Source organism: Archocentrus centrarchus, chromosome 5 (genome assembly GCF_007364275.1).
Source record: "Archocentrus centrarchus isolate MPI-CPG fArcCen1 chromosome 5, fArcCen1, whole genome shotgun sequence".
Classification (NCBI taxonomy): Eukaryota; Metazoa; Chordata; class Actinopteri; order Cichliformes; family Cichlidae; genus Archocentrus; species Archocentrus centrarchus.
The window spans coordinates 9,293,286-9,354,233 of NC_044350.1; the positions used below are offsets into that span (position 1 = coordinate 9,293,286).

The 60,948-nt window shown below is 42.8% G+C and overlaps 2 protein-coding genes across 4 annotated transcripts in view; both read right to left on the reverse strand.

The window, feature by feature from the left end:
• The window catches only part of LOC115779855 (protein kinase C delta type-like), a 29,691-nt gene extending 21,050 nt beyond the window's left edge, over positions 1-8,641 (reverse strand). Inside the window, exon 1 of one of the 2 annotated variants that reach the window (XM_030728730.1) lies at positions 8,348-8,641. The gene's annotated coding sequence lies outside the window, so the exon portion shown is untranslated. The remainder of the gene's footprint in view (positions 1-8,347) is intronic. The other variant, XM_030728729.1, reaches the window with a different exon arrangement.
• Positions 8,642-27,849: 19,208 nt separating this feature from the next.
• fgd5a (FYVE, RhoGEF and PH domain containing 5a) lies at positions 27,850-60,579 on the reverse strand. 2 transcript variants are annotated; one of them, XM_030729535.1, is made up of 21 exons: positions 60,285-60,579; positions 55,731-58,479; positions 48,135-48,252; positions 47,165-47,223; positions 46,715-46,745; positions 43,789-43,940; positions 43,125-43,281; positions 39,217-39,307; positions 38,724-38,774; positions 38,471-38,529; positions 37,696-37,767; positions 37,433-37,501; positions 33,782-33,865; positions 33,610-33,689; positions 33,388-33,484; positions 33,060-33,197; positions 32,829-32,931; positions 32,568-32,704; positions 32,126-32,227; positions 31,607-31,761; positions 27,850-29,356 (listed from the first exon to the last, which is right to left on the reverse strand). In XM_030729535.1, exons 1-21 carry the CDS (start codon positions 60,292-60,294, stop codon positions 29,320-29,322), a joined length of 4,551 nt encoding a protein of 1,516 aa, XP_030585395.1. In that variant the 5' UTR covers positions 60,295-60,579; the 3' UTR covers positions 27,850-29,319. The 2 variants fall into 2 exon arrangements, with proteins under 2 accessions (XP_030585395.1, XP_030585394.1); XM_030729534.1 differs by having other exon boundaries at positions 32,099-32,227.
• Positions 60,580-60,948: the final 369 nt, after the last annotated feature.

Sequence of the window (60,948 nt, forward strand, 5' to 3'; positions counted from 1 at the left end):
CTTTTACACAGTCATGGATTAACAGTAATTTCACATCACATTTTACCTGACCTATTATACTTTAATAGAACAATTAATAGAGCTCATTTCTCTATGACAAGAAGTAATCTAGTTCTTCTTCTTCTCCTCACGCTTGAGGAGAAGAAGTCTTTTGTTAGAAGACAAGTTTTGTTTGTGTTCACACTGGTTTCATGTTGCTGATTGACATGCCAACTGCATGACCCAGCATGTGCTTTTTTGGGCTTTAATGGATAGTGAACACTGAAGACAGACAGGGCGGTGGGGAGAGAGTGATAGGGTAAGACACCTGCACCACAGCTATACGGCATACATGGTCACCTGCTCAATCACTGAGCCACCACGGCGCCCGGCATGTGCTTTCATGTATCTACAAACATGCTGCTCACCCTACAAAAAGGCAGACCAGATGTTATTTTGAGCTCAGGCTGGATGCAGATCACATCTTGCATTTGCTGAGGTGACATTCAGAAATTTAGCGAGAGAAAGCGCAAAGTTTTTAAAATATAATAAAAGGCATGTGTAGCGTTTAGGAGGCAGTGATGCCCTACACAGACAGGCTTTGTGATTTGGAGGTCAAGATTTAGAAATCCAAAACAAACAGTCTGGGCAAGGAAATGAATAACTAACAACGATGTCTCAGAAATCGTCTCCAAGGTGCTCTTTGAGCAAGGCACTTTACTGCCAACTTCATCAATAGACAGAAGTTACTCAGTAGCCAGCACATATGAGCCCCTTTCACAGCTTTGGGCAGCTTAAATGTTTATATACTTAAAATAATAGAAATCTGAAGACTGCTAAAAACAAATGGCTGTTTCTGACTGTGGTTAAGATGGCTCTTAATACAGAGGAGAGCTCTTAAAAGTTCCCATACATGCAGTCATACAGGCATTTAGACTGACAAATACTGAGAATATATATACATTTAAAATCCTCTGCCAGTTTTATCAGTACTCTGCACATGCATTTTCCAATGTACACATGCACAAATGTCATGTGCAAAAGAAGGCCTTGTTTCCCCAGAGAGAGTGGAAAAAATGAGCATATGCAATTGGGGAAGGGGTGGGTAGAGGAAAAGAGCAAGCGAGAGAAAAAAAAATAGACAACACACTGGAAGGCAGGCAATTGGGCATGAGGGGAAAGCAGATTTGCCTTCTCTAGACTGAGCCACAATACAATCAGCTTCAAGTGAAACAGATAATGTGTGAACATCTGTCAGTGTCTATCTTTAAAGAGATAGTAAGCTATTCTTAAGTATGTCTTTAGTATTTTTTTCCTGGAGTACCATAAAATAAAAGTGCAGTGGTTCACACTGTGGCCTCACAGCAAGAAGATCAGAGGTTTGAATCCAACCTGGCTGGGGCCTTACCTCTGCCTTACCTCTAGTGTCTGTGTTAACTTAAAAATTATTGTTAAGTACTAATCAGAAGTACAGTACCAGTCAAAAGTTTGGACACACTTACCCAAACTTTTGACTGGTACTGTATCTCCAGGAAAATGATAGAACAAAAAGCTGTGGGAAGTTTAAAGATTTCTATTCCCATAATCACACACTCTGATTCATGTCAAAATCAGTGTTTAATAGGAATAAATACAGAAACAAATCCCTGAAACAGTTAATCCTGTGATATAAACAACAGCACACATTTCAGTGTTTAGCTAACAGTATGAGTAGACTAACAGGACTATAACCCTTACTTATAGTAACGTAAAACAAATATTCCATTACTGTACATGGAGTTAGCATGACAATTGCAATAATCGAGACAAAGATGAGTGACTGTCTACAACAGATAGACTAGCATCAAGGTCATGCTCAGCGATGTACCAGAGATAGGTCACAGGCTTGGTATGAAGTGAATTTGGTCAAGCCGGTCTAGCAGGCTAGGAAGTAACCTTCTGATCGGCAGGTCTGAGCAAATATAGGTAAATACAGATGAAAACAAGTGATAAAACATACAAGATTCAGAAATCTCATCTTTGAGATATTACTGGCATCACTTTAAATTCTCTTCCTGCTTGTAAACCATCCAAACAACAACACGCAGAACCACAGAAGGAGAATCAGTCTTGTTCAAAGAGGCAGCTATTCTGCTGTGTGAATATGCCACAGATATTTGCCTGAGCTGAATTACTAGATCACCCTCTTGTTACATAATTACAAGGAAGAATGTTTTATTATGTGTTGTCGTCCACATAAGGTTAGCAGTTTGGAATTTTTAGACTAATACAGTATGAACAGTCTCTTAATATTAGACCATTTTAACAGAATGGTAACAAGACAAGCCAGCCAATTAGTTTCTTATTGGAAGAGAGTTAGTTATGTAATCCTAGCCTAGTTAGTATGGGTTTCTCTTGGCTACATCCCCTTGGAGAAAGCACAGGCATCTAGCATCAATAAGTGTCTGCTGATGTCTAAGGGTTGGAGACTTTAGACAATCACTAACTGCAAAGAAGCTAAACACTTAATTTGGTAGTCAATACAAATTTAGAGCTACAGACACCGCATTGCTCTTGACATGTTAATGTGAACACCACTCTAATTGTTGCCACAGCCATGGTTTCATTTCAAATTCTCTGTGCAAGTGCAAGAAAATTGGTATTCTCCAGATGCCTTCTGAGTCCGGTGTAGTCCTATACTTTGTATACATATGGTAAGTCAAAAATAACCCAATAAGCAATTTTGTAATCCAGCATAAACAGCATTAGGACGCTGAACTGTGTCACCTAAATGGAACGTAACCATTGTTAATGTTGACAATTACATCTGCGCCTCATCTCCAGTGACACACCAAAATGATCGCAGAACAAAAAGGTCTGTACGGTTTTAAATACACCAGCTTACATTCTGCTGACTGTGACTCAAAGGTTTTTCTTTTCTTTTTTTTTTTTTCCCCCCCACATAAGATGTCTGAACATGTCACAGGCAGAAAAGCACAGGTGGAAAACTAGAATTACTGGCTCTGGTCGGGCACCTCTGCCAACCAGTCAAGCTGCTGTTGACATCCACATCTTCCAAGACTCATATAGAAAACAAAGGCTTTGAAAGATTTAGAATAATTTGTTTTAATACTATTTATGCTCAGCCAAAAAGCTGATTCTGTGAGAACACAAATTATAGCCATGGCAGTAGCCCATGCTTCAACTAAAAAAAAAAAAAAATGAAGAAGAAAAAATGCAAAAAGGCGAAAACATGTTTCTCACACATTTTTAACCCAGCAGCACAGTATTACACATGCAGTGTAATATTCTGTACAGTTTTTAGGATTTCTTGAGTTAGTGCAAACAAAAAAATGTCTTGTGAGACCACAGTGACATCTACCTTTGACCTCCACCTACTAATCACTTCATCCTAGAAAACAAGGACTGTTTTTTGCCAAATGTAAAGAAACTTCCTCAAGGCATTCTTGATCTGTATCATGATAATGAGCAGGGGACGGATGGGAGATTCCCGTGACTGTGGGCTTGACATTTGACCACAAAAAAAAAAAAAAAAAAAAAAAAAAAATCAAGTTTCAGTTTGATTTGAACTGCTTTAGTTTCAGGGTTCTGCATTGTGCATGCTCACTGTCACTGTTTACCGAGACACTAATTTAGACTAGAGGCATCATTAACATAATCACTGGCAGCTGAGCTATTCATACAACAAGATTTACGTGTTTAAGAAATGCTAAAAAGTGCATTGCAGTATATTCAATATGCCTTGATTTAGTATTTTGAGCTTTATAACTGTATAACAGCACATTTGCTGGCATTTATGTTTGTTTACTAAGAAAAACTAAAACATGGCTGTTTCACACAGGCATTATGTCTGCCTCTGTGACACAAAACGACCCTGAGCAATGAAAACTAGCCCAACAGGATTCTATATATATGTAGATAATGAAGAGTGGAATGCAGGTAACAGAACAACTTGTTCTGAAAATGATCAATCAGCCAATACATTTAAAAAAAAAAGCTGACAGATAATATATAAGCCACAGTGAGGTTCTGGTACTACTTCAGGGCAGATGATGGCAACACAAAGTAGATTTGACACATTCCCATATTGCGTGTGGCACATTCGGTAAGTGTTAGTGGGAAATATGTTGCAATGTGAAGAATTAAAAGGAAGAAAATCTGCCCGGTGACTGGAGTCCATATGACAAACCTTTTTTCTTCTCTGTCTACAGTAAAAGAGAAACAGAGGGAGTGCGAGGCTGAATGAAAACCAGTTTGCACACATGCACTGCAGCCCTATTCTAGGCATTACCCAACAAAGGTGTATGTTTGAACACAAATGTCCTAAGCAGTCAGACGGGACACTAAATATCTTAAACCAAATAAATGTATGTAATTGTATAAAACCATCTATACGATTCTTAACATTTTCCAGAGATCGTGTGTGACAACAGCTACAGACAGAAAGCTCAGCGACAGACCCACAACAGCCTTGCCAGTGGAGCTGGGCGAGCCAGTGGCCTAGTACATTGGAGCTGAACAAACACACAATTATTATGAAAACTACATGGTCAGCGTCAGTCCTAAAGCTAATAACCTGGTGTGTGTGGTTGTGTCTGTAAACATCGATTATGATGCTAGCTGAAAGAAAAAAAAGGAAAGAGACAAACCTCTCCACATTAGAAATCAAACAACGATCATGGAAAAAGAGCTGTTCCCAACTGTTTGATTTTAGAGTAGGAAACTGTTTGACCCGCTTGGCAAAAACAAATTCTTATTTTCTGTGTAAATGACAAGCTGTTTTAGAGGTTTTCAGTCGTAATGTGGATCCAGATCTGCATCCAGTGTTTACAGCTTACGCTCCATGTAAGAATTTGGCAACTAGTTACAAATGAATAGCATGGTACATCAAATAAATATATGCCAAAAACTACGCAGGACTTTGCAGTGCTAGGTTCAGAAGTCTTTAAACTGTAGTTGAAACTCTGTAGCTGTGGGACTGTGAGTGGTCTATACGAATACAAAGGGACAAAGTAGAACTGCCTTGGTGAGGGTAGCGACATGACACAGATGAACTTCTGAACCCAAATCACTTGATTTCCTTTCTCAACCCCCAGTTTTGACAGAAAAATTCATCAAAAATAATTTTCACATACCTTTCCTTAATCCACAAGTCCTTTCATTGAGGCATGGTGGCATGGATTATTACCGTATTACCGCCTGGAAAGCACACAAGTGTGCTCACATAAGCACATACTAATAACCCTGAACAAAGGAGGCTTTAATGAATTTCAGCAGAGAGTGGCTAGAAGTAAAATCCAAGCCTTCCTTTCTTTCACTAACCCGGGTTAATGTCTAACACCCCTCTCCTGAGCACACTGTCACACACAGACACACAAACACAGGTAATTCCAACAGAAAGGTTATTACAGATGCTGAAACTAAAAGTGTGTGCTTCTGTGATGTTAAATTCTGCCTTGTCTTTCTTCCTATCAAGAACTCACACACACATGCACGCACGCACACACAGACCTACCAATCAGGTTAAATTAGGACAGGGGAGAGAAGTGAGAAAGATTTGCAGCTGAGCTGATGTTCCCGCTGCAAGGTCAGAGTCATGTAAATCGCTGTACTGAAGCATCCATTCCAGCGATCATTCTCGGTCTGGGAATTGCTTCAATCAAATCAATACGAGCTGGTATTAAATGCTTGAGCGACATGAATACAAATTTTAATGTATCTGTTTAAGGGGGATGACCTTTTTTTGTCATTAGCCCCATTATTTCTGAGTAACACTGAGCTCTTTGGCACCGTGTCAAACCTGCTATACCACTGCCACTGTGTGCGTATGTGTGTGTGTCTCCAGATGCATTAAAAGCGGTGTCCATTTCTGCCCCTCTCACTTTTTACAGAGCCTTGGTTAAGTCAAGCAAAATAGCATCAGAGCAAGGGGAGCCAAGCAGGATAGTGGGGAGAGTGTGAGTGTGTGTGTGTGTGTGTGTGTGTGTGTGTGGGTGGGTGGGAGAAAGAAAGAAGAGAGACAAGACCAAGGGCAAGTAATGAGCCACACTATCATCACCCACAGATGAATTAGCAAAATTTGAGCCCAGTGCTCGTGATTCTTTCTTTGTCATGGTCTACTTGTGTGGAACCAGCTCCCAGCTTGGCTTCTGGAGACAGACACCCTCTCTATTTTTAAGATTAGGCTTAAAACTTTATTTATGATAAAGCTTATAGTTAGGGCTGGATCAGGTGACCCTGAACCATCCCTTAGTTATGCTGCTATAGGCCTAGGCTGCTGGGGGGGTTCCCACAATAGACTGTTTATTTTCATTCACCTTATTTACTTTGTTTATACTCCACTCTGCATTTAATCATTAATTGTTATTAATCTCTGGCTCTCTTCCACAGCATGTCTTTTCTCTCCCCTCAGCCCAGGGGCAGATGACTGCCCCTCCCTGAGCCTGGTTCTGCTGGAGGTTTCTTCCTGTTAAAAGGGAGTTTTTCCTTCCCACTGTCACCAAGTGCTGCTCATAGGGGGTCGTTTTTGACTGTTGGGTTTTCTCTGTATTATTGTAGGGTCTTTACCCGCAATACAAAGTGCCTTTAGCCGACTGCTGGTTGTAATTTGGTGCTATATAAATAAAATTGAATTGAATTGAATTGAAAAACTGCAGGTGCCCTATTTTAAAAAATAAATAAATAAATAAAAAAAACATCTTGTTTGAGTGCGAGTATAAGCACTTATCAAAATACACTTTTCAAGTGTGTCAGTTTAAGTAAACTAAAGAAATATTAAAACAATGATTTTTGAAACACTTAATATTTAACCGTTTCTTTAGTTCCTTCTCAGAGTTTGGTTGGTACTTCAAATGTTTAAGCTATTCAAGCGTAACCAACTCTTTCATACTGTATTTAACAAATTCTTAGTTATTCATACACAAAAACAAAGCCTGAACACTGTCGAACTTGCGCAAATCTGCAATGTTTGTGAGTGTCGTGTAATCGGAGGGATCAGTGCTGCTCCTCACTGAGCAGATGTCCCAACCGTGTCCTCCAAGCAGTTCATGATGCCACAAGCCAATATTGACACACCAGTAACTGCAGGCAGATAGCGTTACCTGCAGCCTCCTCAAAAAACAAGAGGCTTGTTTTGCAGTGAGAGGCTTTTGCAAGGTATAGATGGAAGATTTCAAAATGAGGGTTGTGGGTTTAGTGCTGCCGGTCGAGTCAAGCAGTTTGGATTGAGAAGGACGAGCTGTTTACAGCCACAGGAATGAAGGGTAATCCTAACACAGACACATCCCCAAAGCCAAAGAGATCCATCATATTCTCTGGGTTATGCTGTAACGTTAAAGCCACATGTCATTTTGACAACAAAAAGAAGTTACATGCCCTCAGGATGACTAACTGCAATGCCAGTTGCTAAACGGGGCAGGACCTCTGATATTTCAAGCTAGTGAACTTTGGCCTCAGCTGAACAATATAATGTGAGAGCTGCTGTTTATAATGACACTGTCAGCTCCCTGTCAAGCGACACCAAAAAAACCAAACAAACAAACAAAAAAAAAAAAACAGAAGAACCTGTGATTTAATGGAAATCTACTACTATTCAGCCAGCATTGTACTAGTTATGACTCTGATAACTGCAGAACTCAGTTTTACCATACCTTCAGTATGATCACTGACAGCACTTAAAGGGTAAAACATTAGTCATAATAGTCAACAGTGCAACAGGAAAATATGCTGTTTATGACACTTTTACATATATTAATTAGGCCTGTACTAATGATTATGAGTGCACCTCATTTAAACTGGCCCTTCTGCAGTTGAAGGATTTGACATAAAGAGATCATTCAAGAGGTAGGCCCTGTCCCCCTGTTTTTCTTTTTTACTATTATATGACTTAAGGCTCGCCTAGCTTTTGTACCAACTAGCAGTAGTTATTAGCAGGACTTAATAAGCTTGTTTCTCAGTATACCACATTACTCACTGAAACAGACTCTTAGCACAGGATCTAACACTTGCCGCATTAAACGACCCTGCAGCAGTGAAATGCGGCTTAAAAGTGCGAAACGCAGGCATGGCAAAAAGACAAGAGAGCGACATTCCGCAACGGCAACACATCTCTTTCTCCAAAGCCACACACAAACCACACAGTACAATTTATGGCTAAACAAGCCAGCTTTGTACTCAAACTGTCCCCAAAGGAGCTTTAACAGCGGCCAAAGTGGTGTCAAAGCAAACACTGGCGGCTCTTGACTTCCAGTATCTACGCTGCAAGGACGGAAGGATTGTCCCAGCTGTCAAACACCGACCTCGAGCTTTTATTATTTTTTCCTTTCAAGTGCAATTAAGTTTTGTCGCTTCTTAAGAATGTGTGACTTACCTCGTTAGCCTGACTGTAAGTTTCTTGTTCTTCTCAAGTTTGTTTTTTTTTATTATTATTTTCCCGGAGACTCGACTTCAAAAAGCTTGAATGGTTTTAAGGAAGTGTTCAAGCCCGCTGCTGTTACTAGAGGCTCCCTCTGTTTGTCTGCCAGGTTTTGTGCGCTGCGGGTCGACGCAGCGCGCGGAGCACAAGGCGACTGCGTGACGTCAACCAGGTGAATTCCCGAGGACACGCACGCGAGTAACTCCGTAAGTGTGGCGCGCGTGTAGTCCCACAATGCTATGTAGGCATATTCGCGCATTCATTTACAGATTGAGCTTAGTCAAATGTGGCCGGACTGGACCGGCCACATTTGAAATTTGATCTCTCACATGGGAAAGCGCCAGCTCTTAGCGACTGCGTCTTCCCATAATTCTGTTTGTCTTAGCACCTTGACCTGAACCTGACACGGTGTCAGGCGACAAAAGCGGAAAAGCAAAAACAAGGAAGTAAGAGAGCAGGTCTGCAGTTGTAGATTAAATATCTCTATGTGGAAAAATGTGAATTTGGTAGCACAAGGAACCCGGGGCTTCATATCAGGGCTTTGTGGATGCTCAGTAGGTACGCAGATTACGGGCTGATCCACACACAGTCGCGCGTTCCGGGCCTGCCCACCGTACCTCCGCGCTCCCGTTCCTCTATCAGCCTACACAAAGCCCGGTGATCCACGTGGTGTTGAGTCATCAGCCCCACCCACCAAAACTGCACGGCTATAAGAGAATCGGTTGATAAACTGAGCAAGTTTCGGCTCCCAAAGGGCTATTTATAGGCAAAAATATGTAGACCAGTATCATACTGAATTGGGTTGAATGGCAGATTAATGTGCTAAACCAGGACTAATTCCTTATGTAAAGGTGAATTAAAACGTCAAGGTGAGGGATGTTATGATTAAAAAATACATTTAAAAGCTTACCATATCATCATATGGTTGGATTTATATAACTCTACTATAATCTTATAGGCTATATTATGTCGATTTGAGTGAAATCCAACCATGTAATAAGCTGCACATTTTGATATCAAAGAAGGTTTTATCACGGTGGTCATGAGTCCAAGTAGTCACTCAAATCTTTAAAAATTACTTCAGAATATTACAGGAAAAGACGAGTTTTTTCCACTACTCCTACTTCCTGGAAAACCGTTTAGCTTCTCCGGTGACCTCATGCTGCACAAGTGTTGTAAAAAAAAAAAAGAAAGTCCTTCGAGACAAACCATTACGGACTTTTGATCAGTCATTCGTCCCCGCCTCTCCAATTACGTTAATTCGTTTCTAGCGATCCCGAGTGCAGAGGATTTGTACTTGAGTGACACCTCTCTCATGTTTTGTAATAGAATTCAGGTTTAACAGGAACTACATCAAATTGGGGAAGCAAGGTTTTCTTCTCGACATGAGCAAGCAACAATTACAAAAAAAATTAAAGCCGCAAGCGGCGATGAGCGGGCCCTCGCACCCGGCGCGCGTCGACCCCTGGCGCGCTCCAGCCAAGCCGCGCGTCGACCCGTGGCACGCTCCAGCCGAACCGCGCGCGGAGGTTCTCGCAGACGAGAGAGTAGCTGGCTCACCCGGCTGCTGACGGCTCAGCAGGCTAGCCGTACTTCGCGTCGATCGTCTCCCGCTCCCACTAGGTGGCGTCGGTGAGTGCCCACTAATTAATATGTCACAATGCTCTATGTAATGCCTGCAGCCATCAATGAAACTGTAATGACCATAGGATGATGAGTATCAGTGTCCTACTGATTTCCTGTTGCCACTAGGTGGCGTTATGAGTGTGAAACAAAGCTGATAGAGGGGTGTGTCCAGTCTCCCTTACCCTCCCATTAAGCCTGTGAAGTTTGAGGCAGATCGGACAATGTATGTCAGAGATGTAACAATTTGGTGCACTGTGGTATATGAGTAAAATCCCACATTTAGAGGGTTGCTACGGCAACAGCGTTCAATATTCTACAAAACCATGAATATCTTTTGATGGGCTACTTGTGTAGATGATCTGGAGCCATTTTGGTGTGACTGGATGAAAAGCTGTAGTAGAAGATGATTCAAATAGCAGGCCTGAAAAATGTGAGAAATGCTGCAAAAATGACACCTTAATTAGAACATGTCAGGCTTCCTGTTGGATTTCGGCTATCGGTCCAAGAGACTTTTTTGTACGTCTTAGGATGTTACTTCAGCATGCACGATTTCAGGTACACAGACCAAGCACTGCCCTGGGGCTGATGTTTAGAACCTATCTGGGCCTGAAATGGAAAAAAAGTCCAAATTCAGAGGGTTGCTACGGCAACACCGTTCAATATTCTACAAAACCATGAATATCTTTTGATGGGCTACTTGTGTGGATGATCTGGAGCCATTTTGGTCTCACTGGGTCAAATGCCCTAGGAGGAGTTGAGGCAAAAAGGCCTGAAAAAGGCGAAAAATGCTGCAAAAATGACACTTTAAAGTGAACGTGGCTGACTTCCTGTTGGGTTTCGGCTATCGGTTCAAGAGACTTTTTTGTAGACGTTAGCATCTTACATCAGCAGGCACATTTTCAGGTACATACAGAAAGCACAGCCCAGGGGCTGATGTTTAGAATCTCTGTGAATTTGAAATTGAAAAAAGTCCAAATTCAGAGGGTTGCCATGGCAACACCGTTCAATATTCTACAAAACCATGAATAACTTTTGATGGGCTACTTGTGTAGATGATCTGGAGCCAATTTGGTGTCACTGGGTGAAATGCCCTAGGACAAGTTCGTTCAAATAGCAGGCGTGGAAATCGCAAAAATTGACACCTTCAATTGAAGAAGGCCGACTTCCTGTAGGGTTTGGGGTATGGGTCCAAGAGACTTTTTTGTACGTCTTAGTATGTTACATGAGCATGTACATTTTCATACATGTAGATAAAACGTAGCTCCGGGGCTACTCAAAAAACTTGCTATTTTAAGATATTCCGAGCTGCCACTAGGCGGCGCTCTAACGTTTATGGACTTTATGCATATGAGTGTGTTCAGGGCAGCATGCTTATCACACCACTGAAGTTTGAGTCAGATTGGGCAAGTTGGCTTTGAGTTACAGCCATTTTTGTGTTCATGGCGAATCATCGAACTTTGCCGTCCCATAAGGGTCACGCCCTTTTGCCAAAAACTCACAGTTTTGAAAACACAGTAAGTCCAAGTTCTTAAGGCTTTCCAGGTGAAATTTGAGATGGTTCTGCTAAACCACCTTGGAGCTGGACCTCCAAGTGTAAAATATGACATTTCCTGTTCCCACTAGGTGGCGCTGCGACTGATATTAAATATTGTCATATGTATGTGTTCAGGGGGGCACCCTCATCCTACTGGAGAAGTTTGATGCACATTGGATCATGTAGGTATGAATGAGAGGCAATCAAAATTTCATGGCGAATGATCAAAGTTCAAAGGGGCATAAGGACCCCTCCCCCTTGGCAAAAACTCACCATTTTCGAGATTTAGATTCCCCTGGGGGTGTAGGTTAGACAAACCAAATATGAAGATGATAACGTCTAAAACCTCTGAGTTATTAGAAAAAGTGTGAGGGCTGCAAATCGCCAAATTTGCATAATTAATTCAAAATGGCGGACTTCCTGTTGGGTTTAGGGCATGGCTCCAAGAGGATTTTTTGTGCGCCTGGACATGATATACATGTGTATGAAGTTTCATTCATGTACGTGAAACACAGCGGTGGGGCTCCAGTTTAGGGGGCGCTAGCGAGCCATTTGGGCGCGCCCTTGCCCGAGCCCATTAAAATACTTAAATTTTCACCAGGTGTGACGCATGTGCAAAGTTTCATGAGTTTTTGAATATGATAAAGCCCCCAAAAAGCCAATTCATTTGCCTGAATAATAATAAAAAAAATAATAATAATTAAAGCCGCAAGCGGCGATGAGCGGGCCCTCGCACCCGGCGCGCGTCGACCCCTGGCGCGCTCCAGCCAAGCCGCGCGTCGACCCGTGGCACGCTCCAGCCGAACCGCGCTCGGAGGTTCTCGCAGACGAGAGAGTAGCTGGCTCACCCGGCTGCTGACGGCTCAGCAGGCTAGCCGTACCTCCCGTCGTTCGTCTCCCGCTTCCACTAGGTGGCGTCGGTGAGTGCCCACTAATTAATATGTCACAATGCTTTATGTAATGCCTGCAGCCATCAATGAAAGTGTAATGACCATAGGATGATGAGTATCAGTGTCCTACTGATTTCCTGTTGCCACTAGGTGGCGTTATGAGTGTGAAACAAAGGTGATAGAGGGGTGTGTCCGGTCTCCCTTACCCTCCCATTAAGCCTGTGAAGTTTGAGGCAGATCGGACAATGTATGTCAGAGATGTAACAATTTGGTGCACTGTGGTATATGAGTAAAATCCCACATTTAGAGGGTTGCTACGGCAACACCGTTCAATATTCTACAAAACCATGAATATCTTTTGATGGGCTACTTGTGTAGATGATCTGGAGCCATTTTGGTGTGACTGGATGAAAAGCTGTAGTAGAAGATGATTCAAATAGCAGGCCTGAAAAATGTGACAAATGCTGCAAAAATGACACCTTAATTAGAACATGTCAGGCTTCCTGTTGGATTTCGGCTATCGGTCCAAGAGACTTTTTTGTACGTGTTAGGATGTTACTTCAGCATGCACGATTTCAGGTACACAGACCAAGCACTGCCCTGGGGCTGATGTTTAGAACCTATCTGGGCCTGAAATGGAAAAAAAGTCCAAATTCAGAGGGTTGCTACGGCAACACCGTTCAATATTCTACAAAACCATGAATATCTTTTGATGGGCTACTTGTGTGGATGATCTGGAGCCATTTTGGTCTCGGTGGGTCAAATGCCCTAGGAGGAGTTGAGGCAAAAAGGCCTGGAAAAGGCGAAAAATGCTGCAAAAATGACACTTTAAAGTGAACGTGGCTGACTTCCTGTTGTGTTTCGGCTATCGGTCCAAGAGACTTTTTTGTAGATGTTAGCATTTTACATCAGCAGGCACATTTTCAGGTACATAGAGAAAGCACAGCCCAGGGGCTGATGTTTAGAATCTCTGTGAATTTGAAATTGAAAAAAGTCCAAATTCAGAGGGTTGCCATGGCAACACCGTTCAATATTCTACAAAACCCTGAATAACTTTTGATGGGCTACTTGTGTAGATGATCTGGAGCCAATTTGGTGTCACTGGGTGAAATGCCCTAGGACAAGTTCGTTCAAATAGCAGGCGTGGAAATCGCAAAAATTGACACCTTCAATTGAAGATGGCCGACTTCCTGTAGGGTTTAGGGTATGGGTCCAAGAGACTTTTTTGTACGTCTTAGTATGTTACATGAGCATGTACATTTTCATACATGTAGATAAAACGTAGCTCCGGGGCTACTCAAAAAACTTGCTATTTTAAGATATTCCGAGCTGCCACTAGGCGGCGCTCTAACGTTTATGGACTTTATGCATATGAGTGTGTTCAGGACAGGGTGCTTATCACACCACTGAAGTTTGAGCCAGATTGGGCAAGTTGGCTTTGAGTTACAGCCATTTTTGTGTTCATGGCGAATCATCGAACTTTACCGTCCCATAAGGGTCACGCCCTTTTGTCAAAAACTCACAGTTTTGAAAACACAGTAAGTCCAACTTCTTAAGGCTTTCCAGGTGAAATTTGAGATGGTTCTGCTAAACCACCTTGGAGCTGGACCTCCAAGTGTAAAATATGACATTTCCTGTTCCCACTAGGTGGCGCTGCGACTGATATTAAATATTGTCATATGTATGTGTTCAGGGGGGCACCCTCATCCTACTGGAGAAGTTTGATGCACATTGGATCATGTAGGTATGAATGAGAGGCAATCAAAATTTCATGGCGAATGATCAAAGTTCAAAGGGGCATAAGGACCCCTCCCCCTTGGCAAAAACTCACCATTTTCGAGATTTAGATTCCCCTGGGGGTGTAGGTTAGACAAACCAAATATGAAGATGATAACGTCTAAAACCTCTGAGTTATTAGAAAAAGTGTGAGGGCTGCAAATCGCCAAATTTGCATAATTAATTCAAAATGGCGGACTTCCTGTTGGGTTTAGGGCATGGCTCCAAGAGGATTTTTTGTGCGCCTGGACATGATATACATGTGTATGAAGTTTCATTCATGTACGTGAAACACAGCGGTGGGGCTCCAGTTTAGGGGGCGCTAGCGAGCCATTTGGGCGCGCCCTTGCCCGAGCCCATTAAAATACTTAAATTTTCACCAGGTGTGACGCATGTGCAAAGTTTCATGAGTTTTTGAATATGATAAAGCCCCCAAAAAGCCAATTCATTTGCCTGAATAATAATAAAAAAATAATAATAATAATAATAATAAACGAAGCAATTACAATAGGGCCTTCGCACAGTTCGTGCTCGGGCCCTAATAATTAAAGCCGCAAGCGGCGATGAGCGGGCCCTCGCACCCGGCGCGCGTCGACCCCTGGCGCGCTCCAGCCAAGTCGCGCGTCGACCCGTGGCACGCTCCAGCCGAGCCGCGCTCGGAGGTTCTCGCAGACGAGAGAGTAGCTGGCTCACCCGGCTGCTGACGGCTCAGCAGGCTAGCCGTACTTCGCGTCGATCGTCTCCCGCTTCCACTAGGTGGCGTCGGTGAGTGCCCACTAATTAATATGTCACAATGCTCTATGTAATGCCTGCAGCCATCAATGAAACTGTAATGACCATAGGATGATGAGTATCAGTGTCCTACTGATGTCCTGTTGCCACTAGGTGGCGTTATGAGTGTGAAACAAAGCTGATAGAGGGGTGTGTCCGGTCTCCCTTACCCTCCCATTAAGCCTGTGAAGTTTGAGGCACATCGGACAATGTATGTCAGAGATGTAACAATTTGGTGCACTGTGGTATATGAGTAAAATCCCACATTTAGAGGGTTGCTACGGCAACACCGTTCAATATTCTACAAAACCATGAATATCTTTTGATGGGCTACTTGTGTAGATGATCTGGAGCCATTTTGGTGTGACTGGATGAAAAGCTGTAGTAGAAGATGATTCAAATAGCAGGCCTGAAAAATGTGAAAAATGCTGCAAAAATGACACCTTAATTAGAACATGTCAGGCTTCCTGTTGGATTTCGGCTATCGGTCCAAGAGACTTTTTTGTACGTCTTAGGATGTTACTTCAGCATGCACGATTTCAGGTACACAGACCAAGCACTGCCCTGGGGCTGATGTTTAGAACCTATGTGGGCCTGAAATGGAAAAAAAGTCCAAATTCAGAGGGTTGCTACGGCAACACCGTTCAATATTCTACAAAACCATGAATATGTGTTGATGGGCTACTTGTGTGGATGATCTGGAGCCATTTTGGTCTCACTGGGTCAAATGCCCTAGGAGGAGTTGAGGCAAAAAGGCCTGAAAAAGGCGAAAAATGCTGCAAAAATGACACTTTAAAGTGAACGTGGCTGACTTCCTGTTGGGTTTCGGCTATCGGTCCAAGAGACTTTTTTGTAGACGTTAGCATCTTACATCAGCAGGCAGATTTTCAGGTACATAGAGAAAGCACAGCCCAGGGGCTGATGTTTAGAATCTCTGTGAATTTGAAATTGAAAAAAGTCCAAATTCAGAGGGTTGCCATGGCAACACCGTTCAATATTCTACAAAACCATGAATAACTTTTGATGGGCTACTTGTGTAGATGATCTGGAGCCAATTTGGTGTCACTGGGTGAAATGCCCTAGGACAAGTTCGTTCAAATAGCAGGCGTGGAAATCGCAAAAATTGACACCTTCAATTGAAGATGGCCGACTTCCTGTAGGGTTTAGGGTATGGGTCCAAGAGACTTTTTTGTACGTCTTAGTATGTTACATGAGCATGTACATTTTCATAGATGTAGATAAAACGTAGCTCCGGGGCTACTCAAAAAACTTGCTATTTTAAGATATTCCGAGCTGCCACTAGGCGGCGCTCTAACGTTTATGGACTTTATGCATATCAGTGTGTTCAGGGCAGCATGCTTATCACACCACTGCAGTTTGAGCCAGATTGGGCAAGTTGGCTTTGAGTTACAGCCATTTTTGTGTTCATGGCGAATCATCGAACTTTGCCGTCCCATAAGGGTCACGCCCTTTTGTCAAAAACTCACAGTTTTGAAAACACAGTAAGTCCAACTTCTTAAGGCTTTCCAGGTGAAATTTGAGATGGTTCTGCTAAACCACCTTGGAGCTGGACCTCCAAGTGTAAAATATGACATTTCCTGTTCCCACTAGGTGGCGCTGCGACTGATATTAAATATTGTCATATGTATGTGTTCAGGGGGGCACCCTCATCCTACTGGAGAAGTTTGATGCACATTGGATCATGTAGGTATGAATGAGAGGCAATCAAAATTTCATGGCGAATGATCAAAGTTCAAAGGGGCATAAGGACCCCTCCCCCTTGGCAAAAACTCACCATTTTCGAGATTTAGATTCCCCTGGGGGTGTAGGTTAGACAAACCAAATATGAAGATGATAACGTCTAAAACGTCTGAGTTATTAGAAAAAGTGTGAGGGCTGCAAATCGCCAAATTTGCATAATTAATTCAAAATGGCGGACTTCCTGTTGGGTTTAGGGCATGGCTCCAAGAGGATGTTTTGTGCGCCTGGACATGATATACATGTGTATGAAGTTTTATACATGTACGTGAAACACAGCGGTGGGGCTCCAGTTTAGGGGGCGCTAGCGAGCCATTTGGGCGCGCCCTTGCCCGAGCCCATTAAAATACTTAAATTTTCACCAGGTGTGACGCATGTGCAAAGTTTCATGAGTTTTTGAATATGATAAAGCCCCCAAAAAGCCAATTCATTTGCCTGAATAATAATAATAAAAAAAAAAAAAATAATAAACGAAGCAATTACAATAGGGCCTTCGCACAGTTCGTGCTCGGGCCCTAATTAAAGCCGCAAGCGGCGATGAGCGGGCCCTCGCACCCGGCGCGCGTCGACCCCTGGCGCGCTCCAGCCAAGCCGCGCGTCGACCCGTGGCACGCTCCAGCCGAACCGCGCTCGGAGGTTCTCGCAGACGAGAGAGTAGCTGGCTCACCCGGCTGCTGACAGCTCAGCAGGCTAGCCGTACTTCGCGTCGATCGTCTCCCGCTTCCACTAGGTGGCGTCGGTGAGTGCCCACTAATTAATATGTCACAATGCTCTATGTAATGCCTGCAGCCATCAATGAAACTGTAATGACCATAGGATGATGAGTATCAGTGTCCTACTGATTTCCTGTTGCCACTAGGTGGCGTTATGAGTGTGAAACAAAGCTGATAGAGGGGTGTGTCCAGTCTCCCTTACCCTCCCATTAAGCCTGTGAAGTTTGAGGCAGATCGGACAATGTATGTGAGAGATGTAACAATTTGGTGCACTGTGGTATATGAATAAAATCCCACATTTAGAGTGTTGCTACGGCAACACCGTTCAATATTCTACAAAACCATGAATATCTTTTGATGGGCTACTTGTGTAGATGATCTGGAGCCATTTTGGTGTGAGTGGATGAAAAGCTGTAGTAGAAGATGATTCAAATAGCAGGCCTGAAAAATGTGAAAAATGCTGCAAAAATGACACCTTAATTAGAACATGTCAGGCTTCCTGTTGGATTTCGGCTATCGGTCCAAGAGACTTTTTTGTACGTCTTAGGATGTTACTTCAGCATGCACGATTTCAGGTACACAGACCAAACACTGCCCTGGGGCTGATGTTTAGAACCTATCTGGGCCTGAAATGGAAAAAAAGGCCAAATTCAGAGGGTTGCTACGGCAACACCGTTCAATATTCTACAAAACCATGAATATCTTTTGATGGGCTACTTGTGTGGATGATCTGGAGCCATTTTGGTCTCACTGGGTCAAATGCCCTAGGAGGAGTTGAGGCAAAAAGGCCTGGAAAAGGCGAAAAATGCTGCAAAAATGACACTTTAAAGTGAACGTGGCTGACTTCCTGTTGGGTTTCGGCTATCGGTCCAAGAGACATTTTTGTAGACGTTAGCATCTTACATCAGCAGGCACATTTTCAGATACACAGAGAAAGCACAGCCCAGGGGCTGATGTTTAGAATGTCTGTGAATTTGAAATTGAAAAAAGTCCAAATTCAGAGGGTTGCCATGGCAACACCGTTCAATATTCTACAAAACCATGAATAACTTTTGATGGGCTACTTGTGTAGATGATCTGGAGCCAATTTGGTGTCAGTGGGTGAAATGCCCTAGGACAAGTTCGTTCAAATAGCAGGCGTGGAAATCGCAAAAATTGACACCTTCAATTGAAGATGGCCGACTTCCTGTAGGGTTTGGGGTATGGGTCCAAGAGACTTTTTTGTACGTCTTAGTATGTTACATGAGCATGTACATTTTCATACATGTAGATAAAACGTAGCTCCGGGGCTACTCAAAAAACTTGCTATTTTAAGATATTCCGAGCTGCCACTAGGCGGCGCTCTACCGTTTATGGACTTTATGCATATCAGTGTGTTCAGGACAGGGTGCTTATCACACCACTGAAGTTTGAGCCAGATTGGGCAAGTTGGCTTTGAGTTACAGCCATTTTTGTGTTCATGGCGAATCATCGAACTTTGCCGTCCCATAAGGGTCACGCCCTTTTGTCAAAAACTCACAGTTTTGAAAACACAGTAAGTCCAACTTCTTAAGGCTTTCCAGGTGAAATTTGAGATGGTTCTGCTAAACCACCTTGGAGCTGGACCTCCAAGTGTAAAATATGACATTTCCTGTTCCCACTAGGTGGCGCTGCGACTGATATTAAATATTGTCATATGTATGTGTTCAGGGGGGCACCCTCATCCTACTGGAGAAGTTTGATGCACATTGGATCATGTAGGTATGAATGAGAGGCAATCAAAATTTCATGGCGAATGATCAAAGTTCGAAGGGGCATAAGGACCCCTCCCCCTTGGCAAAAACTCACCATTTTCGAGATTTAGATTCCCCTGGGGTTGTAGGTTAGACAAACCAAATATGAAGATGATAACGTCTAAAACCTCTGAGTTATTAGAAAAAGTGTGAGGGCTGCAAATCGCCAAATTTGCATAATTAATTCAAAATGGCGGACTTCCTGTTGGGTTTAGGGCATGGCTCCAAGAGGATTTTTTGTGCGCCTGGACATGATATACATGTGTATGAAGTTTCATTCATGTACGTGAAACACAGCGGTGGGGCTCCAGTTTAGGGGGCGCTAGCGAGCCATTTGGGCGCGCCCTTGCCCGAGCCCATTAAAATACTTAAATTTTCACCAGGTGTGACGCATGTGCAAAGTTTCATGAGTTTTTGAATATGATAAAGCCCCCAAAAAGCCAATTCATTTGCCTGAATAATAATAATAAAAAAAAAAAAAATAATAAACGAAGCAATTACAATAGGGCCTTCGCACAGTTCGTGCTCGGGCCCTAATAATAATAAACGAAGCAATTACAATAGGGCCTTCGCACAGTTCGTGCTCGGGCCCTAAAAACATCTCACCATCAACCACCCTCAGAAAGAGGAAATGTAGGGCAGAGTGCTGCACACTTTCCTGACATTGCAAGTCGTGATACTCATGAAGGTCTGTGTAACACGGTGGATTGCAGAGGAGCAAAGTAAATTAAAGCCGCAAGCGGCGATGAGCGGGCCCTCGCACCCGGCGCGCGTCGACCCCTGGCGCGCTCCAGCCAAGCCGCGCGTCGACCCGTGGCACGCTCCAGCCGAACCGCGCTCGGAGGTTCTCGCAGACGAGAGAGTAGCTGGCTCACCCGGCTGCTGACGGCTCAGCAGGCTAGCCGTACTTCGCGTCGATCGTCTCCCGCTCCCACTAGGTGGCGTCGGTGAGTGCCCACTAATTAATATGTCACAATGCTCTATGTAATGCCTGCAGCCATCAATGAAACTGTAATGACCATAGGATGATGAGTATCAGTGTCCTACTGATTTCCTGTTGCCACTAGGTGGCGTTATGAGTGTGAAACAAAGCTGATAGAGGGGTGTGTCCAGTCTCCCTTACCCTCCCATTAAGCCTGTGAAGTTTGAGGCACATCGGACAATGTATGTCAGAGATGTAACAATTTGGTGCACTGTGGTATATGAGTAAAATCCCACATTTAGAGGGTTGCTACGGCAACAGCGTTCAATATTCTACAAAACCATGAATATCTTTTGATGGGCTACTTGTGTAGATGATCTGGAGCCATTTTGGTGTGACTGGATGAAAAGCTGTAGTAGAAGATGATTCAAATAGCAGGCCTGAAAAATGTGAGAAATGCTGCAAAAATGAAACCTTAATTAGAACATGTCAGGCTTCCTGTTGGATTTCGGCTATCGGTCCAAGAGACTTTTTTGTACGTCTTAGGATGTTACTTCAGCATGCACGATTTCAGGTACACAGACCAAGCACTGCCCTGGGGCTGATGTTTAGAACCTATCTGGGCCTGAAATGGAAAAAAAGTCCAAATTCAGAGGGTTGCTACGGCAACACCGTTCAATATTCTACAAAATCATGAATATCTTTTGATGGGCTACTTGTGTGGATGATCTGGAGCCATTTTGGTCTCACTGGGTCAAATGCCCTAGGAGGAGTTGAGGCAAAAAGGCCTGGAAAAGGCGAAAAATGCTGCAAAAATGACACTTTAAAGTGAACGTGGCTGACTTCCTGTTGTGTTTCGGCTATCGGTCCAAGAGACTTTTTTGTAGATGTTAGCATTTTACATCAGCAGGCACATTTTCAGGTACATAGAGAAAGCACAGCCCAGGGGCTGATGTTTAGAATCTCTGTGAATTTGAAATTGAAAAAAGTCCAAATTCAGAGGGTTGCCATGGCAACACCGTTCAATATTCTACAAAACCCTGAATAACTTTTGATGGGCTACTTGTGTAGATGATCTGGAGCCAATTTGGTGTCACTGGGTGAAATGCCCTAGGACAAGTTCGTTCAAATAGCAGGCGTGGAAATCGCAAAAATTGACACCTTCAATTGAAGATGGCCGACTTCCTGTAGGGTTTGGGGTATGGGTCCAAGAGACTTTTTTGTACGTCTTAGTATGTTACATGAGCATGTACATTTTCATACATGTAGATAAAACGTAGCTCCGGGGCTACTCAAAAACCTGCTATTTTAAGATATTCCGAGCTGCCACTAGGCGGCGCTCTAACGTTTATGGACTTTATGCATATGAGTGTGTTCAGGGCAGCATGCTTATCACACCACTGAAGTTTGAGCCAGATTGGGCAAGTTGGCTTTGAGTTACAGCCATTTTTGTGTTCATGGCGAATCATCGAACTTTGCCGTCCCATAAGGGTCACGCCCTTTTGTCAAAAACTCACAGTTTTGAAAACACAGTAAGTCCAACTTCTTAAGGCTTTCCAGGTGAAATTTGAGATGGTTCTGCTAAACCACCTTGGAGCTGGACCTCCAAGTGTAAAATATGACATTTCCTGTTCCCACTAGGTGGCGCTGCGACTGATATTAAATATTGTCATATGTATGTGTTCAGGGGGGCACCCTCATCCTACTGGAGAAGTTTGATGCACATTGGATCATGTAGGTATGAATGAGAGGCAATCAAAATTTCATGGCGAATGATCAAAGTTCAAAGGGGCATAAGGACCCCTCCCCCTTGGCAAAAACTCACCATTTTCGAGATTTAGATTCCCCTGGGGGTGTAGGTTAGACAAACCAAATATGAAGATGATAACGTCTAAAACCTCTGAGTTATTAGAAAAAGTGTGAGGGCTGCAAATCGCCAAATTTGCATAATTAATTCAAAATGGCGGACTTCCTGTTGGGTTTAGGGCATGGCTCCAAGAGGATTTTTTGTGCGCCTGGACATGATATACATGTGTATGAAGTTTCATTCATGTACGTGAAACACAGCGGTGGGGCTCCAGTTTAGGGGGCGCTAGCGAGCCATTTGGGCGCGCCCTTGCCCGAGCCCATTAAAATACTTAAATTTTCACCAGGTGTGACGCATGTGCAAAGTTTCATGAGTTTTTGAATATGATAAAGCCCCCAAAAAGCCAATTCATTTGCCTGAATAATAAAAAAAAAAAAAAAAAAAAAAAAATAATAATAATAAACGAAGCAATTACAATAGGGCCTTCGCACAGTTCGTGCTCGGGCCCTAATAAATAAAATAAAAACCCAAGCGGCTTTAAAGCTGAAGTCAGGAACAACATTGTTGACTGTTGGATGTCCACTTTGACACTGATAACTGTCTGTGTGGCTTATGCAATTTCATGTAAAAACAGAAACATGGTGTCACACAGTGCCTACCAAGGCTTCAAATGTTCTGTGTGAATTAGACATGTAAGCGAGCTGGGGACCCAGACGGTTCCTGTTGCGGTAGCCATTTCTGCAATCCCAGCTGAGCCAGGGCAAACATTGCAGTGAGTAATGAGAGGAACAGACGGGTGGGGGGAGTAAGGGAGGGAAGAAAAAACAATCCCTAAAAAAGGAGAGAAATGGTCCTTTCATCAAGAGACATGCCACAGACTAAATCTGCCTTTCTCTAACTGTCCTCATTTCCATCTCCTTCTTTCTCGTTTTTTTCTGCTCTCCTCACACACTTTCTTGCCTTTTTCTGGTTTCAGGGCTGAGAAATGTGTTGCTTCATTCAGGTTGCCTTGATGTAAACAGGCCAGGTTTCATGCTAAGAGTTTGACGTCTCAACCCATACGTGGCAACATGAAGTTGGCAAAAACACCATGCTTGGGTTATTGCTGAAATGTGCATTACTCTTCTCTTTTTTAGCCACTGTTGCAACAACTTTGTCATCTCCACTGTGTAGAAAAAAACCACAACACAAAACAAAAGCACAATTTTTTGTGTTGTCCGTGGTTAAAAATGTGCCAGTTGCTGAAGTAGATAACACACACAGCTTGAATATGAGCGAGGCTTTGGTACATTGCGTCCATTAGTGTACTCAGCTGCCTCTGTAGATTATACTTTGTTGTGTGACTGATTGTATGTGCTAACATGACTATTAGACATGGGGAAAAATGTAGATGTAGCACCCACACCCTCAAAGTTTTTTCCACTGTGCCATCAGTATTGCAGTAGACAGGAATTTTAGATGCCAGCATGGAAAGTTGCTAATCTCCCTGCAATGATGTCAGTGTGTACAAACAACTGTGACATCACACATACAGCAGTAACAGCAGCATCACTTTGATGAAACACAATTAAATAATTGGTTAGTTTTGGTTTGATTCAGAACAGTTTTGTGTTTTTTGCCATGCGATACAAAGACTCACATTGAATTTCTGACTTATTATTGGCCTCCTGGATGTGGATCTGAAAGTGTACACAAGGAGAAGCTTGTGTTCCTTTACTATTTTTAGAGGTTCTTTTCTTACAAGTTTTAGAGACTCCAGGAATTGAAGGCTATCGATTAAAATGCACTGGCAGTTGCATAACCACTTAGTCACTTCCCTTATTTGCTTCCTTATCTACTAAGGGAAAAGTCTGCTGAATGTGTCCTTGAGCATCAGACGCTGCAGGACCCCAGTTTAGGTTCAAGAGGTGGGAACAAAGTGACTTTTGCTTTCAGATGCTTGAAGGGAATGAGCAACTGTCATTGCTTTCCTTGCTGTTCTCGCTTCTCCATTTCTTTTGTTACTTTGAGTTAAGTATTGGGTCACTGAGGCTCCTGGGATCGTGTATCTAGAGCAACCCCAATCTTCCTTTTTTCTGTTCTGCCTATTTCCTGACTAACGTGCAGCCTCTTCTTCTTTACTCATCTCATTGAAAATGATCTTTCACTTTTGATCTTTGTATCCAGTAACAGTGTCCTCAGCAAACACTGTCCTCTGTTCCCTTACTTCCTCATTATCACTACTGACAACCTTGTAAAATTATTAAACAACAAATCAAATGCCTGCTTTAAGTCATCAAAAGATCAGCTGCTAGCTGATATATTAAAGCCACATCTTTTTCCCTTCTGCTTGGTAAGCTCTCACATTCACCCCGATCTGGTTAACTCATGGTCATTAATATTGCAGATGCTGGAAAGGAAACAGGTCCAAATGTTTTGTGCTGTTTCCTTAAGCAGTCATTGTTTTCCTGGTTGGCTGGACCGATGTTGGACTTGGTTGTGGAAGTCCTTGGCATAACAAATTAGCTGCGATGGATTGTATTACCAGTGAAAAGCCTGAGAAAAAAAAGGGTCTGATTATGATCTCTGCTGGCTGTAGCATGTTCCATATTTGGCCAAATGACATCTCCAACAGTTAAGAGTAATGGGCTGTAATCCCTGTGGCCTCTAAAAACATGCCACCATAATTTGAACAAAAATGTGTGTTTCTACCTCAGTATACATCAGTATAGAAAACTCAAAAGAGAAAAAGAGTAATACTAAATTATCAACCTGAGGGCATCACAGTTGTGTTTAATGGTTCAAAGGCCACATCCAGGCTGGGCTCGGCTTCTCTTAGTGGACCCTTTAAAACTTTAAAGACATCTCTAAAATGTAAACGTGTTGACAAGCAAACTCAATTAAGGTTTGTAAAACATTTATTCTTAAAATGTTGGCTTCATCTGGAAGCTTACTCAAACTAATTTGGTTTTCATAAACACTCACTGGCCACTTCATTAGGTACACATGTTCTAATCCTCATTATTGGAAACATTTAATCAGACAGTCAAATAGCAGCAACTCAATAGATTTAGGAATGTAGATATGGTGAAGCGTTCCTGCTGAACTTCAAACATCAGCATCAGAATGAGGAAGAAAGGTGTTTAAAGTAACTCTGAACGTGGCATGGTTGTGTTTGCCAAGCCGGTATTTCAGAAACTGATAATCTAGTGGGATTTTCCCATCACCAAGGGTTTACAGAAAATAGACAGAAAAACAAAAACAAAAAAAAAAGCAAGTATAATGTGAGTGGCAGTTCTCTGGGTGAAAATGCCCTGTTGATGCCAGAGGTCAGAGGAGAAAGGCTTGACTACTTTGACCTCATAGGAAGGCAGCAGTAACTCAAATAACCACTCGTTATAACCAAAATATTCTGAACAGCATCTCTGAATGCACAACACATTGAATCTTGAAACAGGGCCACAGTAGCAGAAGACAACACTGGGTGCCAGCTTAGGAGCAGGACTCTGAGGCTACAATTTGCACAGACTCAACGAAATTGGACAAGACTGAAAAAAATATATATAAAAATCCCAGCTTGCCCCTTGGAGTAGTCTTTTTTCCCTCCAAGCTCGGGTCCTCTACCAGAGGCCTGGGAGCTTGAGGGTCCTGCACAGTATCTTAGCTGTTATCTTAGCTGTTTCCAGTATTGCACTCCTCTGGACAGCGATTTTGGATGTCGTTCCAGGAATCTGCTGGAGCCACTCCCCCAGTTTGGGGGTCACTGCCCCGAGTGTTCTGATTACCACGGGGACCACTGTTACCTTCATCTTCCACATCCTTTTCAGCTCCTCTCTGAGCCCTTGGTATTTATCGAGCTTCTCGTGTTCCTTCTTCGTGATGTTGCTGTCACTTGGTATTGCAATATATGCCACTATGACCTTCTTCCTTTGTTTGTCCACCACTACGATGTCCGGTTGGTTAGCCATCACAAGTTTGTCTGTAATCTGGAAGTCCCACAGGACCTTAACTCTGTTGTTCTTAACCCCCCCTGGAGGCGCGTCCCATTTTGACCTCAGGACTTCCAGGTCATACTCGGCACAGATCTTCCTGTATACTATGCTGGCTATATAATATATATATTTTCCCACATACAAAGAATGGAGAGGTCTATAATTTTTATTGTAGGTACACTTCAACTGTGAGAGATAGAATCTAAAAAAATTATCCAGAAAATCACATTGTATGACTTTTAAATAATTAATTTGCATTTCATTGCATGAAATAAGTATTTGATACAATAGAAAAACAGAACTTAATATTTGGTACAGAAACCGTTGTTTGCAGTTACAGAGGTCAGATGATTCCTGTGGTTCTTGACTAAATTTTCACACACTGCAGCAGGATTTTGGCCCACTCCTCCATACAGATCTTCTCCAGATATTTCAGGTTTCGGGGCTGTTGCTGGGCAACATTGAGTTTCAGCTCCCTCCAAAGATTTTCTGTGGGGTTCAGGTCTGGAGACTGGCTAGGACACTCCAGGACCTTAAAATTCTTCTTATGGAGCCACTCCTTAGTTGCCCTGGCTGTGTGTTTTGGGTCATTGTCGTGCTGGAAGACCCAGCCATGACCCATCTTCAGTGCTCTTACTGAGGGAAGGAGGTTGTTGGTCAAAATCTCACGATACATGACCCCATCCATCTTCCCTTCAATATGGTGCAGTCATCCTGTCCCCTTTGCAGAAAAGCACTCCCAAAAGTATGATGATTCCACCCCCATGCTTCATGGTTGGGACAGTGTTCTTGGGGTTGTACTCATCCTTCTTCTTCCTCCAAACATGGCGAGTGGAGTTGATACCAAAAAGCGCTATTTTGGTCTCATTTGACCACGTGACCTTCTCCCATGCCTCCTCTGGATCATCCAGATGGTCATTGCTGAACTTCAAATGGACCTGGACATTTGCTGGTGTGAGCAGGGGGATCTTACATGCCCTGCAGGTTTTTAATCCATGACAGCATAGTGTATTGCTAATGGTCATGTTTGAGACTGTGGTCCCAGCTGTCTTCAGGTAATTGACCAGGTCCCCCTGTGTGCTCTGGACTGATTCCTGACCTTTGTCAGAATCATCCTTACCCCATGAGGTGTGATCTTGTATGGAGCCCCAGACCGAGGAAGATTGACAGTCATCTTGTGTTTCTTCCATTTTCTAATAGTCGTGGCAACAGTTGTTGCCTTCTCACCAAGCTGCTTGCCTGTTGTCCTGTAGCCCATCCCAGCCTTGTGCAGGTCTGCAATTTTGTCCCTGGTGTCCTTAGACAGCTCTTTGGTCTTGGGCATGGTGGAGAGGTTGGAGTGGGATTGATCGTGTGGACAGATGTCTTTTATTTTGGCACTTCCTTTAAAGTGAGCACCAGCTGTTTCCTGGTGCTCACAGACTATCAGTAATATGTAAGCTGGCTGTTTGATATGATGTACTGCTGCCCCCTTCTGGATTAAAGGGTCATTTAGCCAAACTGTTTCTCAGCACTACAGGCAATAGAGAAGCGTAGGTACATTGTGTTCTCATTTCTCCATCACCCCGGTATTTATCACCAGCAGGAGATAAGCACAGTGGAATATATATATAAAAAAAAAAAAAAAAATACAGTGCATAGCAACAGTTAATACAATAGCTTATTTTGTCAGAGATAAGAGGATGAACTGCACAGCCAGTTCTGAGCATCCAGTGCCCTCCTCAGCAAAGCCAGAACCACACACCTAACAATGACTAATACAAGAGTTACTATATTGCAATGGGTGTCATTTTACAGATTCTGATTTCCATTGATGCAAAATTTTAATAAATACATTAAAAAAACAGCGTGTATAAAAACAAGCCTGCAACACAGCACGGCACAGTGAAAGCCCACACAGTAAACATTTCAGTTAGTTTATTTTCATATGCATCTATATACATAAACATTTACAATGCAGTATATGCTATAGAGGTACAGCCATAGTAACACTGTAGGTGTGAGCAAACAGGAAATGGTTAGAAAAGCTGAAGAGTACTCAAACATGTACTTTATGTGCTGCTTGTCTGATGATGGATCTGCACTCTGAATGAAAAAGATAATGCCTTTAGATGGATTATTTAAGAGAAACTGGACATTTGATAATGAATGAACTTCTAGGGCACAAGTGTCTGAGATCACTCTCATATTGTAAGGATGAAGGTAGTATGACAGTGGCATTTTTAAGTTGTTCCTGTTGAATAAAACAGCTAAAGAATGATTATATCTAGCGGCATATATACAGCATTAAAAAGGCCCTCATAAAAATGGCACAATAGCATATTTGTATGTGAGTGCACAGTAACTGAACTGTTCAAAAATACCATAAGGTTAAAGTATGTAAGAGTAGATAAAAAGCAAGGTCCCTCCATACAGTACTATGATAACATAAAGAATGAGGCACAGTCTTTATCACTTGCAAAATGCACTGCATTCAACAGGGAGAAAGCAATTGGCACTTCAGAACTGTGTGAAAAACTTTTAAAAAATAGAAAGTATCTTAAAAAAAATGTTCATCCTTTAAGAAATGCTCTTGGGCGGACAGCATGCTGAGGGTCGTTTCTTAGCTTTGCAGATTTAATAGAAGAGTAAGACTGCATGAAACGCCACAAGAATAATAATGTACACATACCATGATGATTAAAATGAACCCTTATTAGGAACATCATGAAGCACAATTTTTATACAGATAAATCATATAACTCACTTCAATATCTGCGGTGTATACTTCACAATATATATTCAGAATACCAAGTATCTCTCTGAAGTGGTGGCAAACACAAGATATGCATACTACCCTGAAGCAAAAAATGCTTTTAATGTTTTTGCAGTAACCTCGAAACTGTGTCATGCATAACTGCAAAGGAAATGATGTGAAAGGATGTCACCTGCAGAACAAAACGAGTGGTTTCATAATCCAGTGGAAACTCGGGTAAAATACACCAAAAAACCCCAAAACAAAACATCAAAATTGGGGAAAGTGCAGAAATCTGTGGGGTGGCACTGAAAACAGGCGAAACAGAGGAAATAAAACATTTTCTCTCAGGTGAAGTATTTAAGGTAATCTGAGCTGCTCCCGAAAAGTGAAGGCTCTTGTGAACCCGACTGGATCTGCACACTGGAAATGAAAAAATCTTTATGCGTCATACTCCAACTCAAGGTTTCTATTTCTCTTCCCCGCACAGCAGAATTCCTCTGAGGGAAATCTTCCAGGTGTTTGATCTGTCACTTAATATCCCACAAAAGGCCAGATGTGATGAATCCTTACTGATGGTCTGAGTTCAGATGCAGCAGGTAGCTTTGTTGCACTCACAGAGCGGATGCCTGATTTATTTAACTTAGCAGGTGCTATAAAATAGTGGCTTCCTCCATGGCATTGACCCATCTGAAACACAAAGTAATGGATCATTAGGCTTTTTTTTTTTTAACATATCATGGGGTTTTTGGCTTTAGCTGGATTTAAAAGTTAACTTGTGTCCCTGAAATATGATACCAAATTGTTAATACAAATATTAACAACTTTTCTTTATTACATAGCTATTACATTAGCTATTTGGTAACTATTACCAACAAATCACATCTTGCAAAATGATTTAAAAAAAAAAAAAACTCAGTGGTTTGCTCTTTTTTTGTTCACATCTAAGTAAGTAAAACTAAGTACACCCCATGACCCAACAGTTTGTAAAACCACCTATAGTAGCAATAACTGTAATTGTTTTTGTTGTGGAGGAATTTTGGCCCATTCTTCTTTACAACATTGCTTCAGTTCATTGAGGTTTGCAGGCATTCATTTTTGCACAGCTTTCTTAAGGTCCCTCCACAGTATTTCAGTCAGGTAGAGGTCTGGACTCTGACCGGGCCATTACAGCACATTGATTCTTTTCTTTTTTAGCCATCTGTTGGAGATTTGCTGCTGTGCATGGGATCATTGTTCTGTTACATGACACAAATTCAGCCAAGCTTTAGCTGTCAGACAGATGGCCTTGCATTTGACTCTAGAATACTTTGGTATACAGAGGAGTTCATGGTTGATGCAATGACTCCGCGGCCCCCAGGTCCTGTGGCTGCAAAATACACACAAATCATCAACCCTCAACCACCGTGCTGACAGCTGGTATGAGGTGTTTGTGCTGATGTGCTGTCTTTAGTTTACTCCAAACATGGTGCTGTGCATTATGATCAAACATCTCCACTTTGGTCTGGTCTGTCCAGAAGGCATTGTTCCACAAGTCTTGTGGTTTACTCAGATACAACTTAGCAAAGCAAAGCTAAGCCGTGCTGCCATGTTTTTTTTTTTTATTTAGAGAGAAGATGCTTTCTCCTGGCAACCCTTCTAAACAAGCCATACTTGTTCAGTCTTTTGCTGATTGTACTGTCCTGAACTTTAACATGCTAACTGAGGCCTGTAGAGTCTGAGCTGTGGCTCTTGGGGGTTTTTTTTGTAGTTTCTCTGAATATCAGATGGTCTGACTTTGGGCTGAATTTGCTGGGACGCTCACTCCTGGGAAGATTGAATGCTCCAGACCAGCAAACTGGCCAAACTTCTGCTTTTATAGAGCTGCTCACATTTGATTAGCAGGACCTGGTTTCTACTTACTCTCTTAATTCCTATAGTAGCAGTAAGGGTGTACTTAGTTTTTCAAATGACTGTATTTATCTACCTGTGCTCCAAATAACATTCCATCATTTTGTTGAATAAGAATATGAACTTTAAAAGTAAAAAAAAATAAAATAAATTATCCAAGGCTCTCTTTTATTCTCGTGACATGTTATATTTAACTTTTTTTTTAAAAAAGGCATGCAGACTTTCATCAGGGAGTCAGAACAGATTTCATGGAGCTCCATGAGAGTAAATCCATTTCATTTGATATTTAAACGAAAATGCCTCAGAGTTATTTTTCTTTGTATTTCATCCCAACCCCTGAGCCCCTCAGAGCAATCCAATTTGAATCTTGGAAGACCCCCTACTCAAATACCTTTCAAAAATATATATGCAGTCTTTTAAACTGTTTACTAGAAAAAAAAAAAAACCTGCATAAAAGGGCTGACAGTAAGTAACAAGTAAACTGCCAAATCAAATAAACTGCCATGGCCCATTATAATAATTGATGCCTTTTGTAAATCTCAAATTCAGTTGGATGCGATAAACAAAACTAATCCACTCTAATAAACACAGCCTGCCAGCTTGACTCCTCACCAGTAAAATGGGGATGCCACAAACTGTCACATATTTATTAAAACAAGTGTATTAATAAGCCTGCTGTCATCTTTTACAGAGTGACACATTCTACCAAAACATCTCGGCATTAGAGAACATGAATGCAGCTAAATGAGTGCAAACATTAACAGAAGACATGAGACTCATTAACGCTCAGTACAGCAATCTTCCATGAGAAGGCGCGACTGCATGGCGAGTACATTATGCTGCACTGCAGGATATCAGCTGCTCATTGCCTGCTGCCCAACATACCACACATGCCTTGCTACAGATCCCTGGTGGTCTAGTGGTTAGGATTTGATGCTCTCGCTGCTGCGGTCTGGATATGATTCCTGGTCAGGGAATGTGCCTTTTAAAAGGCGATCCAAAAATAAAAGCCTTAAATGTGGTTTTGCCTTTAAAAGCATTTCTACTGACCTGCGCGCAGTGTTTTGATCATCTGCTTTGAAGGTGTAGTAGAGTGTTTTCTTGTGGTACAAATGGAATACGTTGCTGCTTTCTTCTCCCTCTGGCCTCTCAGTCAGCTTGACGGTGAAGCCCTGCAGAGGCAGACTCTCTGAAGCCACTTTATCCTGAAGAAACCAGGCACAAGTTAAAAAATGCCAATCTGTCTGTCAGCAGCAATAACCACTTAATAAATTGTTCATGCTTTGAGAAGAACAAAGCAGTGCAATGATCAGACGTGTCAACAGAAACAGAGGGAGAAAGAGAGAGGGAGAGCACAGAGAATCCCTTTATTAGTCAGTGTGTTCTGCTCACGAGGCTGAAAAAGTTGAAAAGTGGATATATAGTTAAATATTTGTCATGCACTTGAAAAGCGGCGGATAAATACAGTAAGAATTTGCCTGAGTGATGATAACAATGTGTGAATGCTTTGGGGCTGGTGTGGGAGACTCTGTGCCCCCTCACCTCACGGGCTGTGAAGGTGTAGAGCACCTTGTCTTTGAGGAGGAACCACAGTCGCTTCCACTTCCTTTTGCTCTTCTTCCGGCGCTGCAAACTCCCACTCATGGTGGAGCCCTCCACACCAAGTGACACCTGAGGTTAATTGTAAGATATTAGCCATTCAGACTCCTGAACCCATAATGATAAGAATGATAAGTCAGGTGTTTATTACAACTGTGAACCCAGACACAGGGGTACAAAGGTAGCGTGAATCCTAGTGGCAGCTGTTGTGCCCTATACTGATCAGCTGGTGTAAATTTTAGTCATGCCACTATACACTCATGGCTAGTGCACACCCAGCTCCCTGGTGGTCTAGTGGTTAGGATTTGGTATTTACCCTATGACTATCTCTATTAGTTGTCACTCTGAAGCTTGTAAAATAGATATCAGGATTTTAAAAAAGGGTATAGATATTATACGGAGAGTAGTCCACCTGGCTGAGAGGGGATGTGCCCTTCCGGGACTTCCACAGACTAGGGGGCTGCAGACTCTGGAAAACAGCAGAGAGAGGACGACTGGCCCGGCGAGTCCGAGGGCTGGAGTTATCACAGGCAGCTGACGCACTTCCACCTATAGAGAAATGCGAACTCATTATGTTATTGAAGCAATAACCTGAAACAATAAAGTTTACATTGTACGGTGAGTTTTGAAACAGGCCCCGGGGCACCTCTGCGCCAGGAAAGCTAAGATTCACCTCTTTTCCTGAGCTCAGCATAACAGTGATCACACACTTTGGCCACTCTATCTTTGAGGTACTTCAGAGGGTATCTGTTTCTGGAGCACGCCCGGCACACCACCTGCTCAAAGAGAATGACTACATCAGTGACATCCTTGACACTGTTGTGGTATCAGTAATGCAACAACAGTGAAAGGTCTTCCTTTCTTCACCAACCACATTCAAGTGAGAGCAGGCTGTGTGTCTGACCTTGCCACATGCATTGCAATGGTGTCGTCTGAGGGTGAGGCTGAAGTCAGAGGTACAATTCATGCACATCATCACATGGGAAACTGGCACGAGCACAGGTGCAGCCTCACCAAGGGCCATCCACAATTTCTCGCGGGCCTGTTTGGACAAAGATGTTGAGCCAGAATGAAGCTGGATTGTTTTCAGAATTCATCTGTTAATTTTAGTATCATTCACGTTTACATTGATCATGTGCAGTTATATTCTCAAAGAGAAAAAAAAAGTCACCGTTAGCTGCAGCAAATTACAAAATTTGTATATTGTGTTACACTGGAGTTATTTTTCCAACCTCATTGCAGGGTCCTCCAAATGTGCAGAGTCCTGCCGCGTGGTCTGCTATGGCTCGGCTTAGGGTGTGGAACCAGTCCTCCCTTTCTCCAACAGAACTGAAGGAAAAACACAGAAGTACAATTACACCTGATGCCCCTGATGTTTCAGACTGTATGTGCAGATTTCTTTGGGAACAAGAGAGAAACTGTTCATTTCAGAGATCTGGATGTCAGCTGCTCACCTGGCAGAGAGTGTAATAGTGATGTCAGACACCTCAATCTTAAGACAGTTCAGCACATTGCCCAGTGTGGGTTTGCTCACCTATGTGTTAAAAAACAAGACGAGATCACAAAGTTTGTGCATAAAACTGAGGACTCATCTGAGACATTCAGAGAAAGGAAAAGTTAATGCACCTTCATCCCTGATAGAGACAGTGTGTTCTTCAGCCTGTATTTCCCATCCTGCTGAGGGTAGGTGTACAGCATTATATCATTCATCTGAAGAAGAAAAAAGGAAAGAGAATATAAGAGGTATATCATGCAAGATTTCACTATTTGTTTTCAAAAGAATAACAGATTATAGACATAAAAGCTACTTTTGGCTGCTCCCATATTCACAACGGGTTGCCACAGCAGGGAGCGCCGCATATTTGATTTGGTGGATTTTTATGCCACATGCCATTCCTGACAAAGTCCCAAAGGGATCTGTGTCTTTTCCCGGGATCGAATGAAGGAACTTTTGCTTGTTTGGTGAACGTGTAAACTGCTATAAACATAAGTAAGCAAACATTTACATGGTAGACAGAAATTGCCCAAAACAAAACAGTAAATGAATTTATAATATTACTTTTTAAATTCACCGATATATTTGTTTACTGAGCCTTTTAATTATTTTGGATTTTTGGAGTTTCTCCTTATGGTCTGAAAATGATCTACTCAGGACGCAATACCACCTGCTCACACGAGGTGGCGGTAGTGTTATCTTAATAGAAGCAACACGCTTTACGACTGCACTGCGTTTCACAACACAGACACTTTTGTGCATCCTGTTAGCACAAAATTCCCATGTATGCACGCAACAAAATCAGGCATTACTGTAAGGAAAATGCTTATTTGCTTGTCAGACTTAAGGCTTTTGAATCCCCTGAATGCACCAAGAGTCTATTGTGTTCTCAGAAGTGTTTCACAACACAGACAAAAGAAATGACATCATCGGTCACACCTTATGTGTGCTCTAAACATCCGCTGGGGCCATATAGGCAGCATCCAGGAATTCTCCACCCTGCTCCAGACTCCAGGCCTCCCCTTGCCTTCACAGCCTTCTCAGGCTACACTGAGAACCAGAACTGGGTGGAACCGGCCACCTTCACCACAACAACAACACAAACAGTCGCAGTAATGCATTTCATTGGCTGACTGGCTGGAGACAAAACAGAGCATGATAGCCAAGCCCAAGCCCTGCCTGCGACCTCTGCTCCACCCTACACTGCTCATTTACTCATTCCACAGAAATCTGACCAAGTGCCAAGTTAACAGATTTCACAGACACAAAATATATCCACTTGAGACCTCGAGAACTAAGACATTTACTTTTTCCTCAGTGGCATTTCATCTCATCCTCTAAAGCTTCACCTCCTTTACCTGCCTCTTTTAGTCATTCTCGTCTTCCTCTGGCATCTGTCTAGGTCTCCATCCTCCCTCTGATCCCTTCTCTCGCTCATTCAGCTCGATTTTCTTTCTTTTCTGAGCCCAGGCTTGTGACATGGTTGCAGCTTCTCTCTGTCACAGAGGTGGCTGATTGCTTTCATCTGCACTCTTTGTATTTCAGTTTCTTTAAAGGCCCATAAATAACACCTGAACCTCTGGAGCTGTCGACTTCAAGGGAGCAAATAGCTTTATAGCCCTAATAGCCTACAAGTATCAACCACTAACATTTTCAGCTATTGCTGGGCTGTTTCGAAACACTGCGAGACTGATGGAAGAGAATAAAATGAAAAAAGATGATTAAATCCAGAGTATCTCAACGTTATATGCTCTTTGGAAAATCCTTTTGAGATATGCTGCCCAAGGAAATTCATAACATGAGACAGCACTGATTGCACATGAAACAATAGATAGGTCTTCTCTGCTTCACGTTATGTGTTTGTGTAACACCACCACCCCTCCTCCGCCACCTCCTCCCTGCATTCTACAGGGTGTCTGGCCTTCACTTCGCTGTCAGTCCCCTCCCAATACACAGGAAGCCGGCATCCAGTGACCCACACCAAACATCCTGTAAGGAAGTGGGGCCCTGGAAAACAAGTCCTGGGAGGGGAGGAGGGAAGAGGAGAAGGGTGGAGAGGGAGGCCCTTGGATAGATGGGTGTGGTGTTTACAGCCTTGGCCTTGTGCCCCCCACCCTTCCCCACAAACCTCACCTACCTTGCAGCCCTACCTCTGCCTGACATTCCTCCACATTTTCTGCAGACCATGCCAGTTTTGTTTTTAGCATTTCCTAAATAATATGGCAGGTGTTTTCTAACTGTGCTGCTGCCAATATACAGATGATTTTAAAAAGCTCACTGACTGTTCAGTCATTTTAACCAATGCTGTCCATCCATACCTGGTTTAAACCCACAGAAGTTTCTTTTGAACTCTAACAGAGACTGCAGTTTCCAAAGATACCAAAGAGGTGAGCCTGTGTTTTGGTAAATGTGTGTAAAATAATGAATAACGCATTTGAAACAAACATCATAACCAGACATATCCAATTGTGTGAATAAGTTACTCCGGATGAACATCATATACTCCAGTTTGAACCAAAACTGCAGACCAACTAAATTATTGGTGGGCCGATATTATGGGCTGATATTAGCTATTTGCTGATCTACTGGTAATGGCATTTATAAAAGCTGATACATGAAGATTAGAAACGTAAAAAAGAGACAAGAGAAACACCCTTCAACCATATTATGAGTGTTGACATTGCAGTTTGTCAACCAGAGGGCACCAGACGGAGAAAAGAAAAAAAATATCGGTTGACATATGGGAATATTGGTTTTTAAATCATCAAATATCAGTACTGGCCTTAAAATGTTTAAAAAATTCTGTTTCTAACAAAGACAGGGTCTACTGTCATAAATCAGATGATGAGTTACATACACAGACGATATGAAAAATGGATTTAGTTACGGTGATGTCAGCTGTTGGCTTATGAAATCCCATTTTGAAGCCTTGGGATGCATGTTTCTGCCACTGACATCTTTTTTTTTTTTAATGTGACAAGAACGGGCGGGTCTGACTGTGAAACTGCAAACTCATTGGCTACTGACTTGTGACTGACAACTCCTTAGCCAATGAGCTTGCGTCTTCATACCACAGATAATCCTGCATTTTGAAACAGGGTATGACCAAGATTTGCCAAAGAGACTTAATTTTTATTCAGCATGACCCGAAATGAGTGACTGAGCCTGTAAATTCAGCAGAAAAGGATTTAGAGCGGTCCACACAGTAAGCCATTTTCCCATAGAGGTCAATAGGATCTGAACCACAGTGATCGCCATCTGGTGGCATTCAGATAGAATGCAGGTTTAAGGCACTTCTGCACTGGCTCCATTTTTCAGACATGGAAGCTACGTCCATGTCTCTGGTTATATAAAGCAATACTAGTCTGTATCATTGATATGAACCTAAGGCTAGCAGTTGGTTAAGTCAGCTAAACTACAGGTGTGCAAATCTATCTGTAACAGGACCTCTTACAGCAGCTAACTACTGCATCAGCTTCCACATCAATCTGTACAAAAATGTCATTTTGAATTTGCACTCTGCCAACAGACCAGGACAAAACCATCACTTTTTTTTTTTATGAAGAAGATATATCCTAAGTTGTTAATAAATAAGATAAAAGGCAGATTTTCTAATGATTATTACCTTTTTTTGTTTCTCTTTTTATGTTAAGCTAGGCTCAGCTAAGCCAATCCCCTCTTAAGGTTATTAACAAACAGTGGTGTGGATCTTTCCCAAAAACAACTTGCAGCATTTGGAATTACTTTTAAGTCACACAGTGCATCTGATGTAATGCCATTACCAGAAACAGGTGTCGTGGTTGCCTGCTTTTCCTGGAGACCTTCATGAGTGTGCCCTCTTTGACAAACATCTGCCAAAAGAAATAGTATTAAAGCTTTGTGTGCTAGACTGGCAAAACTGATGCTTACAACTTTACAGTAACATAAGACCAGCCTTTTTATGCTTTCAAAGGGACCTCAGAGCGCCGGCATTCAGATCTCTTAGTGTTGCTGTGTTCTGACAGTGCAACAGTAATATTGTCACACAAAATCTCATGATGCTCACCCTTCCAGGTTTCAGAAGGTCCCTCTTCCCTTTCACACTGTACTCTATGTGGACCAGACGCAACAAGTTCTCCTGCAGAAGAAGAGGAGCAGGGAGTTAGATCATCTAGTGACTGACGGAAGAGAAGACAAAGAATTAAACCATCGCTGTCCCTCTGTCTCTGCCATCCTTTTTTAGTATCACGTCCATTCCTGCCTGCCTCGCTTTCATGCACAAAGGGACAGACATGTTACCACCGTCTGTCAGTCTGTGTGTGTGTGTGTGTGTCAGTGCTTGTGCACAGATGAGAAAAAAGGCGTGATAAACAGAGGAGGTAAGCCAAAGATCCACATGGGAACTTGGCAGTGAAAAACAGTTTGTCAGTTCATTCACAAACCCTTCCCTCACTCATAATTATCTCCATGAAGAGTTCATGTTTGATGGGGGAGAGTGTAAGTCATGTCAACCCTTTACACTGCTCCCTTTGTAATATACACCTGGGACTTTCTGATGACATCATCTTTCCTTGCCCCTTGCGTAAATCAACAAGCTGCAGAGCCTGACGCCAAAGAGGAATAGAGGTTCCCTTCACTCCAGCAAGTCATTTGGAAGAAGGATTCACGGGGAGAGAAACCTCAGCTGTCTAATCTCTTCACGCTTGAAAATTGTTCTTTCATGGCCACGCAGAATAAAGACGCAGCAACGGGCAAAGCTGGGCTGTGGATTTGTCAAACTCAACAGGAGCCACACAGTCTGAATGTGAACTCATGGGGTGTATCCAGACTCAGAAACTCACCCCCTGTTTCAGATTGTCGTTGGCCTGGTCTGCAACCTCGGACACAATCACCAAGGCAGCTGCAACACAAACAGAGAAAGAAAGAGAGCGTGTTGGACTCAAAAGGGTCCCACTCATTGGCTGCAACACAACAGCTAGGCCCTGATACAGCTGCATGCAAGTGTGTGTGTCAGCACAGCAGGCAGTGGAACAAAAAAATAAGTCAAGGTTACAATTCAGGTTATTATCACACGGCTTAATTGTTCAGGTTTACCCTGAGTGTCCTCGTATTCTTTCGAATCAGGAGAGAGGTTGTTCAGGTAATCTGGGGGAAACAGAGAGAAGATATGAAAACAAGACATTCAAACAGATGATTTTTGATATTAATTACTAAGAAACAAACTGAACAATTCTCGCACCCGGGTTTCGCTCTTGTGTACAGCCTTTCTAAATGTGAATATTCACAGGTGTGATCTATCTGCAGTTATGCTGAAACTGTATCTTTAAAACAAAGTGCTGCAAAAATACACATTGCTGAAAAGGCTGAGTGCCCCACAATGACACTGAAGAGCCTCATCCCAATATAACCCCTGGGTCCACAGCTCTATGCTGTGTGAATGTGGTGGCTACTGTTAGCTAACGGCAGAAAACAAAACTGCTTAAGGTACCACAACAATTACCCCAAGTGGAAACAACAGCTGATATTACACAAAAACTACAGTTTTGCCTTGCAGTTGTATACATACATGTATGTGTTTATCTGTTACCTGTGAGCAGCATGCGATATTGAAGCACTCTCACTATAACCTGCAGCAGCTGGTGTTTCAGTGGGACTTCTGCTTCTTCTGGGCTTTTTGTCTGCACACACACACACACACACACACACACACACACACACACACACACACACACACGGACATGCACGTTAGATTTTTAGAGGGTTTTAAAACATCAGTTATGACTAGTCTACATGGAAAGGTTTTTATTAGTGCTCGTTTGCTGAATCGTACACCACAGACATCATTTCAGCAGAACAAAATTATTGTGAAATTAAATATCTTCTCCTCTGTAAGATCCCACAAAAGAGCGCAGTGGTGCCCCTGAGCTATACACAAAGAGCCACTTCTCTGTCTCCTTAAAGAGGTTAACCAGTACAAGTCACTGTTGTAAATCGAGGGCACAAGTGACCAAAGGAAACCTAACGGACAGGCTGACCTTAACACATCTTTCCTGCCCACATAAAAACCCGAACGACTCCCATTCTGCTTCTCAGTGCAGTCATTTGCAGGTGAAAGGGGACAAAAACAGGCACAATCAGAAGGAGCTTTAGAAAATCAATCAGGATCTAATTGTCTCTGACAGGTATTTATGCCCTAAGCGGTAGAGAAGCAGTGGGGGTTTGGGTAACACACACACACACACACACACACACACACACACACACACACACACACACACACACACACACACACACACACACACACACACACACACACATTTTTTCTAATCCAATGAAGTCCCATCCTTCATTAGCGAGGTTTCCTGCGGGAAACAGCATTTTCATCTTATTTACACTGCCCAAACACATACACATGTAGACACATGAACAAGCTCTATCATCCGGTTTCAGACGCATTAACACATGCGTGCAGTGTGCAAATGATGCATCCTTTCACACACACACACACACATACACACACACACACGCACACGCACACACAGACCTTGGCTGGTGATGAGATATCACTGATTAGGGCTCTAAAGGGAAGGATGTGATATGACTTAAACACACTGCTCTGTCTTCATTATCTGGATTGTGGGAGTCAAGAAGTAGGAGAAAGCTGAGGCCTCTTTTAATGAGCGGGCTGTCATATGCGCTCACCTTCTCTTTATGTTTCTGTGTATGTAGGTGTGCATGTGCATGTTTTGTTTTTCAGATTTTTGTTTGAGCCACCCTTATTTTTCTGTCTCCCTTCGTTCCTCCTCTCCTGCTGATCACTGCATGATGCAGAGAACAATAATAACCAGCTCTCCATTATGTTTTCCGAACATCCGCTCTGCTCAAGTGCTGCTTGCAAATTGTCATCCAATTGACACTTGTAAAGAGGAAGTAGCTTTCGAGAGATGGTAATTAGCCTGCAGTTTGTTTGGGTGAAACCAAACGAAGGAGGAGAGAAGAGCAAGTGTGTGATGCATCGTGCTGGCAAATAAACACATTCACACAAATGCACAAAAAAAACAAAACACCTCTCACACTCCGTCACGGCCAGCTGATTTGCTGCCTGCACACGCAACTGATCTAATTGGGGAGTTGTAAAGGAGGCTGTGGCTCTAATTAGCTTCTGTCTGCCTCATTGCCCAGCTGCCTTTACAAGGATTTCACTCCATCGCTCTCTTCCCCCTATCGCTCTCTGTCCACCTGCTGCACAGCCTCCCACTTGCCCCCCTAGGCTTCTAGCACAGGAGGAAACGTGCAGCATTTACACACATTCATGCAATGACATGAATACAAATCCAAGCTGAAGTGCTCTGGAAAAAGCACTTCCAGTCTAACGAGATCCACGCAATTTGCATATGACGATCGCCCCGCAAAAACAATCAGACACAGATATGCGGGGGCACAAACACAGCTGCACAGAGGTTACACACAAAACACTTCACACCGTTGTTGGCCCATGTTTATAGATGGTGTGATAAACAAGCAACACTGGCTGTTGAGAGGAGGCTGTAATCCTGTAAGGGTCGAGCAGTGATCTGATCAGGGTCTGCGGCTACTTTATCACTGTCATCACCACATCCACAATGAAATTACTAGCAGTTATACTGCAGGACTTTGGCTTGTGGCATTGAAAAGCAATTGGCCGGGAGAGTGGAAAAGGAAACAGAGGTGTTGAGGGAGGTAAGGACTGAAAATAGCTAAGTCTAATGAAGATTGTCTATTTTTAAATGCACAAAAATAACAGCAAGCTGTGAAGACAAGTACCAGAGTCAGTGCTTTAACCGAGATATAACGACTTGTGATGTGCCACAAAACCAGCATCAAACAACAACACAATACCTCTCAGTACAGTGTATCTATGATCTTCTTTTGCTCTCCCTCAGCCCTCTTTCTCCCTGATTACAGTGGGGTCACAATCACCATGTAACTCCCAAAGCAGTCCTTTGATACAGCACAGCATTCATCACCCACACCTAATGTCCTGGTGTGGGACTGTGGGAAGGACAGACTGCACGTTACATGCTTATATGTAATAAAGGAAAAGTAAATGCAGGGTGTATATATACTGACAGCTCCAGCGATCCTCCCAGGAGAATTTAATAGTCGCTATTACACTGGGTGATACTTTTAGAGATGTAAGACAAACCACACAAATCATTCAGACCAGTCGAGCCATTCACGGCTATTCCAGGTAGCAGTGGGTTACGATGTAAGAAAAGGAGCTTGTATCACCTTCACGTCGAGGCACATAATTGACTTTGATCAAGGTTATTTAAAGCTGAGCTTTTCCGAGTGTGGAAACATGTCGTAAGACACGAAAGGTCAATGTTTACTGTCCGCGGCTATGAGTCATTTCTCACCTCCACTCCTCTCCCATTTATATTTGATCTGGCAGAGCCAAAGTTTTCTTTTTTCTGGGAAGAGGCAGCTGCTGTTGAATATTCATGAGCAGAGACAGTTGGTGCCTTGTCCATTCGCTTTTCTTATCAAACCAGAAATGCTTGGATCCATTGTGTCAGCCATTCACAGCGAATCAGCATACAGCATGGAGCTGGTAACGCGTGCTTTTGGTTACAGAGGAGCTGAGCTGAATAGTGCAACATAGATGAGCCTGGGCAGTGCTTTTTAATGAAATGCATTATGTCAATTAATCCAGAGGGAGATAAGGCTTATATAAAGAGTCAGTCATCTTCATTTTGTAGATTTTCTGCTCAGGGTCACCTGTGTGCTGCTTCACACTAGTTTTAGCTCAGTAAAATCAGTTCAGTGCAACACACAGCAGGGTAGAGATGAGATTGCTGCATCTGTGGGCTTATCTATAAGCTTTCTTAATATCCTGCATTTTAGTTAAAATATGTCACTTGTGTTGTTACCAGCTCCGGCCATACATGTTCATATTCAATAGCAGCATAAAGTAGGGATTATTAAGTGGACCATGCGCACAGATTTTTGACCACTGTGATGGTATTAAGCCACAGACCATATTAGACTGAGCCTTTGTTGATCCCTTTACCCAAATCCAACCTCCCAGATGAAGAGATTCATGCTGGAGAAAGAACGAACATTTGCTGTGGAGTGGGTATAAAAATATGCGAGCATGGCAGCAGAAAGGTCAGTTAGATGAAGGAGGAGAGGGAATAGAGGAGGTTCAGAAAGGCCAGCATCTCCCTGTGGAAGCTGGGTGACAAAAATAAAAGCTGAGAGCTGTAAGTAAGTGCCAGGGGAAACACTAGGTCTGATTTCTGCACCCATGACTATTTACTTGCCCTCCATGAGCATTTAAAATGAACCTGAGATGATCCTTTTTATTATGCACTGTTTTTTGAACTCAAGTTCACAAAAACACACAATAAGCCAAAGGAAAAAGAAAAATGGCAACAGAAAGAAAGACTTGGCGGGAAACACAAGAGCTGACTTTATGTGGACACATTTCGGTCAGTCTGTTCAGTGTTTTACCTCAAATTTCTTGACGATTTTGGCAAATGCCGGGTTTTTCCTGCAGCTCTCCTCGAGTAAAGACATGCTGCGGTCATACTCTGAGATGTAGGTGTCAAACACGGCAAAGTTGTCCCGACGAGACAAGATCACATCTGCCACTTTTGGACTCTCCTCCCTTCACAGGGAAGAAAATCAGTGATTAAGTAAATTTACTTTAATCACATAAAGTTGTTTTCTTGTTAAAGAAAAAGTCCCACAGAAAAATTCAAAGTCTGAGCTTATATATGTATATATTCACATTTTGTGAATTATTAACTTTATTCCAGCACTTCAGGTACTCAAGTCATACATTTGTCATCTGGATGTTTGACAACTCTTAACAAGCAATTATAATTAGCACCCAATTTGCTAAATGTATTCAAAACTACAAAAACCATTTTGCTCTGGAAGGATCACAAGAGAACAAAAGACCTGAGCTTAGTAATGGCAGTGGGTACCAAGACCCTCTGAAGCTATTGCACTTTGCCTTTTAGTGGAGTTAGAATAGTGTACAGTGATTATAAGAGCCTCAGTGGAGAGTAAATTATCACCACTGTGAAAGTCTCAACATGTGCCCACAACACTGCTACAATGAAAACAATACAAACTGGCAAAAATACCAATGTACCATTGTGTTTCTTACCACTGACTAATACGCTCTTCCAGCTCAGTAAAGATGCTGCTATGGAGGGTGTACACATCAGGGAGGACTCCCAATACTTCCCCCAACCTCTGCTCCTCCAGCACTGGGTCTCCTTCCTCATCCACTGCCTCAGTCACCGCTGACCTAAAGTCCTGCACAACAGAGGGAAAACAGGATTTGTGAGAAGATTTTTTTTTTTTAAGAAGACAAATGTATGGGGAAAAAGAGAGAAAAGGGAATGGAGGAAATTGTTGTGAGGCTTGAAGAAGGAAGGTGTGTGTGTGTGTGTGTGTGTGTGTGTGCGTGTGTGTGTATGCGTGTGTGTGTGTGTGTGTGTGTGTGTGTGTGTGTGTGTGTGTGTGTGTGTGTGTGTGTGTGTGTGTTGGTGGCGGGGGGGTAGCCAGAAGAAATGAAAGATACAGAGGAATGAGGAACCAAGAGAAAAATGGAAGGAAGGTCAGATCCTCCTTAACATCCTTCCTGCTACCCTCCCCTCATATCATCTCATTACTTTGGTCTGTGTCCAGGCATTCAGGAAAGGTGGCCTTGCTTCAGGTGGTGTTGCATAATGACCTTACAATCTTGTTCTGTACATTGCCCCTGCTTTTAATTTCTCAGCATACACCAATATACAGTGAATTAGGGTCTCTTAAATCCATTCAACTCACATAAATAGTGTGCAATAGGCATTCAGAGCTACAGTATCAGTGACTAAAAGGATGAATATGAGGATTTATGGGAGGAAAACCTGGAGGAGAGGTTATTTATCTACTGAGCAAATGAACACAAAAAGAAAAAGGAAGTAGGTGAATCATTAGGTGATGTCAACACTGTTAAAAAATATCACTTTTCTCTACAAGCAAAGCTTTGCAACTAACTACTGTCTATAAAGCTGTGGCGAGTCTGTAAGGTATAAGTGCATAAGGGTCCATCAATCCCAGCTCTGAGTAGCGTGCAGCCATAAAACAAATAGAGATGTCCCAGGCCGTGAGATAACCTGGTGACACCAGGCGCTTCAGAACACGCCGTCCATCATGTGCAATCGATCTCGTATGAGTTAACATTCATCACTTCTCACACCTGCTTTTACGGATCAGGTCAGATTCCTCAGCTTACACACAAACATACAACTTCTCAGATCCATGGATGAATAAGCTTTCCCGTCCTTTTTGCCCATTAGCTCACCACCTTATCCCGATTTTCCTCACGTAAGGCAGGTCAAGAAGCAACGTGTTAAGCGCTCGGTTGAGCAGCCAGTCGTGCTCAGTGATAATACGGCATAGAGAATCTGTTCAGGGGTCACGGGTCACAAATGAGAAGAAAATAATAAGTCCAGACCTCATATGCTGAAGCAGTTATGGGGAAAGTCATAGAAGAGGAGCACAGCCTCCCTTCCTATGTGGAGGCATGGCCCTGGAAATTCTTTGTGTTCATGTTATTCCTTATCAAACAATGGAACAATAGCTCATGTGTGCCTCTCACTTTACGCTGCTCCTTGTTTGTTCCCAGACTGTGTGTTTGTGCATGTTGTGCCGCTGGAGTGTTTCCCGGCTGGAATATCTCTGTTTCATCCTAATTATGAGATCAGGCTGCATGAAACAGTGACTGATATCTCAAAAGATCACATTTTGAAGTTTGAAGAATAACAAGCCCCCTGTGCATTATGCAAATGCATGATAAAAATGGCCTCAATGTCACCTTTGAAAGGTGTCGGAAACGGTGGTATGGTAACACCGAAGAGGAACGCAAGGTTACTCTGTGTCTATTGAAGTGACAATTTCTGGTAACAGATCATTTACACAGAACAAAAAGGTTCATTAATTACTCCCCAAAAATGAATCACTACTGATGCACTGATGTCCATATTGACTCGCAGCATACGCTTCTGCCTGCACTTTGCCACACATCAACTAATTAGTATAACCAAGCATCATGATGAGACTGCAGATATATGATTATAAGTGGGGGCCCATTGTATAATATTTACATTAGTTGCTGTTTAATGGCATCAAATTACCCATTACACAAAGCTGCTATGTTGTACTCACAGCAGGCTTTAATAAATCATGGTGAAGGGGCACACATAAGAAATTCAGGTTATGACCTTATTCAAGGTTAGAAGGTACAGGCTGACTGATGGGCTTCCCTGGCTTCAATGACTCTACCTGTCAGATTTGTACTGGCAACCATCAACTTAATAGCCACTTCTCCACACCATGTTGCCAGTGTTTTCACTTCTAATGTTTTTTTTTTTTAAATCTGGATTAAATAAGAGTTGTCACTGAAGGTCATTTTAGGTGTCAAATATCCCTCTTTGTTTGTACCTCTGCAGGGATATGGTCTTGTTATGACAGGCACTGAGTGAGAAACGATGGGAAGAGATGACAACAGTTGGCTGTGATGCATGGCCGACCTCTGGCTCACCAAAGCTCACTTTTAAATCCTCTGTCCAACAATAACTTTACTTCTTCCTCTAATGAGAGGGAAATTCTCCACTGGATGGCACACCTGGTCATGAGGAGCTCAAGCTGCGCATCCAGTTGAAAAAAATATAAAAGGACCCGCCTGCTTTTTTTTGTGACCTTCAGGTGGCAGATTGCCAGTCGAGGGTGGGTGTGTGCACACATTCAGCGTCAGATGAATAAGGACACAAGGACGGCATCGGTAGGAGCGCCTCGGGTGCGCACACTGCGTCATCTTACAACTGACCACACCAGAGTACAACATGTCAACTTTGTCAAAACCAGGAAGTGGATCTTGCTGCAACAACACTGATAAACCTGAATGGACCCTTGCAAAGAGGAGGGGGTGGAAGAAGGAGACAGAGACTGGGGAGCAGACACACAGGATATGATGTTATCAAGACAGCTTAATAGGCCTCCAACCATTTGACACTTTTGTGGCGTGCCAGTGAAGACATTCTTACCTCCTGAAGGTGCTTGAGGGCACTGATGTGTCTGCAAAACAAGAAGAGAGAAGCATTAGACCTAATTAAACTGCAGGGGGATTTTAAAACCTTCTACACAACTAAGTTCATTTTTCTACGAGACTCGTTTAATTATTTAAATTATGCATGATGAAAAAACTACATCAGTGGAATGGCTAAGTGGGCAGCAGGGCAAGAAGCAAGACTGGTGAAAGACACTTGTGTAATTGGCTGTCAGTTACTCTGCATGCAGCTTGATGAATGAGGGAGAAGAAGGAGAGATACAGCTGGAAGGAGCTGGAGAGCAAAATAGGGGCATAATCATAACAAAAAAAGAAAGAAAGAAAGAAAGAAAAAATAAAAACATTAGGTGTTGATAGAGGATGATGTTTGTGATGACATGCAGGAGAACCGGCTCAAATTGGGAAATCGACAAAAGCAGGTGCTCACAGTCTCTCCGAGTCAACGAGCTCTTTGGCGATGTAGAACGCTCGGGATCGGCCATCAATCTGTGTGACAGGGAGGGAGAACAGCGGGAGACGAATGAACACAGCGCATGTTTAAAGGCTCTCTGCGGGCACTTACTGCTCTCCAACGCTAATACGCAGCCAAGCCACGCGGCGGCCGAGGAGACTGACGAAAAACCAAATTCACTTTTTTGTAGATTCCTGCTGTCAAAATAAGACTGATTATTTCATTACGGTGCAGCGCAGACATGAAGGTTTTCTCAAATATGCGACTTTTAAATTCAGATGCATTATGTATGAGAGCCTGTATGTGTGTGTGTGTGTGTGTGCATGTGTGTGTGCTAACAACAATGCTGCCCATTGATTTAGAGGCTAATCAAAGGGCCTCAAAACATCCGAGCCAAAACATAACATTGAAGTCTTTTAGGGATTTACCGGCACTGCTCCTGTACCGTGTCAATGTTATTTTTTTTCCTACGTGCGGCATTTCACAAATACTGCATTAAAGTCGCACTGATCCTCATTTCCTTGAAATAAAACCAAAACACACTTCAATTAAATGAACCTGTTCCTGGAGGCGACCGCTAAAACCTCACTTGTCCCCTTCCTCTTTGAATTCTCCTCTCATTTATTGTGGCTTTTCTTTGAAGAAAGGGAGAACAAGGAAATGAATGTCACATAACGAGAACAGGGGGCTGATGCAATTGTGATAGCAGCAGGATGGGTGGGGTACATTTTTGAGCTACTGTAAAATGTCTGCTTTCTACCATATAGAAATTGTTTACCCCTTATGTTATGGTGTTACTTTTGAAATCTTTCAATAATCCAGATTTAGCACTATCAACAAAATAACAGAGGACTTCTGTTATTCAGGTAGATCTGCTAGAGCATCACAGAGCTAAATTAATCACATTCGCCCTTGCTTTCACTTGTTTCTGTATCCTACAACTCACCTGTCGTTCATAACTTTGCTCCACAGCCCCCTCTTCCTCCTCTGAGGTACGCCCGTGGTCCTCATCCCCTGACAGCCCAGCAGAGACGGGGTTCATTGGGAAAGGCTCTGTGTAGGCACTGCAAGAGGAGGGAAAATTATGAAAGGAGCAAAACAGCTCTGGCAATGAAATATAGTGAATACCTAATACTATATGAGGATCTATTTTTATAGCAAACCTTAAACTGCAATGCTTTAACCAGGAAGATGCTGAATATTCGCAACTGGGAATTCAAGGCAGCACAGAGGACACATTTAGCACATTTACTGTAAAAAGCCACCATATTCTAATGGGGCATCCTTTAAAACACCAAGGATTACTCAAAGTCCCCTGTAATTGTGGGTTTTTCTTTTTCCTGTGTGCATCTCTAAGCATTTCAGTCCTCATATGGAGACCTCCAGAGGCATACTGTAATCCCTTTCCTGATTTGTGCCTCTCACAGATGGCGCGTTTGTGTATGTGCACCAGTAATCCTTTAGTGCGCTGCTACACCTGAGAGGGGCATGCTGTAGGTCATTTCACATTTAATCCCTTTAAATGCAACCTGTGCTAATTATTAATGTCCTCCAGCCCATTAAGACACATTAAGAATCCTTATAGTCACACTGTCAGTAAGCTACACCGGTAACAATTACTGCCAAAACAGCAATATGACATGTAGTGGATAGCTATAGTAGGTTTTGAGAGTACTGCTTGTACTGTGATGAAACATAGGTTGCTGCACTGTAAATTTTAACATGTTAGTGAATTCTACTTTATATTACATTAAAAGCACCTCAGTATACATTAGGTTAACTGACTTGAAAATAAATCAATTCACAAAATATATGCGAGACAGAGATCTTATTTTTGTTATAGTTCCCGAGTCTCATACATTACATGTGTGGAGGAACGCATCTTTAAAACAATGACCCTAAACATGAGCACCAGCTAGGAGTCATTAAAAGCTGCAGGAGTCTCGGACATGGTGGCCTACACAAACCTGAGCACCGTTCTTGGCCACGCAGGCACTGGAAATGATATCACATAGCTCAATAAAAGAGAAATAAGAATTACAGCACACCAAAATTAATGATTTTAACTCAAACATTATTAGCTGCACTCTTCACTGCAAAAACTGGCCAAAATCAAGCGCATATTATCAAATGAACCATGCAAACAGTCTATTGATAATATTAGATTGAAGTGATGTATGATTTTAAAGTGGGTAATTTCAGAAATGTTTGCATTTTTGACAATCTGTACTCATTACTCCTTACTTAGGTGGAATATATCTATCTATGGCTTACAAGAAAATTCTCTTTCACTCTAACTGTCAAGCAACTGATTTATCTTCTGTTCAAGAGATCACTTGAATTCACTGAAAGCATCATAGGAGGGTTAAGGGCATCTTCTATGCAAAAGGATATGCATGATTCTGGGGGACTGATCCAAAATATGATTCTTTAATCGTAAAATATGCAACAACTGTGTTTGCAAACAGATGTTCTGCTCTTTAAATGACACGTCCATGATGCAGACATAAAGCAGAGGAGAGGGACTGTGACAGTGACATATAGCCTGCTTAAACTGCTGCTATAAGCTTTTATATAGTTCCACCCTCACACCCTGTATGCTGTTAATGGCTGGGATTCACACAACTGCCCAGTGGTTACAGCCCAGAAATATCTCAAACACAACATAATAACCGATAATTGAGACAGATTGTGTTTTTGTGTGAGGCTCCATGTTTTTTTTTTTTTTTGTTTTTTTTATATCCTTCATGTTATATCTTTTTGCAAAATATTCTGATGTCAGATGATTTGTAGATGCTGGTGTGCGTTAGCACCGTTGCCTCACAGCAAGATCCTGGGTTCAAATCCAGGCTGGGACCTTTCAGTACATGCATGGTTCTCTCTGAGTACTCCGGCTCCCTCCAACAGTCCAAATGCATGCATTACTTTATGGTGATTCTAAACTGACCATGACTGTGAATGGTTGTCTGTTTCTGTGTGATAGACTGACAACCTGTCAGGGTGCACCCCATGACAGCTGGGATAGGCCCCTGTATTAGATAAGTAGAAGAAGATGACCCTTTTGGAGGACATGTTAATGACATGTTCTTTGCTGTCCCTCTTCCTCATTACTTTTGTCTTCTGCTGTGTTTCCTTCCTTTGTTTGGTCTGCTGTTTGTGCAGTGTGCAATTTATGCTGCCAATTGTCCTGCAGACCTGAGATTCATCACAGTCTGACCAGGCTCTTCACTCCAGTCTCTGCCAGACTGTTCATACTGCTTATGTGCTGCTAAAGTTAAGCCCAAGAAGACATTCACAAGTAGTTGCTTGTGATAATAGTTCCTCGCTGACCTTGAGTCTCTTTATGGTTCAGGTTTTCAACCTCTTTATTTGCCTGCCTGCTTCACTCAGCTCTGCACCCAGACTACTGTTTTCTTCACCCTGTCAGTCACACTTCTCTCCAACAGTGCTGCTCAGCCATCAGCATGCTCATCCTTCGCTCACCGGCTATGCTCCGTTACATACCTGCCTTCCACTACACCATCCATCTAAATTAAATCACCAGTACATTTACTTAAATCTACAATAAACAGAGTTGGTATAGTGCTAACCCTTCTCTGTGAGTCCAAAGATAGCTTGTTATCCACTAATGATGAAAACAGCTGTTACATAAAAACCTATCTAGTGAGATTCTTTTTTAGACAAACTATGAAATATATAAAGACAGTGTGATAATGCAATGCAAATAATATTTAGCACGAATACATTGGCATAGATTAATTCTCATATGCACTCCTTTTAATCAGTGTTTTTCTTGATGCCCTCAGTGCAAACTGAGAGTAGACCAAAGGTTACAAGAGACACCCTCTGGACTTCATCTCCATTCAGTTACACATACTCACTTATACACACACACACAGACATCAATTGACCTCACTGGGTTGGCTGGTGAAAGTACCTCCAGCCCATTGACCTCAGACAAGACAGGTCAGCCTGGACTGCGTGGGTGCTGCTGTGAAAAAAAAAAAGAGTACTGGGGGGGGGTTCCTCCTCACACTCATTCTTAAGCTCTGATTTATTGCACAAGTGAGATCAATTCCTTCAAACCCTCACTCTCACCTTTTCACCTTCAACCTTGAACAGCACCGCAATCTTTGTAAACACACCATCTCTATGTGTTACGGATAGTTGTGACCAAATTCTACTGCTGTTTCCCAAACAAGAGAATGTGAAAGACACACGCACGCACGCACGCACACACACACACACACACACAAAATGAGTACTGCTTTAAAATATACCAGCATTTTAAAAACAGCCTGACATGCCAAATTTAAACTTCAACCAATGTTATATACCATTACCATATTTAAATCTGCAAATATGAGTTTTGTAATATGCTAATACATTAGGCCTTTCACAAGACCATTACGGCAATGCTATTATGCCAGCCGACTGCAATGTCCCCTGTTAATGCGACAAAGTTAAATCTAGTGTGTCAAATTCAGAGGAAGACACAATGACTCTCTGCTAAACGGCCTGGATTCCACCAATCTGCTGCGAATTTGACGATGCTTGTAATATGTAATTCAATTGAGCTAAACGCTGAGTGTTAAAATATATATTTGGACCAATAAGACAGGCCTTTTCCCTCTCCTAATGGCACTATTACAGGAAATAGGGCCAAAGGAAAAGGTTCATTAGCTTGCTAACTATTGAAGACTGGGATACTAATGGGAGGATTAAGAGCGTGGGAGCAGCGCTAAATAGCTGTTCTTCTGTTTTTAGAGAGGATGATTACATATAGCCCGTGGCTGTTGTGTAGCTGAAACTGTGTGAAGAGTTCTCCAGAAATGCTGCTACCTTGCCTATGATGTGATCGATAGGCTGAATGCAACCAGTCATGATGTGGAATATTAATATTTCCACATCATGATCATGTCCATTCGTATATGCAACAGTGTTATAATTCCTGTGCACTTGTTTCTGTTTATGCCACTAAACCACAAGAGTGAGAGGAATATACTTTGGGGACTGATGCCGAGAGGCTGGGGATGGTCTTGATAAACTAGAAGAACAATAACATTGGACCTGACATTCCTGACTGCACCACACCTCATTCTGCTATTCAAGGGAAAGTCCACAAGCCTCCACCCCACCTCAGTGACCCCCTTCTTCCCACTTCATTCTATCTGTCCTCCCCTTTCTCCACCTTGCTGCCTCCCACCAGAGCCCCGCCCTCGTCCTGCATTTCCTGTAAACAGGCTGGTGGGACGCTCCTAGGCTGGACGCTTCCTCCCCGGGGATGACCTGGCAATGACCTCAGAGTGACTGGCACCAGGCCTGGCAAACCGAGGACACACCCTGTCCACCACCTCGCTACACAGCCACCACCCAGTACAACAATGTACTTAAGATGTCTCCCTCATCACTACTCACACTAACATAACAGTGGGTGGAGGGGATCCTTTAGAGGCCATGCCAGGGCTTTGTCATCACTCTGAGGAGGTTCACATTGAAGTGTTTGCAGTGAAAATGATGCCAAAAGGATAAACTAGAGATGTACAATTCTGCTTATGTTACTGAGCACGGCACAATAGAACCTGTGTGCACAGTGAGAGCAACATATTTGCATTACTGCTGTAAGCCTACCTGGAACTGCTTTGAGGTACCAGAAAGGACACTTCATGCTCTGTAATTTGAGGCCAATCCTAAATCCTGGACTTTTTTTTTTTTTTTTTTTTGCTAAAATGCTTGTTTTCCATCTCTCATTTGTTGCTGCATGGATACTTGGCAAACACTATACTGCTGAGGCTGCACACTCAGCAGGAGCCTCATCTTTGATAAAGCACACAGGGCTGTAACTTAGTATGCATGCACATATGCATATATACACCACTTATAAACAAACACGTTGTATAAAGCTTGGAATAAATCATTAGTGTACCTTTTCCGTATCCATTGTACACTACGGTAGCTTGCTAATGAACATGTCTCTTTGCTTTGCCTGAATGCTTGTGTTAAAGTAGTGTCTGAACGCTGCTGGACATTAATCACACACATGGAAACAAGCCAAGCCTGTGAGTTCTCCTTAAAATGCATGTCTGCGACTGCAGGCACAGTCCTTTTGTGCGCAGTGCTCTGGAGCCACTTGCCCATTTTCCTCACCACAAAAACACACTTTTTCCTCTGTGGGTCTACAACCACATTGACTGTTAAATCTTTCCTCAATAAATCACTGCCTCCGTCAGCTTGGTGGCCTGGGACAGCGGCAGTGTCAAGGTTTGAAAAGAGTTTTGGGCAAGATGTACACACATGGGCAGACAAAAGCACCTACACCAACTGGACGGTAAACACACATGCACACGTACAGCATATACACTCAGACATGTATGGGCACACCAAAGAGTGGCTCTGGCAACAGATGCCTCTCTAGGTGGAATGAAGTGAAGGCAAGGTGACCAGACAGATAGGCTTTTTTGCATCATTATGAGCAGTGTGAGACCTCCAGCACACAATGAGCCACACTGATAGCATCACTGAGAGATAAAAGGCCCTGGGAGAGGGCTTGAAAATGAAAAGATTTCAAATAATGTTGAAATATGTATAAAGTTTGGCGGTACAGTTAAAATGAATGGCAGCGTGTCTGTGGCTAACTGTTAGGACGGACAAAATTTGATGATAAAACGGTAAAACAAACAGTTTGATTAGATCATGAAATTAAAAAAAAGGACGCTGTGAGAAATAAGGGCAAAGTGAGGCGGAAGCGCTCTGTCCCAGGATCCTCTTAAGCCTTTCACAGAGCTCTCTGTAATGACCCATCTCTTTGACTACACAGTGGTCATCAAACACAACTCTTTTATTAAGACTGGGGAAATACTGTGGCCTGCAGTGGCTGAAGCTGTGCCACAGGCTGGGGTAATTTGGCACAGTCTGATCTTGGTGATTCCTCACTCTATCACACACTGCAGTAAATCCTGCTGCCCCCCAAGGGTCCAATGAAAGAGGAGCACTCAGGAGAGAGCTACTTTAATAAAAGCCTTCCTGAACTTAACTATCAGTGTCAGGTACAGGAGAGAAATTATACCACAACAGCTCTCGCGCTCCTTTTTCCCGTTCTTACTGCCCCCACCCACCAGTTCACTTCATTGCTATGCTCTTTGTTTTCTTACTGATCAGCTCCTTCTATTCACACCTCCCCTCCCCTTGCACTCTCGCCTTTTCTTTTTCTTCTCCACTTCGATGTGCGAAGAAAAAAAAAAACTCCACATTTTTGCACTTTTAATTGCATCCATAATGACTTCCTCTAATGTTTGCAACCTGCAATCTGCAAGCAACCCAACTGCCATTACCTGTTCTATCAACTCAGACTTGTAGAAGAAGCAGCAGCACCAGATGTGACCGCTAAGTCCACCAAATGGAAAAATAGGAGTAAGCTCTCCCACAAGCATTGTCTTTCTTCCCAAAGCTAGTGATGCCTGACATGGCAGGCTGCTCATCTCTCACACAGAATATGTGTCAGCTGTTAGGCTTGCACTCTTGTGTGTATTGCACTGCCCCTAACAACTCAGCTGATTACTTTAAAACTGATTCCAGAGACAAAACACTCTCGCGTGTTCTGCAGACTCTGGAATGAATATGCAGAATAAGGTTCGTTTAAAATGTCCAAGAATAAAAAGATTGGCTGAAAATCAACAACTGATCATAAACAAAAACCATTATAGGGGTATTATATTAAAGCCATAAAAGATGAAGCTGCAATTCAAGTCAAGCTGTCGGACAGCTAATGGATTAGCTAATTATTCTGACTAAATGAGTAAGCACTAATCATCTGTTGTTGGCTGCCACCGATGGTACTTCATAATTTTGCCATGTATTAAGGTCAGCACACTCCCATTCATAGCATATGGAGATTGCTTTGGGTTTTTTTTTTTTTTTTTTTAGCCCAGATGTTGGGATGCTGCTTTAGCCCCAGTACAATGCAGAATAATGTGATATGATATGTGGTGCTCACAGCAGTGAGAAAAATCCCACTGACTGTGTGTATTAGTCTATATTCAGGATTCTCGAGGTATGGCCCCTGGGCTGGTGGCTGTCCTTGGTAACACGCTGTGCTGCAGTGCACTATGGTACATTTCATTCATCCATGTCTGTTGTCACACTAAGATTAAAAAAAGGTGCAGATCACAACTAAGGGAGCTTTTTGGATTTAATTTTTTTCATTCTGTTTCAGCCATCAGACTAAATATTTTTAATATTTGCAAATTAAGCTTATGTGTAAGTTCAATAAGGAAAATCTGTATTGACTCTTCTGTCTGCTTTACTGTATATTTGGCTACTAGTTTATTCATCACTTCTGCTTTTCCATGCTTTCATACTCAAAGCTGACATCAGTGTCCAATACTCTTTCTGCCCGTGTTCTTCAAGCCAATCAGTCTCCACTTTGCACACTTTAAATCTCACTGCTTACCTGTCATTCTTCCTCACAGACTCAAAAACAAACCTTTCAGAATCTCTGCTTCGAAATGAAATAATTTGAACTTCGGCTGGATTTCTATCTTACCTTTCACTGTCCGCTTTTGATGGCTGGGGTTTGCAGTCAATCCCAGGGAAACTGTTCATGTCCACATAGCCATCATTCTCATTGCAGGGAACTGTTGAACGGTTTGGATCCTCAAAAAACTCAGTAACAGTGTGGGATCTAGTGGGTCTGCCTGGAATCTGGATGTTCTCGTAGTCTGAGCTCATGGCTGGGATGTTTTCATAGTCTGAGGTATCCGCACTGGGGAATGAGATGGAACGGGGTTTGGTCAAAGGCAGCGGCATGGCAGAGCGGCGAGAACGCTCCTCAAAGGACTCCACTCTAGAGACACTCCTGCCATAAGCTTTGGGGTCTCCTTTCCTCCTGTGCTGGTCTTTGTAGAGGACAAAGGTGGATGGGAGGTCTGGACGTTGCTGAGGTTTCACCATGCGGGACTGGGGCTGAGGAGAGCTGCCGGTGCTTCTGCGATCAAGCTCAATGACTCTCATTGGGCCGTGGTGGCTTGACTCAGAAGAAGAACGTGAGGAGCGGACACTTCCATCACTGAAGCCCTTTGAATCTGTCTTCTTCTTGAACTTCAGTGCTAAAAACCGCTTGAAGGAGGACTTCTTCTTCTTAGGTAGGTCACTGGGTTCGTGCTGGATGAGGAGGGATGGGGAACTCTTAGTAACTGGTCTTTTAGTGATGTAAACCAGATCAAATGGTGGAGGGATGTCCACTAGAGAGGTTGGTGTGGAAACACCACTGGATGACTGATGGCTACGCTGGGAGAAACTTCCAGATGAGGTTATCATGCACGGAAGCGAAAGGGTGTCATCTTTCCTCCTCATCCTGATCTCATCCCTCAGTGATTGACCCATCTCTGTTGGGTTGGTCAAGGACACATCTGGGCCATCTGTAGATCGCGTGTATAACAAGAAGCGGCGAGACTTCATAGATGGAATCACACAGTTTACACTTGTTTGCTGAGGGTGGCTGGCAGAGTCACTGTTCTTATCCAGGGCCACCGTGTAGTAGTCATGAGTCTGGTCTGTCTCCTCTGGTACCGTTTCCGGGACATAACCTGGAACTTTCCCAGAATAGGAGCGCGATCGAGTAACAACTGTCTTTCGGTCAAGTGTGACAAAATTCTCCCCTTCTGAGTCAAACCCTGCCTCTTCATAAATATGTTCTTCACTATCTGAGTCTGTGTCTTCATAATAAGGCACAATATGGCAGTCCAGTTCCTCTATGTCTTCTTCAAAGGCCTCAGTGGTGTGGGCAAACACAACCCTGTTGGTTAGCTCCGGGGTGCGGCCCAGGTCTAGGTCTGCTGGCACTGTGATATTACACAACCTGAGGCGAGGCTGGCAGCTTTTTCTCTGGCTGCGGAGAGCCTGCTCTCTTTTAGCATTTCTTTCTTTTACACTTTTTACTCTGAAATGCTTCTTTTCCTCTGCTTCCTCTTCATCCTCATCACCTATCTCGATGTAATCCTCTGATGAGACACACTCTAACTGCTCAAGGTCATCTTCTTTAGGGCAGAGTGAATCATCAATGTTTGCATACTCATCTGCTGATTCGCTGTCCTTTGCTTTGTCTTTGTACTCATTTGACTGTTCGGTGGCCTCATCAGTGCAACCCTGCTCTGAGAGGGCTTGCTTATCCTCTAACTTGTCCACATCATCTGATGACACATAGTAAGGTTCCTGGTTAGAAGCACCTGGTGTGTGCTCTTCGTTTGTGGTAGAAGGCTTCCCATCAGTATCATCCTGATTCCACTCAGGGTCAGCAGTGCCACTCACATCTCCTGGAACAGCTTCTATGACGGAGTAAGGCCCAAACACATCCTCTGTGCTGGATGTGAATCGAAAACAGCCGGAAAGATCCTTGGTTGCTCGTTCTGGTTGCCAGACCTCTGTATCGCCTGCTTCAGCTGGGTCGCATGACTCACATGTATCACTAGCATCATCTGTGGGGCCAATCACATCATAGGGATATTCCTCAGTTACAGTTGGAAGCATGCTGAAGCCAAATTGAAACCTTCCACCTTCCAGTTCATTATCATTTCTAAGTGAGTCAGGGTGCAGACAGTCTTTGCTTTCTTCACTGTCTGCTTCCTTAACTTCACTATCATTGAGTGACTGTTTTTGATCAATGTCTGGTTTTTCCGCAGGTTCACAAAGTATTTCAGTCTTTTCAGTTAACCTGTGCTCCTCTTCTCCTTCATTCTCCTCTCCTGCCTCATCCTCTGTTTCAGTTTGACAAGGTGCAGGTGTCAATGGATTCTCATCATCATCAGTGCGATTGCCACTGTCAGGGTAGTTCAAGTCATTGTCATTATTTTCATTCTCAGTAGTGTCAACAGTGGAAATGTCATCTGCTTTGACTGTGTCATCACAGCCAGTGCTGTGTGCTATGTCACTCTTGTTATTTAATATTTCTTCTTCTTTTTCTGATCCCGTTTCAGTTTCTCTCTCTTCTATGTCCCCTGTGTCATTATCCCCATCCTCTGCCTCACTTTTCTCCTCTTGGTCCTGATTCTCCTCAGCCATTTCATGGAGCTCTTCGGTCTCTCCGTCAGAGTGTGCCACATCTCCATTACTGAGGCTCTGCTGAGCACAGGGCTCCCCCTGTGGGTAGGGTTCATACAGGGGTCTGGGCTTGGGGGCGACGGGAGGTTTTGGACTGTGGACGGGGGGACAAGGCCTCGACATCAGCTTGGACTGCACTTTGATGGTGAGATGACTGCGGAGCTTTGGTCGAGGGACTTGCAGTGGATTTTGAAAATCTGTACAGAGAAAGTAAGAAAATTTTTAATCAATTAATGACACAAATAATATTTTTTAACACTTTGCGTGCTTACATTAGGATTAAAAAACAAAAACGTGGCTTATGTTTCTGTATACACTGCTAAGAGGAAACCTTGTCCACTGCAGCAGTCAGTGACACACAGAAAGCTGCAGGGGACACAATCAGCAGGAAAAATAACAGAGCCACAGGGTACTTAGAGAAGGAACAATAACATTTCCCATCTAGGAAATGACACATGCAGATTGGTCATTTAAAGCAAGATTGGTTAATGACTGGCTGATTACAGTCAAAATGTTTCAAATGATTTCACAAGAATTCTTCACCTTTCCGTATGTGTATTTAAATGATCTTATAAGGTATGATCAAGAAGCTTATATATATATATATATATATATATATATATATATATATATATATATATATATATATATATATATATATATATATATATATATTTATATTTATTACTTTTTTTTTTTTTTTTACTATTACAATTAAGTAGGTGTTAAAGTTTGTTAAGTCAGTAAAGAGCACTGCTTGTGAAATCTAGAATTCTAATGAAACACACCCAACATACTTAACAAAGTGTGTATACACGCCTGGTCTCTTCCTGTTATTTAGTACCTGCCCTGACGCACATCCTATTAAACCCTGTGCGCACCCTGGTTATCTCTTAGTGTTCACTCACTCTCTGTGCCAGTGTGGTCTCCTTCCCGTCTATAGCACACTCTTCCAAAACTTTTACATTTTTTCCAGTAATAAAAAAATATATATATTTCAGGTTAATGAATCCATGCAGCAAAGCCAACATGAAGGACTCCATGCAGGATGGGGAAAGGACATTAACTACATGGTCTTCCCAACACTCCTGCATAAACCTCTCCAGGAGTGCACATTTTCACAACACAAATGCACTTCCTTCTCACCATTCTTCCCAAGCACCCAGAAACACAAACCCATACGCAAGTACACACAGTTTTCCTTGTTTTTCCTGAAAGAGTGTGTCAAAGAACAATAAAAGAGGGAGAAAAAACAAGGATCCCAGTCTGACAAAGCAACCGACTGCAAACAACAGGATATGGATTACGCAACAAGAATTCAATTAGAACAAATGCTTGAAAAACAAAGGAAGAGATAGAGACTGGGACCTTGACAGTGCCAAACTCTCAGGATATGATTTCAGACTGAGTCCTCATTATGAACATGAACCATGAAAATCATACCAACCAGTCTAAAATCTAAAGTGAGGAGGCTATCACGCAAAAATGGATCTTCATTGTTGAGATTCTATTTGAAAATTTTCACAAAAACCGCACCCAACTGATAACTTTCTCTCTTTATTACTTTTTTCTTTCTTTTTTTTTAAAGAGCTGAACCACTGAAGACAGGTGACCATCTACACAGAACAATTGCGTTGTGCACTTTCACAGAGATGGATTATAATCCTAATTCTAAACGTAATACTAATCCTGTAACAGGACATTTTCCCCCCTGTTGGAGACCTCCACTGGGGACAACCGTAACGGATCCGTGATTGAAACCACTTCAAAAGTGTAATAGAAAAATAATTTCCATTAAAAATGTCAGTAGATGTGTGATCAAACTACCCAGCACTACAATAAATATCATCGTGTAACGTGGAAAGTAAGTAGGTGAAATATAATTCCCGCCACGATTAACTACTTTCATAGTTTTACACTCTTATATTAACACACTTTTCATGATGTAAAACCAAAAGTTTGCTTCCTGGGGTGTTCACGTAAAAGGTTATTCACCACCAACCTGCGTTCATTCTTGGACATCATCATATACGGTAAGCGAAAGTTATCCTCATTTTTGCCTTCACACCGACGGTGCCTCTCCCAATGACGCGGAAACTTAATCCAAACACACTGCGGTGGAACCAAGTTGTGGAGGAAGAGTAGCAGAACGTTTCATCTTTATCTTCTCCAGAGGTGGTCGACTTGCGCAAGGTGCCTCTTCTCGCAGAATGAGCAGCTGAGCTTTCGGCTCCAGTGCCGATGCTACAGTAACCGCTGCTGTGTGGAAACGGGAGGTGCTGCTGTTTGGCGCTTCCTGAGGCAGGGTTAGAGCGCAGCGCGGACGAGGAGCGCGAATCAAACCCACTCAAAATGCAGCGCACGCCAATTTATCTCAGCTACTGTGGAAGTTTTGTCACTGACGAATCAGTGAACTTCTCTTGCGTGGTCGTCTTTTAGTTACATGACTTCCTGCTCCACAGATGCGTGTAAATATTGCCATACAGGGAGCAGGGTCAGCTGGAGTTGAGAGAGATTTGTGCAGTAAATATGAAACTATAAGCCACAATTCATCTTGAGCGCCGTATCGTCCCAATGGACAGCTTTAAATCTGCAGCTACAATTTTTCTGCGCGAAGAACATTATTTTCTAAACCTTCATCTATTCTTTTTTTTTCTGTGTAGGAG

What these genes read in the sequence shown, in the direction of transcription:
- fgd5a (XM_030729534.1), bottom strand. An exon ending in AAATCGTCAAGAAATTTGAG is followed by an intron (nt 39,308 to 43,124) that starts GTAAAACACTGA and finishes GTGTGTGTGCAG; the next exon opens with ACAAAAAGCCCAGAAGAAGC. An exon ending in GATCAAAACACTGCGCGCAG is followed by an intron (nt 29,357 to 31,606) that starts GTCAGTAGAAAT and finishes TTTGTGTTTCAG; the next exon opens with ATGGGTCAATGCCATGGAGG.